Below are 72,089 nucleotides of genomic sequence, written 5' to 3' on the forward strand. Positions count from 1 at the left end.
CTTACTTCTGTCTTGACAGGTATTACCAGTCTCTCCGAGCAGTTCACTGCCATGGAGGATACTCAATGCCAAATTGTGGATTCTTTGGCGATCATCAATGCTTCTACCTCTCCAGCTCCATGATGGTCACAGTTCCTCTCCATCTACTTTTATTTGCTTTCAATAAATGTAAAAGAACACTAAATGTGTCTTTGTTTTGGTTTCGTTTCATTTTTCTGTAGCATTTTCTTATACAATGAGGGGGAGAGAGAGTACTCTATTTTTTGGTGCTTTGATTATTAACCTGCGTTTGTCATTTTTTTTGGTTATTGTTTTAATTATATGCTTTGGTTATATTTTGCAGGGGGAGTCATTTCAGGACTCTTTTCACTACTTGTGGATTTAAGCACTAACTTGTTTTCTATAGGAGCTTTTAAAAATTAGAAATGCCAATTCTATAAAATTGCAAAAGGGGGAAATTGTAAATCCTAAAATCGACAAATTTTATAGAGATATCTTTTTATTTAAAATATGATTTTAAATTCCTTTTTATTGTGATTTTCATAATTAATATCTTGGATTAATTTGTAAGGTTTTCAAATAATTACTTATTTAGTTTGATATTCTCACAATATTTTTATGAAAGGAATTTGTATCTTGGTGTTATAAAGAAAAAAAATAGTATGTGCTTATTCGAATTCATTTTTGGAATATTTCTCCGTTGATTTTTGTGTTGCTCAAGATAATTAACTTTAGGAAATACAATATTTGAAGGAATTAAATGTTATTTCTATCTTGAAAATTTTGATCTGATGCAGGTATTAGCTGTCCTCGAAAAATCTGTGTCTGTTAGATCAGAATCAACTAAAAATGGCAAATCTTCATTAGTCAAGAATATCTTTGTTTCCCTAAAATATTTGCATGATGACGTGGCATGGTTAAGAGGCACATGGGAAGCACGTGACAGGTTATTGATGAAGACCTGGTCGACCAATGACCAGGATATCGAGAGGAAATTGAGTTGCTCAATAGGCGCAAGGAATATGCTAAGCAGCAGGAAAAGAAGATGTGCTGACATATGCGACTAGATCTGCTCGTAGGACAGAGGAAAGCACTCAAGGATGGTTATGAGTTAGATATTTGATTACTTTTATATATAAATATCATTATTTCTGTTACTATTTTTTTATGCTTGTAACAAAAGTTAAGGACGACCCATAGGCCCATATGTACATCCTTGAGCCTGTAAATAGGACTCGTGGGATTCATTTATTTTATACGCAATATTTTGTATTCAGAGAGAACAAGTGCTTTTATACACAATTCTTTGTATTCAACTTCAGAGCTTGTGAAACTTAGTGAACCCTAGTTCGCTAATCGCAGGTTTTGTAGTCTACATCAATGAAAACACAAAGTGGACATAGGTTATTACCAGTCTCTGGGGAGGAACCACTATAAAATCATTGTGTCGTTTTAGTTCTTGCATTCAGTTTGATAATTCTTATCGTTTTTCATGACTCTGCGTCGTTGACTAAATTGAGGGCCAATATTTTGGTGCTTTCATTGAGAGCTGAACTCAAGAACTTCAAAATAACAATGGCGAAGAACTCCAGGAGAGCGGGTCAAGCTGGATAGACATTTGGAAATGTGCCAAATCCACCACCTCCACCAAGTGTAGCGTAGGACGAGCCACAGGTGGAATTGGAAAAGGAGGAGATGGACACTGAAACCTTGTGAACATATTTGGGAATGTTGCAAGAAGAGTTAGCCACTCTAAAAGCTAATCAAGAGAATGTGGCTGAAACTTGGTGATGTAGCAGATGGAGATCTACCGACAACACTGATAGTTTAACGAAAGACAGGCGGACATGGATCGTCGGCACAGAGATGCTATAACGGCTTTAGAGTCAGCCATTTAGTTGGATCGAGGACAACCACCTGCTCCACCTTCACCAACCTCTCAGCCAGATCTGCCACCAAATCCTCACCCTCCGCAAAATCCACAGTTGGATCATCCCAAGTGTCCTAAAAAATCCACAATACCCAAGGAGTCCATGACGACCGGAATAACACCCAGCTGCTCAACAGGAAAGGTAGACTGAGAATCCTAACAAAAATAACGAGCAGCAACCACCCTCTCGTGCTGGTCAAGATAATACGCAGCATCACAGATAGAATAGGGATGAGCAACTCCCAGAAGCCCTAGACGTCAAACAACTGGCAAACAGAACCTTGTTGGCAGGGGACAACATCCTTCAGGAAGCAGCAGATGTAACGCCCTACTACCCATGTAACGACCCAAATTTGCTAATAAGGCGTAGGGCCTTGATTAGTGTGCCTAGAGGGCAATAAGTGAATTATTGTTATAATATGTGAATTTATGTGAATATGTGATAAATATGATATGTTTGTGATATATCTGTGTAGCACGATCCGAGACAGTTCTAGGGAGCCGTTAGTCCAAAAGTCACAACGGGGTTGAGAATTCGACTCGGGGCGAGTCGAGGGGTATACTGGGTCTAAGATATATTTTGGGGTTATCGGGTTATGAAAATAAATATTTGGAGATATATTCAAGGATAGAATGTCTAGGAGAGAATATTGGGAAAATTTAATATTTTGGCCTCGAGGACCTAGCGGGACTTAATAGATGACTAAATTGCCCTTGGGTCAATTGAGGATAGAGGCTAAGCTTAAGGGGGTCGCTTGGTCATTTTGTAAGGATAATATTAGACTTAGATAACTCAAGAAACTGCTGGAACTAAGTAAAAAGAAACAACTCTCAGCTTTTCCTCTCTAGGTCGGTTCAGCATTTCTCCCTTTGGTGTATGAGTTTGGGAGACTCTAATCAGAAATCCAAGGTTTGGAGCTTGAAGTGGGTGAGCTTTGAAGGTTGAGGAGCAAGAGAAAGCTAGGAATCACCAGCTGAGGTTAGGAGTTTAACTTTAAAATCCCTTGAGTTTTAGTAGAATTATAGCTGGAACTATAAGATGCATGTGAACTAGAATTTTGAGTTAAGTTTGGTTGAGGGCTGAGTTTTATGGTTGTAGCTTGTGTTGCAGGGCTCGGCCCAATATGATTGTGTTGCTGGGCTCGGCCCCTATAAGGTTGTTTTGCGGGGCATGGCCCTTTGATTGAATTTATGTATGTTATGATACTTGTTTAGTATATTATGTGTATGTATTAATGATGGAACGGCGATGGCCGGGAACGGCAAAGGCCAGGAACGGCGAAGGCCGAGAACGGCAAGGGGCCGGGAGCAGCATTTAGCATGCAGAGTGCGAGTTGCCAGGGTAAGACCCTGAGGGATACCTGGGATATCCTTACGGTTTAGACCGCGAACCCAGGGCCTGGTAAAGCGCCTGGGATGGCATGGCCGTACATGTATGACCTGGTGTTGGCTTGATTTTTTATGAAGTGTTTGATATATGTTTATTATTTGCTTGTGAGGGTTTTCTTGCTGGGCTTCGGCTCACGGGTGCTCTATGGTGCAGGTAAAGGGAAAGGGAGAGTCGATCAGCCTTGAGTATGGCGAGCTGGACGGGCGGCGCGTACATGTCCGGTCTGTCTGGCTGCCACGACCAGGGGTGTTTTGGGAGATGTTTGTACAAAACTTGAATTTGGTCGTTTAGTCGACTCTAACTTAGTTTTGAGTTGTAAATATTTCTAAACAATGTTTTTGGGATCCCAAATGTTACATGTCTTATAATTTTCAATGAACGGTTTATTCTCAAGTTTATGATTCTGATTATGGTTTAATTACACGTTGATCTTAAAACCTCGATTAGTGAGTTAATTGAACATTTAAACTCACTTAGTAACGGCTCTAAGGTAGTAGGGCGTTACAACCCAGGGACCATTATGTTGTGCATTTTAAACAGTGCTAAACTCGCCAACCGAGTCATTTGGTTATAATCGTGTAAGTAAGTGTGATTAACAGTTTAGGGTTAAAATTTTTGGTCAAAGATACAACGTTTCACTAAAATGTTTACTGTATGCATTGGAATCCCAAATATATTTTAAAGGTTAATTACAATAAATATTTTCAACCAGCCGATCTAAGTGGAAAAATAGGGTTTAACCCTAGTTCCTCTTTAAGCCCGCTCCCTGAATAGATAGCTAATGAGTCCATCTCTGGGGATCCGCTCCCTGAATAGATGGCTAATAAGTCCATCTCTGGGGATCCGCTCCCTGAGCCATGAGACGTTTCAGTCACCTGAGCCTTTTGGTTCTGGCTCTAAGTAACTAGCCTTTAAACCAGACAAGCGCTTTTAGTTTTCTTCGACCTTAAGGTCGGTCAAGCTTTTAATGCTCATGTTGATTAGATCTAATCATTTTGGCTCTGCGTTCAATATGATGATGCCGCTCTTGACTCATAGGTCAATTCCATACGACTAGTGTTGTTTCTGACTAATGAGTTAGTACCACTCACAAGTAAACAATGCACCTAGACATATATCATATGTCAAATATCCAAATATAAGGCATTCAACATGCTTACTCAACATTCACTAGCATAATTATGATCATGCACATTTACAGAGACTCAAGCTCTGATCAATTCCATATTCAATATTCATGCCATGCCCTAATCACATGTATCATATACATCACATGCATCACATACTGGGTGCAGTTTTCTTACCTTTGGTCCAAGCACAGGTTACCAATAAACGAGCCACAAGCACGATCTTGTTTACAAGCCCCTAGCGATAACAGAGTCAGAACCATGATATAAAACCTCATCAAAATGAGTAAATAAATACTTCCAGACCCAAACCTAGCCTCCTGGACATCGAATCCTACTCAACTGGGTAGTAGGATCGATCCCAGGCAATTAGAACTAAGTTCCCACGGCTAAAAGCCAAATCAGGAAAAAATGCACAACTGGTCGCGTCTTGCCCTTGAGGGTCACGACTTGCCCCCAAGTTAGAGAGCACTTTCTTGGGCTTCAGAGTGCGGGTCGTGACTTGGCCCATCTTGAGTCATGGCGCACCCCCCAGGCAGAGCCTCCTTGGCTCTTGGTTCATCCCGGTCGTGACTTGCTGGAACAAGGTCACAACTTGACCACGAAACCTGCCATTTCCTACATTTTTTCCAACTTCAAATCCTCCAAAAACCTATCCAAACATATCAAAATCCAAAAATCAAAGTTCCCAAACATCCCAATTATCGAACAACAACAAAACCCAAGTCTCAATCCATCCAAAAACTTATCAAAACATAAAATCCTATCAAAGCTTAAAAACTTTAAAAAATTATAACTTAAAACTTGGATTACCTCCGATTAAGTCATTTCCCAACTAAATCCTCTGGCTAATAAGCTTCTAATCTTCCCTAGAATCGCTATGCCTCGATCCTTGCTTGAATCTGAGTCCTAAAACTCGAGCTTCCTTCAAAAATGTGATCGGATGTCGAAAAAGGAACGAGAGGAAGTGAGAGCGTTCTAAACGTTCTTTTATTATTCTAACAAGTTACTTCAAGCTTAAGTAATCTCATGCAAATCCTAATTCTCGGGGTCCCAAAAACACCCACCGGGGTAAAATAGTCAAAATTCCGAGAATTTCCCCCTGCTCACTAACTCCCAATTTATCATCAAATATTTATTCCCATTACTCAATATCCCGGTAATGTGCTAAATATCCCTTGACTCACTCCAAGTCAAGTATGGATCCCGTTGTGACTTTCCCACTGACTTGCCTCCTAGGATTGTCTCGTGCTAAGTAACCCACACTACACCAAATACCCATTTCCATAACACATGAATATAATACTAATAAAAAAGTATTATGAAAAAGTATTATATTGGGAACTTAATGAAAAAAGGGCGGTAATTTATTTAGCCATCCCGCCACTTAGCTTTTTTTCATTTCCTTCAACATTTCTTCAACAAAGAACAGAGACCCATTTCCTTCAACATTTCGACACAAAGAAGAGACCCATTTCTTCGGCTTGGTACGGTCTCCGAACTCCTCACTCTCTCAAATCTCCTCAAATCTCCTCCTTCGCTCAAATCTCCTCTCTCTCTCTCGTCTTTCTCTTTCTCTCTGTCAACCCGTTTCCAGTCGTTGGGCTTCTTGGATTCGTTCTTCTCTTTGATCTTGGCAAGCCAGGTAAGTATTTAGTTGTAGATGTTAGATTTATCAGCTTGAATCTCATAGAATCTATAAAATCTGTGGTTTTCAAAATTAATTTTTGATTTTGCATATTGCTGGGGGTTTTTTGCATGAAGCATCTACAAGAACAAAGGTAATAGCATTTGGTGTGGTCGACGATGCGAGGCTGGAAACGGGGCTGGGTTTGAAGCTTAGAGCTATGTTGAAGTTTGAGGGTTGGTTAATTTGCAGAGAAAGGGTTGAGAAGAAAGGGAGAGAGGTAGTTTGATATATGTATATATTAATTAGATTTCTCTTTATTAAAAAAAATGTTTAAATATGATTTTCTTCTTCTTTGAATCATATTATTGTGTTGGGATTCTCTAGAATGTTATTTGCCGAAAAAGTTTGAATTTGAATTTGAGATTTGTTCCTTGAATTACTTTCAATAAGTAATGCCCATAAACTGTTCGGCGAAATGTGTGTTAGAGGGACATTGTTATTTCAATACTGCTCAATAAACATAGGTCTGTGTGGATGTGTTTTGTGTAGATAGAAGAATTGAGAAGCAAAGGGCTGGAACCGTATGCATATAAGTGGGACAGGACTCACTCTGCTAATCAGCTGCAAGAGACTTATAAAAATTTAGAAAATGGCGAAGAAATGAATGGTGAGCAAGACAATGTATCAATAGCCGGAAGACTTGTGGCTCGTCGAGCATTTGGAAAGCTTGCATTTCTCACTCTAAGAGACGAGTCTGGGACAATTCAGGTATCCCCACCTCAGCTTTCTGTCCTTACAATGATCTTGCCATCACTTTGTTAGATGGATACTTATAATAAAGAAAAAATATAATAATAAGATATGATTAGGTGGTTTAGTTCTTAAAAGCATGTCTATTTTATGGGATGCTTGATCTAAAATATATAAGTTAGTTACCTTTTTTTTTAAAAAAATGGGGTCTTTTCCAAAGTTTGTAAATTTTGGCGGGTAGGGATGGTTTCTTCAGAAACTTTCTATAAATCTTTGCTCACATTTAGTATGGAAGAATCCTCACTCAAGTTGTTCAATGTTTGAAACAACTTTATTGTGAAAAGGCGAGATTTTTAAGTGATCAGTTTGACGAGCTTAAGAATCTTGTTGATATTGGTGACATACTTGGTGCAAGTGGCTCAATTAAGCGAACTGAGAAAGGCAAGTACTAAAAAATTTATCTTTTGCACCTATTTGCGATTAGGTGCTGATTGTTGAATTTATAGGTACTTCTGGGTGAAGCTATCTTACAGAAATAGTATTTTTATTAACTTGAGGACCTTAGAACTATCTTACATGATTTCTTCAAGTGTACTTCACTTCTGATGAAGTATTTGAATAGAAAAAAATAGCATTAAATGACCTTTCCTGAGTTGAAGCACGGTTCATTGGATTTTATTTTTTTTCTAAAAAAAGGTTACAGGGTTATAATTTCTATATTAAGTTCCTTAACAGCATTAACACTTAAGGAGATAATTTATTTATGCAAGTTATGGATATTTTATCTTTCTTTTGAACAAATTTGCTCTAAATATTAGAGTGCTTACGGTGGTTGAATGTATTTAGCAATTATGGAGTTGTTGAAAACTTGAGCAAAAGAAGGATGGTATACCAAGTTGTTTCTAGTTTGGGCATTTTGAAGTATACATATATAAATTCAATATTATTCCCTAGATAGAGTGGTTGAGGCATCTTGCTGTTTATACATTAAAGATGTTTTGCTATTTTTTCTTTTTGGTGGATTAGATTGTATCAGAGTTACACAAGATAGTGGAATCTTTTGGATTTCTCGAAGTTGAAACTCCAGTTCTACAGGTTTGTGGATTTTCTAACCGTTTTATGGTCATATGGTTCATATTAAGATTTAGCATTTCTATAATGGAATTTGACTTTATAGTTTGGCTGAGTTCTTATGTAAGATTACTGTTACTTCTGGTGATGCTTGTTCAATTGCTTAGCTTTTGTTCTTGGCCAAGATACAACTTATAGAATACCCTATTCTAGAATTTTAAAAAAAGATAATGTCTAGTTTATTGTAAAGATGACTGGAGGTTGAACTGTTGAAATACTTAGCTGGGAATTCTTTTGGTTCATATTTTATAAATTTTGATTAACTGTATTCATTTCCAGGAATAGTTTTTACTTTTTCTGTATATGACAATTTTTTGGTGCCTTAATTTACATACATTAGTATTGTTTCTATTTGAAGGTTGGTTTTTAATTGACTTAATCAACTAGGGAGTAGCTGGTGGAGCAGAAGCAAGACCATTTGTTACCTACCATAATTCGCTAGGAAGGGATCTTTATTTGAGGATAGCAACAGAGCTCCACTTGAAGAGGATGCTGGTGAGGATTTAAAGTATATTCATTTTCTTTCGAGTGCTATACTAACATGCATAATCTCTTCAACCGCCCTCTGGTATTTCCAAGGTGTAATTTCTCCAGTTTAACTTGGTCATTTTCCCGAAGCTGCTTTCTAATTTTTATTCATTAGTTTGTGTGTATATGTCAGATTTTATCACTTCCATGGCAGTATTGTTTTGCTAAGCAAGTTTTTTCTGTGTAAAGATTTTACAAAACATTCGCTGTTTCCAATGTAGATTTCTCAAGGCTGACAGTCTTTATAAGAAATTCATTTGTCTTTTAATGATAATTCTTGAGCTCTCCTTTATATCTGTACAAGAGAACACATACAGACAAATTCTTATCCGTCTCTATGCCTACACCAAATTTCTCCTCTTTATAGATTTTACTTTTTTTTTATTGGTTTATATAACTATTCCCATTCATTAGTTTATTAAAGTTCTCATTTCTTACAATATATATATATGTATAAATGTATATATTTATCGAGAGAGAGAGATGTGCACAGTGCGTATTTTTCTACTTAGTACTCTCAGTGTCGACATTTATAATCTTGTCCTTGAAGATCAATGCATATTTGCATATCCATCTAATTTATTTTTGTTTTTTTCTTTTTGGTTTGTCCTACCAAACTTTTCCACTTGCATGCACGTTTTTGGTTCCCATTATAAAAAAAAAATCGACTATCGTCATTTACTTTTCTCTCCATATTATTTTTAATCTTTTGCACTAAAATTAAATCTCTATGGATGACAGGTTGGAGGGTTTGAAAAAGTTTAGGAGATTGGTCGAATATTCAGAAATGAAGGGATTTCAAATCGTCACAATCCAGAATTTAAAGCAATGAAATGGAGCATAAGGTTAAGGCCTGGAAGATTTTTCACAGTTCCTGTAAGATTGGAGGCTTTTTTATTTCCTTCCTTCTTGGACTAGGAAACTTGAGACTTACAAGAGGTATATATACACATAAAGAGGCTGATAAAGAGGCTTATTTTTATTACTACTTTGTAGGTTTTTTCTATTTAGTTCTGTTGATGTTTAACTCTCTATTCGAGCTATGGCTTTCATAAATCTTGTTCTCCTGTTGAGTTTTGCAGTACGTACTGAATTAGAAGAAGGGAAGGAATGCATAGTTGTTGGAACCTTGTAGAAGCACATGAAACTCAAATTATATCTTGTTATTAGCTTGTTGTTTAGATTATATTTTGAAATAATTTTGATTGTCAAATTATATACATTTATGGTTTTTATTTCGTAAAGAATCTGTATTATATCTTGTTATTAGCTTGTTGTTATCTCATCTCTTTAGGAGTATTTCAACCATTGTTTTCTTCTTCTTTGTGTTTGCTTTTAGTTTGGCTGGTAATTATTCCAAGTCAACTAATACTCATTTTTGGTGTATACTCGTTAGGCTTAGGAACTTTAGCACATGGTTTTGTGTATAATGCAAGATACATTTATATATAATTAGTCAAAATAGTGTTAGTGCTCTCTGTGTATATATGTTATCTCGTTTGCTTGGTGCCATTTACACTCTGTTTTGGTCTTTGATTATAAAAAAAATCTGCACATTCTTGTTGATTAAGATTCTAGGTCCTATATATGGATGCTTTGCTCAGCTCTCTTTCCTAAATAAAAGAGTTAAGTTGGAGGTATTATTAACAAATTTAATTTATTTCATTGCAATTTAATCAAATACTTTTCTGATCTTGAATTTTTGTAGCTTTTGTGCTGTAAAGACTGTTCTTTCTCTGGTCTTCATCAAATAAATTGAATCCTTTAGTGCAGAAATTACCTCTAAATGAGGAAGAATCACTACAATGCATGTAGTTCTCTTATCTTGTTGTATTTGAATCATTTAATTGTGTTTTTGTTATATTTATTGTCATTTGGCAATATAGTATACATATGGATATTATGTATATATATTTAATGTTGTCATTATCTTATAAGTTGATTGACATTGCTTTTCTTTTTCTTTTCGGCTTTAAGAACATCTTATCAAAGTCAAAATTTGTGTAGCTGCTACAAACGCTAAGTTTGGTGAGCATGTTTCTAACACTACTTCAGAACTTGGATTGATGGTATGTGAGACTAATAGCAACAATGTTGAATGGCTGATACATTTTATTGAATTTTTTTATGTGAAATTTGATATTGATGATATTGATTGGGTGGGGATGTTTGCGTTATTATTACTTAGTATGTAATGGATTATATTGCAGGAAAGTATATAATATATCTAATACAGATTGTGCCTCATAAGATATAATAGCTAATTATGTATTAAATGCCAAGTAAGATCAAAGGTATTTAAGATAACCTCTTACCCCATTTCACGTTTCCTTGTCTAGTGCCTAATAATTGTCATATATATAGTGTCTTCAATTCTATTCCTTGAAAATTAGATTAGCTAAATTTTATACAATTTTGGTTGTATTACTAAAAGGGGATCTATTGAGAAAACAATATTCCCATGTCAGAGAGTTGAGGGCAAAGGTGGGGCAAGTAGAACAAGTCAATATTTACAGTAAGTTAAAGTCACTAATTCTTATTGCAGAGCTAAAACAATGACATTATTTTTGACCTTTATAGTCTGTTTAATAAAGTATGTAATTGTCTGTTCAGTGATCCTCCCCCCTCCAAAAAAAATAGAACTCTGAATGAATAAAGTCTGTCTAGTCAACTTATTTGGTTTAAGTGTGAAAGTGTATCTGTTAGTATTTTTATTTTTTTATTTTTATCAATGCTTTATTTGTGCTATTTATTTTCTCTTACAGCTTGGTGGAGGTTATCTATTTAGGTTTCCTTTGGGGTTCGTTGCTCATTCTATTGGTGCAACAATTGGTGCTACAGCTGCATTTATTCTTGGTAGAATAGTGAGTATTGTAGACCATAGTTTTCTTTAAGGACAATTAATTTTTTACTTTTCTTTAACTAATAAAGTCGGTGGCCAATTGGAACTCTTGTTCCTTTTATATTAAGCCATATAATATTGTTTTTGTATTGACTTCTGTAATTTATATTTGCTTTCTCACTTCACCATTCTATATCTTTTGCTGATTTACTTCAATTATTTATCTTTTCTTGTTTTTTCTACTCCACATTTGGCCTAATGTTTCTATTATATTTTTATTCTTATATATTGCCAAGGGAGCCTAGATTTAAGATGCGTGCAAGTTGAAAGTGCTTGTCATATATTAGATCATATTTTCCCTCATTTATTGTGTTTAGTTTTAATATTTGATTATAGATGCTTGCCTTATATTGAGTACTAATTTCAGAAAATAAGAGAACTTCACTGGTTCTATAGCAGGATTTTACATGACCTTTCTGCATCTTCTTTGCCATGCCACTTAGTCTCAAATTTGGGTTTGTTGAATTGATTGTAGTGTCTTTTATAGGGTTATATATATTCTTCCCCATGCCATATATGATATCATGGTTTGTTTGGATTGAGTCATGTTTCTTTCTTGATCATTTTATTTGGTTGTTAGTTGTATTATTGTTTTGCATTAGTGACCCAGATTCACATTTCTTTCAAAAATAGCTTTGAAAATATATGTTATATCAACTCCAAAAATTAATGGGTTATATTTATATATATTTTCTTGTTTATCTATTTATCTTTGACGTCTATTAAATAACATATAACAATTGCTCATGGTTGCCACAACTACTATATTGCATTGTACTTTAACTTTCTGTTATGTAGCTAACCCTTGATTTCTCCTTTTATGTTCTGCATAATTTTCTATTTTTTTTACTAATGTAATTTGTACAATTGTTATGTGTGGAATTGTGGTAGCTGAACCACAATATTGGATCCAAGGGTTCTTTTTTGGGGTTTGGTTTCTTGGTTATTTATCTGATTGTCTTTGTTTTATGGTTATTGTTTTTGTTCTATTATATGTTTTGCTCTTCTTTTTTTTAGTTTGAGTTTCTATCAGCATTTTATATAGCATCATAAAAAAACCATTACATTAGTATTACTGTTATTTACACAAAATAGCAAACCATGTTCTAGGGTCCTCTTTTTTCTCAATGACGTGTCAGTAGCACATATTGAGGTATCATACATTGTCAATGAAATTTTAGGATATTTATCATATCATGACTGGCATTTTTGCTAAACTTTACAAGCTCTATGCTGTTCAAGGTCAGTATCCATTTGCATTGTTTATGAGTTGCACTATATTTTATTTGAGTTCCGTATCAATTTGCTTTTTTTATTGGTTGCAGGTTCGACCCAAGGAATTCTGTGTTGGAGTGGTCCATTCTACTTATTGACAACTCGAACCGAAGGTCTGAAATTCTTACTGTTGTTTTCCTTTTGAAACTTAATAATTTATTTGATTTCAATTTAAGTGATAGTTATCTTGTATGATGAATTGTTTGCAGTGGATCAATGGAGTTTGTTGTTCCCCCAACAGACTCATCTGTATTTTTCCCGATTTCTGTGAACTTCTCTGCTACTAATACATTTAGTGACTTGAAGGTCTGTCCTTATTTGACTTCAGTTGATTAGTGAATAATATTGTAAAGTTTGGCAAAAATGCAGATTGATACCACTAGTAATTTTGCTAACTTTGAACTTCTCTTTTGCAGGTTGTGAATGTCTTGCCCCAGAAAGGTGGAGCTCCACCGAAGTTCGGTCAAAGAATGCAGTGATGTAGGCTAAACTCGTATGTATATAGTGTATTTGTGTTAATTGATGTTTGAGTCAATTTATCTATAAGTTTTGTTTTGTTTGACTGCTTACACTGGTTTTATTATATAAAACTAAGCTTTGCTTAACCTATGCATAATAACTGTTTGATGGAATGCTTAAGTGAGATATATGAGTAAATTGAGTTATTATTATAGCTTTTTTTTAATCAGCTTTTTTTATGGGCTGTGTATAGATGATCAAGATGATGTATGATCCCTTCTGCCCACTCTAATCATGTACCTCTGCCTCTATGCATTACCATTAGTAGCCATTTATGTAGCAATAGAGGTGTAAGATATATAAATTATATACGTGTATGCCCTGTCCTGCCCTACCTGTATAATACATAATCAAGATGAAGAATATGCATTCTTGTTATTTCTTTCATCTTCACAAGTTAGTTTTAATCTGTGTTTAGGGACTATAAACTTTCATTAAGGGGTTGTGAATGGTTTAATATGACAAGGCTTGAATTTTGGGCTTGAATCTGTCTTTTGCTTTCATTAGCCTTTTTATCTCCACTTTCTTATTGTATCTTTTGTCCTCTGTTCTCTGTGTAGCTAGTTGCATATATAACTTTCTTATTGCTGCCTTTGGTTTAGTTTAGTTTGCTGTTCACTTTACTTGGTTGTCCATGTGATACTCATGGTATTTGACAGCAAAAGCAAAAGTAATATTATCACCCCAAGATAAGAAAATACCAGCAAAAGCAAAACTCAGTAGTGTTACATAGAGAGTTTAGAAATATTATCACCCCAAGGTAAGAAAATACCAGGGAAAGAGATTTTAAAAAGAGAAAAGCCCCTCCATTAAACTTCCCATAACCTAACTCTAAACACATTTCCTACTTCCAACTTAGAAAGAAAGAGAAACTTTGGGAGAATAAGAGGAATAGCATGGGCTTCATAAAGGACCTCTAACAACCATATTCACATTCTACTTGTTAATTTGGATGCCATACTTGATGCCCTGTTGGTTACCTGTCACAAAGAGAATTTTGACAAAGCTATTTACACATCAATGCAATGTTTGTATTGAACTTTACAGAAAGGAATTAACCTTGCTAGGTCGTTAGAGAAGAAATAAATGGGGATAGAAGGTAGTACAAACTGTATGAATTGTTTCTTCATATTGGTTCTTCTTATGGAATATAGGGTGATAAATTAGTTAGTATGAATTGTCCTTTCCCTTTCTTTTTCTTCTGAGTTGCATAGGTCTGGTATCTTGGTTTCCTTTACTCTCAAATGTGATAAGTTTCAATTCTTGTATTTAATGACCTTATTTGTTTTATTTTTCCTCTGAAATTAGTTTCTCTCTATGTTCTTTGTTCTTTTTGTTTTTCTTGATTTATATTATTTCTTTATGGGAGTGATTTTAGTAACAATAAGAAACTATAGTGGGTCCATTCAGGTGGAAATTATATTAAATGGTTAATTGGCCCTGTTAAAGCTCTGTTACATTATTGTGATGAAGCTGTTGATGAATTATATTATTTTTATGTTTGGCCACCTGACTTCAGAAAGTTTCACTCACATTTTACTGAATTTTACTTCTACAAGAGCTGTTGTTGTTCTTTTACTTTTAGCTGTTGCTCTTCTTTGTGTGTACGAACTTTGTGCTGTGTATGTTACAGCTGGTTCAGCAACTGCGTATTAGCAATTGCCTTAGCAATTAACCTGCTCTTTATATGTAGAATGGTGTTTAATGGTACATGTAGTTCTCTTGTCTGGAGTTTTGGTCATTTGTTTCTATGTTTTCTGCTTTTGTAGTAGCAATTGAATCTTGCTGTTCTATGCTTTTTATGTGTTGATAATTGAGTAACACTTTTATTTTTTGAACAGGTCAGTACGTCAGAGCTGTCTTTCTACATTTATGCTTCGTACTTCCTAGAAATTTCATGATCTTCCTATGCATGCAGGTTCTGAGTTTTTCTCTGTTTGTGGCTTCCTAGGGTTGGATCTTTAAATTAATGCTCTTTAAATTAATGCATGCATGTTCTGAGTGTTTCTCTGTATTTCTTGTTTAATTTTAGAGGGAAGAAGTAGTATGAACCACCTAGGTACATGACAATAAAGACTACCATTGAGCAGCTCCTGGAAGTTGTGCAAGCAAAAGTAGAATATGGTAATGATAACTACTATTACTCTATAACTCACTCATGCCTTAACTTTGAATTTCAAAGAACTAAATCAGACTTAGTTTATCAATTTAACATTGAATGTTGTTGTATTATGTTGCGTTGCAGTCTGCAATGAAGACACAGAGTGTGTTGGTTTTGCTAGAATTGGAAGTGAAGATCAAATCATTGTGGCTGGTACAATGAAGCAACTTCAATTGCATGTTTTTTTCCTATCAAATAGTACTGTAGGAGTGTGCTACTACTCAAATTTTGACATGTTATTATGTAAAAAATTAAACTCTTCAATATTTTGTGCTGAAAGTAGTAACTTTTCAATATGTTGAATATTTAAGACTACTTGAATACTTAAAGAACATTTTGTTGTTGATGATAGTGTTGAATGTTTTAAACTAATTTGTGGATTGTTAATACACTGTTGAATGCTTTTGACTTTTTGTTATTTGAAAATCAAGTTCATTTGATGATGCTAGTATATATTAGAAAGCTAATTTTAATTATATAAATAAAAAATAAAAATATAATAGAATAAATTAGTGTTATATAAATGAATATATAATGAGAATTTAAACTTATCTAAATATTAAAATAATACGAAAAATGTGTTATAGTATCTATTACAATAACACTTTTTATAAGTAAATAATTAGGTTATGCAAACTTCATTATATAACACAAAAAATGTGTTATACTAAAGTGTAGTATAACACAAATTTATAAGTGTTGAAATGTGTTATATAATTGACTATAAATAATATAATTAAACACTTATCTATTTATTAAAATAACAAAGAAAGTGTGTTATCGTTGACAGTATAATAACACATTTGTATAACAATGATAAAGTGTTATGTAAAGTACCCTGACCTACGATAACATAGTCGGTCTTAACACATCAAAAAGTGTTATGGTATGTTTTGATAACACATTTATGGTGTTATTAAAAGCCTTTTTTCTTGTAGTGCCAAGCATAACCAAATAATAATGAAGTACCAAACACATACCACAAATATGCCAAATATACCCATAACAGGCCAAATTATGAAAATTACCCAATTAAACAAAATTGTGTCAACTTGCATATTTAATACACCTAAACATGCATATCAAGTCATATTATAATATAACTCACATAATCACATGATGATACACATAAATATCATATAATCACATAATTCCAAAAATTTCCATCCTGGCCCCCTAATCAAGGCCCTAAGCCTTATTAGGAAATTTGGGTCCTTAAAGGAGACAAATGGACTCAGGCTCTGTGGTCCGGGACACCCCACAATAGAGCAATGTCTAGGGACCCAACGACTAACGTAGGCCTCCACTTGTTTACTGGGACAGACCAGGGAGAAGAGAAGGGAACAATGTGTATAGCAGGTCGCACACTCACAAGTCGCAATTGAGAGACAACCATGATTACAATGAAGCAGGCTCTAGTTATGATAGGAGAAACAATGGTCGACAACAGGAGGAAAGGAACAGGCAGCAAAATCCTCCTCTGATGGACAACCGACCAACAAGCTAGAATGCTGGGGGTAGCCCAAACAACCCAGTATCTTTGACCAACTAGGTGCCATCGAGCAGAGACGTAGGGATGATGATCTAAGGTACATACTTAATGATAAAAGGGAAAGACATGATGAGTACTTCCCCCCAGCTTCAACAGCTCCTGCCATACCCGACGCTATTCAAGCTCAAATAGATGCCTTGAATCAAGATGTGCTATAGTTGCTCAGGAATAAGATGTCCCATATAGTATATGAACGTAAAAAGGGCACCCCATTCGTCAACATAATAGCTGTGGCAGAAATCCCAAGAAAATTCAAAATGCCAGTGCTGCCCAATTTTACTAGAAGAGAAGACTCGATATCTTATGTGAATAAATTTGAGATACAAATGGATATCCACAAGGTATCCGAAGATGCTCGATGTAGAATCTTTCCTACTACTTTATTTGATTCTGCCCAGGAATGGTACTTCAAGTTTCCACCGGCTAGTATAAGGTCATGGGAAATGTTCGTAAAAGAATTTTGTGGAAAATTTTTTGCTGGTCGGATACATCCGACAGAGGCCAATCAGCTGGTCGATTTCCGGTAGAAGGAAGGAGAGTCTCTCAAAGAGTATATATAGAGGTTTATGCCAGCAGTTGCTCGGGCCAAGACTGTTGGAGGTGAGGGAAAGATGATGGCCATCACAACTAGAATGCAACACCAATCTCCCCTCTGGAGCAGCCTATGAAAAAATGGAGTGAAGAGAACTCAAGAATTTATGGATCGAGCAAACAATTACATCAAGCTGGTGGAGGCTATCGCTAATGAAGGAAAGCCCCCAAAGGCTAACTAGGGCAAGAAGGAAGAGTCAACCAAAGCCGACAGTGGGTCTGGAAAATCCAACTGCAACAACGACAAAGGTAATAATAAGAATGGTGGAAAAAGGGCAAACACTGAGTAGGCGACATCTGATAACAAGCGCCCTAAGAAGAATAGATACGAGTCGTGGTTCACTAACTAAACGATCGTGGTCGATAGCTGAGTTGAAGTATATTAGGCCAGCCATACCACAGTCCCCTTTAGGCGACCAGCCCCGATCATTAAAGACATATCCAATAGGGACACAACCATGTTTTGTCATTTCCACAATGATTATGGCTATGATACCAACGAGTGCAACCAGCTGAAGGACAAGATCGAGTTCCTTATTGACAGGGACATCTGAGAAGATATGTACGAGTAGGTAGAAATTCCCAACAAAGAGCTAACGGAGGCAACGAGTAGGTACATGTACACCAACGCTCACCTCCTCTGCAGCCAGCTCCGGTCGCTAGTACTTTGCTAACCATCTATGGGGGACTGCATATATTTGGTGATAGTCGTAAAGCAAGAGAGAGATATGCAAGAACCCTACGTCATGATCAGGACATAGAGATGCTAAACGTCGAGGAGCGAACTCCCAAAAATGCTTGAGCAGAGGAATAGTTGATAACTTTCTCTGAGTTGCAAGCACAACATGTTCGATTCCCCCACTCAGATCCTTTGGTCGTGGATGTACAAATTTCCAACATGATGAGGAAATGAGTATTGGTTGATACTGAAAGCTCGATAAACATTCTATACATGTCTTCACTGGAAGAATGAAACTATCATTGCAAGATTTAGAACAATGCAACCAGGCCATCTACAGTTTCCTTGGCGAAGAACTAGCACCAACAAGGTCAATCAGACTTTCGATCATGGTAGGAATGGCACCCATGAACAGGACATTACTCACTACTTTTATAGTAGTTGATTGTCCGTCCGCATATAACGCTGTGATTGGAAGACTCATCCTGGTAAATCTGCAAGCAGTAACTTCGGTCTGGCATTTGGCCTGGAAGTTTCCAACTGATGCAGGAGTTAGGTGCGTGTTTGGAAATCAGCTAGGTGCCAGAGAATGTTACAACTCCTCAATCACAAAGGCAAGAAGGGGAAAATCGAGGAGCACAGCAGAAAAAAGGTTGCTGGTGGTAAACGAGTCACAAGCCCAATCAGGTGAACAAGTCAACAAATAGAGTGTTGCCCAAAGTGAGGATAGAGAATTAGATCCTCGCTTTAGGGATTTTGAAGAAAGAATTGGACCCATGGAAGATCTCGAGGAGGTCAAACTAGAAGAAAAAGATCTTACCAAGGTTGTGAAAGTCGGTAAAAACTTAGAGACAACGATCAAAATAAAGTTGGTGGATTTTTTGAGGAGGAACTAGGAGTTCTTTGCCTGGTCGCATAAAGACATGGTTGTTATAGACCCAACAGTTATTAGCCATGTCCTGAACATAGACAAAAACCACCCACCAGTGCAACAAAAAAGAAGGCTGCTCAACAAAGAAAGGTCTAAAGCCTTAAAGGAAGAAGTCGAGAAGCTGAAGAAAAATAGATTCATCAGGGTAGCGTTTTATCCATCTTGGGTCTCTAATCCCATACTAGTTCCTAAACCAAATGATAAAAGGAGGACGTGTGTGGATTTTTCAGACCTTAATAAAGCCTGCCCGAAAGATCGTTTCCCACTTCCAAGAATCGACCAGCTGGTTGATGTTACATCAGGACATGAAATTTTATCATTCACGGATGCATACTCCGGTTATAATAAAATTAGTATGCATCCACGTGATGAAGAACACAATATCTTTCAAATAGATACGGGGCTTTACTATTACAAAGTAATGCCCATCGGTTTGAAAAACGCTGGTGCAACTTACCAATGACTAGTAAACCACATGTTCAAAGATCAGATCGGCAATAACATGGAGGTTTACGTCGATGATATGTTGGTTAAGTCGAGAAAAGTTGGTGAACACATCAAGGACCTACAGAAATGCTTCAACATCTTGAACAAATATCAGATGAAGCTTAATCCACTCAAGTGTTCTTTTGGAGTTGGATCAGGAATTTTTTTTGGATTCATAGTAAACTCGTGAGGAATTGATGCCAATCCTACAAAAATTCGAGCATTGATCGAGATACAGTCACCAGCCAAAGTTAAAGATGCACAAAGCCTGACAGGGAGAATCACGAATCTGACTATATTCATATCTAAGCGTATGAACAAGTGCGTTCCATTTTTTAATCTACTCAGAGGAAACAAAAAGATTGAGTGGACAGAAGAATGCGAACAGACTTTTCAGGAACTTAAGGCCCATATGTCGCGACCACCCATTCTGTCCAAGTCGGTTGAAGGATAAACTTTGTACGTCTACTTAGCCATAATAGAGTATGCTGTCAGTGCTGTTTTAATTAGGGAGGAAGACAACATTCAAAAGGCAGCATAGTACAAAAGTAAAAGGCTAGTGGGAGCAGAATTACGATATCCAGCTATAGAGAAATTGGCTTACTGCTTAATACTAGCATCAAGAAAACTACGACCCTACTTTTAGGCTCTTCCCATAGTTGTTTTTACCTACCAGCCACTATGGAAAGTCTTGCAAAAACTAGAAGTCACTGGTCGACTACTAAAATGGGCAGTTGAGCTAGGCAGTTCGAAATTTCCTATGCACCTCAAATAGCCATAAATGGTCAAGCCTTAGCGGATTTTGTAGCTGAATTCACTGGACTCCCAGCCATCAAGCTGATTATATAACTTGAAGATCAAGACCAAACTCCCGCCTTGAGACTATTCGTAGACGAGTCATCTAATGAGCACAACTCAGGGGCAGGGTTGATTTTAATTACCCCCGAAGGGCATCAATTTCATTGTGCAATAAGATTCAACTTTACTGCCTCAAATAATGAGGCCGAGTACAAAGCACTGCTTGCAAGATTAAGACAAGCCAAGGATATGAATATAAAGTCATTAGAGATATACAGCGATTCGCTGCTAGTTGTTAATCAAATCATTAGGGAATATCAGGCTAGGGGTCTTAAGATGGTCGCGTATCTAAACAAGGCAAAAGACTTGCTAGCATAATATGAGAAGTATACTCTCCAGCAAGTACCTCATGACCAGAACTCGAACGTCGATGCCTTGGCCAAATTAGCAAGTGCCAATGATGCCGACATTTTGAGCATAGTACCGATCGAACGTTTGACAGCTCCGAGCATTCAAGTAGAAGAATCTACCCTAGAAATAAAATTGTTCGACAAGTGCATGACTCCCATTATTCACTATCTTGAATAGGGATGGCTACCTGTGTTAGGAACAATTCCTAGTGCGCAACGAAAATTGCGGTAATGGTAGTATTGTATACAACAAAAAAATTTCATATAAAAAACTTTATATGAGGATCCCTTAATATGCAATATGTTAATCAATATAATATATATATATGTAAAAAATAATACAAAATGATTTACCTCTTGTAGCCTATCAAGAATCATTGAATCTTTTCGTATATATTTCGATCTTCCTATCCTCGCTAGAGTACTCACACCTAGATCTTCCTAGACGTCCTCTACACCTCAAGATGTAGGTGGGCACATAGAGAACAAGAATCAATTTTGTGAATCAAAAGTATTCTCAACACATGAGACTCTTGATTATATACTAGACAGAAAGAGATTTTCTCTTGTGAAAAATATGATAGTTTTTCTTCTCTGTAAAAACTTGTTGTTTCTATTTTCCATCATGTAGAATATATAGACATTATTATCATAATAAAAATAATAAATCAAAAAATAATGATCTTTAATAATAATAATAATAAAAGAAAAAGTCTTACATTCCATTTTAAAATCCCTTTGAAAATGTTTTATTAATTAATTAAAAATAAAATAAAAAACCAATAACTGACCACATCAGTAGTGATACACGCATAGAGCAGTCCAAGCCCTATGCGTGTGGCAGTATCTCCTGAAAATGGGATTTGATTTTTCATGTGTTTTTATTTTCATTAATTAATAATTAGAAATTTAAATAAGGTACCATCTTTTTAAGGAAAAGATAACAAGTTAAATTTCAAAATTCAAAATTCAAAATTTGAATTTCCATTATCATCTTATTATTAATTAAATAAATGTAATACTCAAAACCAATTTTAACTATCCATATTTTTCCATTCACACTTAAATAAAATAATTGATTATAATCAATTTCTTCTATTTCTACACAATTTTTAAAATTACAAAAATGCAATAATAAATTATGCAACTTCAATTATCACATAAGAATAAATATTCTCTCAAATAGCTCATTCACAGTTTGAACCTTGTATCAACTCTTACCTTGATTAGTGTTGATAGAGCCACCCTAGGGAACTATGGACCAATAATTCCAAGCTCCAATAAATAAAAGATTATTAACCAAATCTCTTCGATTAAATAATCATATTTATTAATCTCATGACTATTCCACTATAAATATGATATTGAACTCTTGAGAATTATAGACATATATTTACTGAGTACTTTATTGTAACCATAAAGTGCCCATTGATATAATAATTACATACAAATTAATCCTCTATTGATGATTCATAATTTAGTGGGAATAAAATTACTGTTTTACCCTTTTAATTATATCTAGATTCCTAGTGTACCGTCGACTTTACTAGTGAAGGTTAATTCATAATCTAATTATGAATTTGACGTCAATAACATTTTCAGTTCGAAAAGCCAACCCAATAGGGAATCATCATTCAATCTATTAGAAGATATAGATTCCATATCTGTTAAGCTATGTCCCCCGCCATATACATCATTGAGTCCCAAAAACAATACTTCTTAGCCTGATCATTCTGACAAATCGTAACGCATGAATCAAATGATAAAATGACATATATAAGAGTTCATAGTAACTTTAGGATTAAGATCAGTTTGTGTATGATCATCAGTTGATGTGTTTTATAATACTAAGAAATGGTATTTAAACAAGTACTATTAATCACGTTTGGTCCAGTTCTACATACTCTCAGCATGCAAAGTACCTCCACTAAAGTGTCCTACTACACTAGTAACCTGGATCTAGGTCACATATATTCATAATAGTTGTGGATCGTACTAGTAGTAATTAATCTAAAGATTCCATGACTTTATTTTACTACGAACTATTTAAGTTCATTATCTCAATCTCGATCCTCTCATATTAACTGTGAACTATTTAAGTTCATTATCTCAATCTTGATCCTCTCATACCAATATGAGATTGAGACCACATAGATTAATTTGGGGATTTTCTGATATTTACTCAATATTATTTACAATAATATAGTATATAAGCTACATATATACAATAATTTAATTCATTCATTTATTTCATTAAAACTATTGTCAACTACAATTGTTTTAAGGGTACAATTCCCAACAACCTACAGATAAAAATAAGGCAAGGACACTACAAAGGAAATCAGCTTGTTTTATCCTACTCGATGGATTTATATATCGACGAGGATATTGAATGCCTTTATTGAGATGTATTTCCAGGGAAAAAGCTAAGGAATTGATGCAAGAAGTACATGAAGGATTTTTTGGAGATCATACTGGGGGGCAAAGGTTGTCAAAAAAGATTCTTCGACAAGGATATTTCTAGCCCACAATCATCGAGGATTCTATGGAATTTGTTAATAAATGTGATAAATGCCAAAGATTGTCCAAGATAAACATATGTAAATACACGAGCAAAATAAGAGAAAGCATACTACGACACTTTTCAAAATGTTTAGCTAATTTTATGAAATAATAATAAAGTGTTATGCTAGGTTCGGCCATATGAGCAAATGTTATAATAGCAATGGTAATATCAAAACGAAATATCTTTACACTGCTAGAAATTTCTGCTTGGATGTAATTAAAAATATTAAAAGTAAATAAAATTTCCTTAGGCAACAAATTGTCTTAACACCGTGAACAGTTTGTTCGGGTGTTCTAATTACATAAAATTTTTATAATTACTGTGCAGCTGTAGGGGGTCCTGTTGATGTTGATGATCGACAGAGGTCCCGACTTCCTCTTCGAATCCATTGACGCTCGTTGCTAAGGAAATTTCAGGAGACTCTGGGAGATTTTTCTCCTCTTCCAGGCAAGCAGCGCACTTGGCAAGTTCAGCCTATTTTACGTGCTCAGGAAGGTAATCAAAGTCCACATCTTGATTATTCTTCCATAACACGTAAAAGCAGTTGAAGGTGGCTCCTCGAAACCTCTCCATGTTTCAGGCATTCTACTCTTCGAGCAGCTTAACTCGATCCTCCAGACTGTTGGCCTCCTTCATGCTTGCCTCCATATCTTCTTGCAGCTTGGCTGCCTTCTTGTAGTTGGTTTCGAAGGCTTCCTTGAACTTATCCTTAGCAGCAACAACCCTAGCCAGATATTTTTGGCTCTTCTTCAACTCCTCGGACAAAGAAGAATCTTTGTCTTCAACTGTCTTAACCTTGGCCTCCAACGCTCTCAGATTGGCCTCCCATGCTTTGATCTCCTCAGCATGCTTTGAGTCGATCTCCCAAGTGCCACGCTAACCATTGTTCACGGTCAGAATACCTTGTGAACAATGGAAAGATAAAGCTTTTAGAACTAATAAAATATTGTTCGACTAAATTAAAATACAAAAGAAACTCATGCTGAGGACTTCGTTGAGCCCACGAGCAAGGAACTGACTGAGTTTCAGTGAAGGGAGAGAAGCAAAGGCTTATTGGATACAACAATGCTTGACTATCTTCTGAAGTTTATTAATTGTTGAGCAAGAGGCATTTCTCAATAATTCCATCACTAAAGAAGTCCCCGCCTGGTCGATGGAGGACGTAGTGCGAGGAGGAGGAGGAGGGTAGTTTTTATAGAAGGAATGGAAGCTAGAGGGTCTTCTGGTCAAGCCTTTTTTCTTGTAGGTTCCCCACTGGCTTCTCCAAAAAAATTTATCCTTGATTTCTTCGAGCTCGTTGGTTTTCCTTTAGAGGCATAGATGTCAAATGCATCGTCGGTTTGCATGAGTACGAGAAAAACAAACATGAGTAGTTATGTCAAGAAATATTTTTATATGATAAGGAAACAAATTAAAAGAAATTCTAAGTGGTATATCCAAACTACAATTATTGGTGTCTACGTTATCTAAGGAACTACTGCTACACTCACTATCTGCCTAGAAGAAGTCCAAGCTAAAACTACTGGTCGGAAAAATTAAAATTGTCATCCCTATCAAATAGATGATAAGGGATGGGCAATGTATCTAAAAGTGAAAAATCTATACCATTATTGTCAGAGGATTTGAGTATAGGTCTAGCATATTTAGGTAATTTTTGTTTTCCCCTCCCATGTTGGGGAGGGATATTGGCTGGTCGAGTGTTGGAGTTGGGCTCTCGAATGGTCACTCCCATTGGTCGGCGCTTTTAGGGTTATGACACATCCTGTTGCTGTTCGGGGTTTTCTTGTTCTTTAGTGCCATCTCAAGTGGCAATCCCCGCAGTTGATTCCCTCACCTATTGGTGAGACTCTAAAAGGCCAACCAGCCTCAAATTGCTTTCCATAACCAACTCCTTGATGTTGGTACCATCTCTGGAGTGGGTTCTAGTTGGTACCATGGACCTAGGCACTATGAAAACCAACAAAGAACGAGGAAAAGATACAAAGCGACTAGAAGAATTTTGAACAAAGATTAAAGAGTTTACCTCCTCGCGTGAAGGCCATTTTGCCTGCGACCAGGTCAGTCGTGAGGAAGTACTCTTGGAAGTAATTTCCCACGTCAGATTTATAAGTTATGTCACTCAGAAATGTGCGACCGGATTCCTGGTGATAAAAGTGGAAGAACCTCGTGTTGCTTTGGTTGGGGTTGGATTTGAGATCGAACAGGTAATTGATCTCGTGAGGGGTAGGCACATGCCACTTTTTATGATTATATAGGATATAGAGTGATGAAAGTACTCTATATCCATTGGGAGTTATTTGGAATGGGGTGACTTCGAAATAATTGGCTACCCCTCGAAAAAAGTCGTGCAAGGGAAAAATTTCCCCTTCTTCTATGTGGTACCTCGACCAGATGCTATAGGCACCTCAAGGCATCTTTGCCCTCTGGTCAGGTGTACTCTTATATAAAGTAATCCCATAAAGCCTATACTTCTTGGTATACTTTGCCACCATCTTGGTCGATATGACGCTTGGAGGGGTGATGTACCAGGGTACCTCTACTCGTGGGCCTTCTTGTGGACGAGTCATAGGTTGAATCTCTAGTTGTGGAACATTCAATGGTTGAGGGTCGTTCGAAGGACCCTTAGTGTTAACAGATGGTTGGGTTGTAGGTGAGTTTATGGTTTTTCTTTTCCTATGAGCAATGTGTTTGACACGACCCATGTTTGGTTGACTCTTTGGAGGATTTTGAGGAAGGCTGGTCATGGGAATTAGAGGTGGTGTTGAAGGCTCTGGAAAAGGAAGAGAAGGTTGTTCCTGATCCTCGAACAGCAGAGCAAGAAGGTCAATGTTTATTGGTCTCTCACCTCCCCAGGGATCACGCATGAATATCTGAGAAGAGGAAAGGGGAAGTGAGAATCTACAACCAATAGAGAAAGAAGACAAAGGAAAGTAAGGATAGAGCTGCTTATGTATAAAAGTTAAACTTTTATATGACCAGCAGCATCCTGATAAAAACACAATAAACATGCAAGCACGTTGGTAAAACGATTAAAAGAGTGGATATGAAAAGTTTTTCACTTTTCAACTCCGAAAATAGGCAGGAAATGCCCAGTTTGCCCGAAATCCCAAAATTGACTTTTCACTTTGATTTTGGAGCTAAAATCAGTGTAAATAAACCCCATATTCCTTCTAAACATTGTTTCGTGCATTATATAGCCTACAATACCTATTTTATTATAGTATTTGTCTGTGTTTTTTTTTACCTAAACCTGATTTACCCAAAACCTCATTAAGAACATTCAAAATCTAGTTACGAACACAGAAAAATCATGACCAAAATTCATGAAAATTGCTACGAAGAAAAGATGATGAGTTTGAAAACTTACTTGAAGTACAGATTGTAGAAGAAATCATGAAGGTTTTTCTTGAAGTTGCTCGAAGATGCCTCGGATCGCACTGGAGTGTCTGGGATTCTTGGAGGTTTTTCTGAGTGTTCTTGAAGAGAGAGAAAGTTTGGGTAAAAATAAAAAGTAGTGAAGGGGCTTACATTTATAGTGCTCGGGGCATTCATGGTGAGTAATGATGAGAATAGGATTTTGATGCATGGGGAATTGCCAAAACCGTCAAATCGTGTCTGGGGAACTTAAAGGGTAATGATTACTTACCTTTTCGAGAAAGTAAGTACGGACAGATGTGACAGGTCAGCATTATAGCTAGTTGAATAAGTTTATTAAATATTGATCGCATTAAAATAAACTTAGGGGCATATGTTTCCCTAAAATATTTGCATGATGACGTGGCATGGTTAAGAGGCACATGGGAAGCACGTGATTGGTTATTGACGAAGACTTGGTCGACCAACGACCAGGATATCGATAGGAAATTGAGCTGCTCGATAGGCATAGGGAATATACTGAATAGCGGGAAAAGAAGATGTGTTGACATATGCAACTAGATCTTCTCGTAGGACCGAGGCAAGCACTCAGGGATGGTTATGAGTTAGATATTCCCAAGATATTTGATTACTTTTATATGTAAATATCATTATTTCTATTACTATTTTGTTATGCTTGTAAAAAAAGCTAAGGACGGCCTATAGATCGATATGTACATCCTTGATCCTATAAATAGGACTTGTGGGATTCATTTATTTCATACACAATATTTTGTATTTAGAGAGAACAAGAGCTTTTAAACATGACTCTTTGTATTCAACTTCAGTGCTTGTGAAACTTAGTGAACCCTAGTTCGTTGATCGTAGGTTTTGTAGTCTACATCAATAAAAATACTAAGTGGACGTAGGTTATTACCGATCTCTAGGGCCGAACCACTATAAAATCATTGTGTCGTTTTATTTGCTTGCATTCATTTTGATATTTCTTATCGTTTTTCGTGACTCCATGTCATTGACTAAATCAAGGGTCAACAATCTTCAAATATTCTTGCTTTTATTGGAGATTCTTTCTCAATCTTTCTAAGCACCAACTGGTCTCTATAAATAGGTTTCTAAGGCCTTGAGAAAAAGTGAACTCTTTGGTGCATAGTTTGTGAGTGAATTGTAATATTTGTGACAGTTCATAGTTTGTATTCAAGATCATTGTATTCGTGTGATCTTGTAGTAAAATGAGTGTTTAGTTTTGTGGTGAGTCTATACAACATTCATGAGTGAATAGAAGTTGTAATTTGAACACAATTCTTATAGTCTTCAGGAGAAGATTTTTACAAGCCTTGCATTGGGAGGATGCAAGCACTCGCTGGCCAATGAAGGGAGTTCAAGTGGTTAGGCATTTCAATCAAAATAAGATTAGTGAAGAGAAGTACAACAAAGTTGTGGCAAATCTCAAGAGGGAGTCTTGTTTTATTTAAGTCAATATTTTGTACTTGTGGTTCTTTATTAATTGGTTTTATTCTCTGGGTGTGGCCCCAAGGAGTAGGGTATACGAAATGGTTTCTAAACCTTGTAAAAATTCGTTGTGTTCTTTATTATTTTTGCATCGTCTTTTTATTGTGTTCAGTTTTAGTCGTGACAAGTTCTTATTCTATCTGGACAGATTTGAAATCTGTTTCAACATTTAATTACCATTCCGCACCTTAATTAATTCACCTAGTTTAATTAGTTTTGTAATTACTAAAAATGGAATTTCAATAATTAAATACAAATACCAGTGTAAAATATTAACTTTATTTTATTAACAATAATCGTTCATGAAGAAATATATTTTAAGGGTACAAATCTAAAAAACTGTGGTCAATTTTCCTACTGCATCTTTGATGAGGACCACTTTCTTTCTTGGTGTTATGAACATCTTCTCATGAGATGATTTATTTATCTTCTCGCGGGGTCCCTTGACGAAAACTTGGGAACGAGGTTGTTTAGAAGTGTAGGGGTAGTTTGTTGTCTTGGTTTCTCCCTACTCACAAGCTAAGTTTAAAGTCTAGTCGTGTTGAGATCTCACACGATGTTTGTTCCTGTAAATGTCTCTAGCATTCTAACACGTAATCTTTATAATTTTGGGCCTAACATTTTCACCCTAGTCTTCAAGGAAATTCCATCTTCTCAAGGATTACAACCTTTTTCAATGCGTCCATACTTCACTGATTCATGCTCACTCAATCTCTTGAGTGATTTCTTTGGCACATATGACTAATCATTATTCATTACACTATTTTTGACACATGTCATCCTAGCAGGATTTCGTTAGGATGATGAGTGGGCATCCTTTGATGTGATTGAGGAGTCTTTAAGGAGGGACATGCAGCTGTCATTCAGAATTTAAGTCTCTATCTTCTCGAGACAAACTGGATCATTCTCTTACTTTCCATCCAAGGGATTTGATTATTTGAAGTTGGCTATATAATCTTATGTTTGTTTTTTATCATGTGATTGACAGTATAGCAGAAGCATGAGATAACATTTATGTGCGATAATAACAATTATTAAAGCATAAAAATGAAACATTGTGCTAACCATAACTAGAATTGAATCTTACTTATGTGACATGAATCTTAATAAAATAGAAATTTACAAATACTTTTTCTAGATGTAGAACACTTGTAGATCAAATAGTATCTTAACTTCCTAACCAGTCATCTTCTATACTATGGCTAGCACAAAGAGAAGGTGATAGACGGATGTCTATGCTATTTGGTAGGATACACAAGAACATACTTTTGAATCTCAACACATGAAAGAGTGCTCTTCTCATAAAATAGAGAGAACCAAAGCTCACTATTTTTCTCTCTTGGAAAAATAGCATATAGCATCTTCTCCATCGTTGGTGTTAAGTTCTATTTACAGAAAAACCAAAGAGAATACCTAGCCCTAATTTCATTGGGCTTATGCATGGACCATAGTCTATTTGGACAGTGGTTGGCGCCAATTGCAGGGCTTTCGGTCCTGTAGTATTTTATCTTTATAAAATACTATTTGTTGGACCATTATCATATTATTTTATGTTGTATACAATCATACTATAAAATTAAATACGATCAAATTAATTCTTAATAAAAATTAATTTCACTAAATTATCAATATTATTTTATTTTCCATTAAATATTAATTCATAAATAATATTATTTTGTGACATTAAAAATAAAACTTTATTATTTTCAATTATTTCCTTTTAATACCAGAATCATACCTCTGTATTATATATCTAGTATGGGGACGATATGGACCCATAGTTCTAAGCTCCAATTATTTAATTAATTTCACTAACTATTAGTTCCATTAATTAATTTATTAACTATGAATTATTCCACTAGAAATTCATAGTTGAACTCTCAAAACTACAGTCTTATATTATTAGAAGCTATAATTATAAAAGACGTCCATTGATTTAGTCAATGTAAGAGTTATGACCCTCTGCTAGTTGTTCATAATTAGTTATAGGTCTTAATGTCTGTTAACCTCTATAATTATGTCTTTATCAATTAGTTTCATTAATCTTCTAATGAACATTATTCTATAAATCTAATTATATACAACACATCTATCTCTTTTGTGTCGCTACACGTAACAACCCATATAAACTAATCTATCTTAAATAAAAGATAGACTATACTCATAATCTTTGTTAAATAAAGCTCTCACTTTATTTACCAATTACGAAAATTTTTATATTATTATCTTGAATTAAATCCTCTTGTACATATACCAATATACATATACATATACTTAATTTAATTCCACATCAATAATATTGGATTTTCATGATAAATGACATGTATAATTAAATAAAAATATGAATGAAAAATTTATTGACTTTATTTAATTAACAGTAATCATTCATACAAAAATACGATTTGATGGCACAAATCCCAATAGCTTATCTAACCCTTTCTTTCTTACATTTCTTCCTTTCTAAGAGAATCTCAGTTGTTGGGCATCCATTTTTTTCGGTGATCATTTCCATTTTTTGCAGGCTTTCCCATGTTTCTCTCATGTCTTCTTCCTCATTTCCAACATGTCTTTTGTCTATTCCAGGTATCTCACTTCATTCCTTTCTATTTCCTTTTTGACATTTTTTCTTCACCACTGTAATAACCAATGTTATTATTTTCTCTTTAATTATGACTATATGTTAGTTTTTATTATAGTTTATAGTTTAGTTTTATTGGCGGAAATTAAAAAGATTTCTTTAACTCTAAATTATTTATTTTAAGGATATGATTTTATGATTTAGAAAGTAATTATAATTTGGACGGTTATAATTATTTTAGTTAGTACTTATAAGATTTTAACATATGATTTAAATTAGTGGATAGTTTTAAGTTTCTAATTAAATTAGAATATAGTTTAAATGTACATATTATTTCGTGGTCTAAGGAATATACATGAGGAATTAAATTGCATGCCAATTATTTAAATATAAGGGTATGGCCGAAATTCTCTATAGTTTTATTACTCGAATTTTTGTGAATTTATTTATTAAATAATATAGTTATTTTGAAGAACCAAATAGAAGACTAAACTAATCATAGCGTGTGAAATAATATTATGCTAGGTTTTGACTCTTTTTTGAACTTAAAAGATAGGCGTCACACTAAGTAACTAAGTTGGTGATAGTTGAAGCTTTTTGAAAACATTTGAATTTAAAATAATACATGTGTAGGCGTGGGAGAGTTTTTAGAAGAACAAAAGAAATTTTTTGACTACTTATGGTTCTAGATGAGTGTGTGTGGCAACAAGTGAGTTTGTAGCACTTGGAATAGGTAAGCACTAGTGCTGGCCGAAACTATGGAGTGGGAGGGAGATTAGAATTTTGAAAACTAGTTGAATGAAGGTGGAAAAATTTAAGGAAGTAAGTTGAGTTGTGAGCCTATAAATAGAGCGATTGCGATTTCACTTTTTCACACAATCAAAGCCTTCAAGTGCTCTCCATTTTTTAAGTCTACATCTCCCAAAAGCGCTCGTATTTTTTCCCCATTAACACATCATATCCAAAATCACTATAGTCTTTATAATGCGCGGGATTTATTTCTTCTATTTTCGTAAATAGCCTCAAACACTCTAGCCATTATAGACCCTATATAGCCAAAATACCAAGATTCTCAAAAACAATTTATTCTTGAAATTACCCTATGACCCACTCCATACATTGTTGCTGATGATAGACATTTCGTGGAGGCTCGAGATTTTGGAGGATTTGAGATTTTAAGGTGAATGTATGATCTTATAAGGTTTAGAAATTTTGGAATTATAATTATTATTATAAGTCTCTCATCTTACATATTTTATGGCATATATAAGGTTTTGGGCAATTCTCCATAGCAAAAGCAATCTTTCTTTTTCTTCTTATTTCCACACTCAAGGTAAGGAAAATTAGGTAGTTTAGTTTATGACCTAGTTTGTGATATGTATGACCCTAACATTTCAGGTACAATAAGAAGATAAGTGTGGTAGGACATAATGTGTTCAGAATTGTGTGACAGGCCTAAGTTGATGTCCAGTAGGATCGGTTGCCTAAAATTGAATGACGGACTTATGTTCGGGGCTTAATTGCCACCCTAGTATAAGCACTTATCTTTTTATTATACCTGTCTTGTTATTATGATTATTATGACCTATGATTATGACCTATGTTATGACCTAGAATATATTACAATCTTATATGATTAGTATAGGTTAGCATTGTTATGATCTTTTGTATGATTTATGACATGTCTATTATGATTACTTGTTATATGACTCTGGTTTGTATTTTCCTTACTAGGCTTAGAAGCTCACTCCTTAATATATTGGTATGCAGACAATAAAGGATAGAAAGGTCGGTGGCGAGTGGGACCTAAGAGCTTGATGATGTATTCCTAGGGACCATATAGTTGAGAAATTATCAACGGACCTATGACTTTGCATACAAAGCATTTCCTTTTAAGTTTTTCTTTTATTTATAATATTGCTCATTTTATTTTGTTAAAGACTATTATTTTATTTTTGTAAAGACATGGGATCCCTTTGCTTATTATGATTTTCTTAAATAAAAGAGCAATATTTATGTTTATGATTCAACACTGTGTTCTCAATAATACTATGAGAAATTAGGGCATTACATGTGGTACTAGAGCAACGACTATATTGGTCTTGAACGTTATCACTAAATACACACGATAGCTACAAAGGACCAACTTGCTACCAAGTAAGCATACTCATTTTTTAATTATGTTTGTAATGTTTCTCTTGTGTTATTTTAGAATTTAGCTCATTGGACTTGAGTGTTGTTAGAAAATTTAAGGCGATAAGAAGAATACATGACCTTCATTGTGAGAATGAGTTCGAAAATGTGTTTCTTAGAATTAACCGAATTCACAAGGAGATGGAAAAGATTATCGATAGTCATACAACCCTTTTAAAATCACATGAGAAGTTCATAGTTCTCATGCACTCAGTCAAACTACCGCTAGCAGAACAAAGTTTAAAGATAGCATGGAACAAAGTTTTATTTTATCATGATGTACCAAATGAAGATAAATACGACATATTTATTGATAGGTTTGCATGAAATTTTAGAATATTCGAAGATGTCATATTACCAAATGGAGAAATAGGAGAAAAGATTCATCACCTACCAGATAGCCTTAGGGAAGGATTTCTTAGTCAAGTTCCTTTCACTTGAGGACTTCACTTAGGACATGCTAGAAGAAGGATCCAATGTGGAAGATTAGATGAATATAAGAACACATCGTTAAGTTTTATTTGATGTTATGTTTTTGGAAATTTTTTGCTAGTTTGTAAATAATTTCTTATTTTAATAAAACATGTTATTTTTTGTTATTTTTCATTGTTTAGTAAATGTTATGAAATTTGGATTCAATTGAAAGTGTAAAGTTTAAATTCCTCTCTTATGGGTTAGCCTATTTCTGAAGGCTCATTTGCTTTGCATTATTAGATTGGATCTAATTAAAATTAACAACAATTAATAAGGCAAGGATTCAAATTCCTGTATTTTGGGTTCAAGTGGAAGTTAGGGGGCCTTAGTAGTGGCTACGACATACTGAACCCAACCTTCATCCATGAATGATTCAATTGTTAAGGCCCATTTACTCGAGTTGGACTTAATTGTAATAGGGTAATTTTTAGTAGATAGATTGACCTAATACACAGTAGTACAATAGGCTAAGTTATAGCCTCTACTTGTTTGTTTGTCTTAGCTTTTACAATTTTCTCTTTTGGGGAAACAAAAAAGAAATATGGAGCAGGAACCAAGAAGACCTGAAAGAATAAATGGCCAAGAAAGAGGACAGGGAAGAGGGAAAGGAAGAGGAGTAGCCGCCGCCCCCATATATGAAGAATTTCCAAACATGTCGGAAAACCCGAGATGTGAACGTCATGACGTGGGATGAGTTTGTCCAAGTGTTCAAAAAGAAGTACGCCAAAAAATTTGACCTACTGGCCAAGTTCGCAGCCGACATGGTACCCACTGAGACGCTAAGAATTCAAAGATTCATAAAAGGATTGAATCCAATGATAGCCCGAGACGTGAAGCTAGTTCGTGGAGTAACCACGTACGCAGAAACATTGGAAATAACATTGGAAGACGAACAGTCAGAGGATAGAATCTTGAAAGAAGGTGCGGCCATGAGGGACGCTAAAAAGAAAAAGTACGAAAAAAATAACCACAAGAGGAAACATGATGGTGGTCAAAACCAAAAGGCTGACAAGAAAGGAAAGACTACGTCGGAAGGAAATGGAAACAAAAAGCCTTACGTAGAATATCCCCAATGCCAAAACTGCATGAGAAAGCATTCAGAAAAATGTCGATATAAGATAAAAGGTTGCCTCAATTGTGGAGAAGAGGGTCATCTCAAGAAGAACTGACCAAAATTGAGAAACCAAAAGAAGTTTGAGAAACTAGTACTAGCCAGAGTTTTCACTCTTACAAGAGGTGAGGCAGAAACTAGCAATACAGTAGTATGAGGTCAGATCACTATCTCTGGTAAACCATGTAATGTTTTATTTGATTAAGGAGATAAGCATTGTTTTTTCTCTCTGAATATGATTGATAGCTTAGATAAACCATACAAACTACTTAGAGATAAGTTTTTCATAGAATTACTCTCGGGGGAAAGAATACTATATAGTAGAGGGTGCGTAGTGTTGTAATTAGAATCGAAGGAAGAGAGTTAGCAGTAGATTTGATCGAGTTAGACCTTAAGGATTATGATGTAATATTAGACATGGACTGGTTAGCAAAACATGAGGCAACAATAGACTGTAAGGGTAAGACACTCAACTTTCAAACAGAAGGCAGAGAACAACTCACCTACAAAGGAGAAGTTTCTCAAACTCCAATACCGATAGTCTCAGCTCTCAAAGCTTAACGGTTAATTAGTAGCTATTGCTAGAAATTTCTACCTAACGTGGTGGACAAGTCATGAGAGATGTAGCTAGAACCGAAAGACGTACATATTGTATGCAAATTTCCTGAGATGTTTCCAGAGGATCTACCAGGGTTATCTCCAAGTAGGGAAATCAAGTTCGAAATAGAGTTGGCACTAGAGACGACACCAATCTTGAAATCTATTTATAGAAGGGTGCCTACCGAGTTAAAGATACAATTGCAGGAGCTATTAGACAAGGGTTTCATCTGACCGAGCTATTCGCCTTGGGGTGCACCAATGTTTTTTGTCAAGAAGAAGGACGGGAGCATGAGGATGTGCATCGACTATTGAGAACTAAATAAAGTGACGATTAAGAAAAAATATCCTTTGCCCCAAATAGACGATCTTTTTGATCAACTACAAGGATCTCTGGTGTTCTCAAAGATAGATTTGTGGTTAGGGTATCACCAGCTAAGAGTATGAGAAGAAGATATCCCAAAAATGGTTTTTCGGACCAGATATGGACACTACAAATTTCTGGAAATGTCTTTTGGATTAACGAATGCACTATCCGCATTCATGGATCTTATGAATCAAGTATTTAAGGACTACTTGGATAAATTCATTGTGGTTTTTATAGGCAATATATTGATCTACTCAAAGACAAAATCCGAGCATGAAAAGCACCTGCGAATGATGTTGGAACGACTAAAAAATCATCAACTATACGCTAAGTTTAAGAAATGTGAATTCTCGCTAGAGAAGGAGGCATTTCTAGGACACATTGTGTCTAAAAATGGCGTAGAAGTAGATCCAGCCAAGATAGAAGCAGTGAAGGACTGGCCTAAACCCAAGAGTGCAACCGAGGTGAGAAGTTTTCTGGACTTGGTGAGATATTATAGATGATTTGTTGAAGGGTTCTCCAAAATAGCTACACCTATAAAAAATTTAACATAGAAGCAACAAAAGTTCACATGGATAGAGAAGTGTGGAGAAAGCTTTAAAACATCAAAGGACAAGCTCATATCAGCCCCAGTTCTATGCGTCCCAAATGATAAGGGCATGTTTGTAGTATATTGTGACTCGTTGAAGCAAGGACTTGGATGCATTTTGATGCAAGACGTAAAAGTCATCCCATATGCCTCAAGACAGCTAATGGAGTATGAACAGCAGTATCCAACCCATGACTTGGAATTAGTAGAGGTTGTATTCACTCTAAAGATTTGGAGGCATTATCTGTATAGAGAAAAATGCGAAATCTATATGGACCACAAGAGTTTAAAGTACTTCTTTTTGCAAAAGGAACTCAATATGAGGCAACGAAGGTGGCTGGAGCTAGTAAAGGACTGTGATTTTGAGATCTTGTATCATCCGAGAAAGGCTAATGTCGTGGCAGATGCACTTTGTAGACAGAGTTACAAAAAAATATCAACATTTAAGGGGATAGTGCAACACTTACAAGCTGATATTAAGAAGTCCGGAATTGAGTTAAGAACTGGACAACTAGCTGACCTCACGATCAAGTCAACACTTATGGAGGAAATTAAGGAGAAACAACATGAGGATGAGTTTCTTCTTAAGAAGAGAGTAGCACTACTAAGCTTGGGAAATGTTGAATTTTCATTGAAAAAGGAAGGCATGCTACGATATAGGAACTAACTGTGTGTAGCAGAAAAAGGTAAATTAATAGATAGTATTATGAAAGAAGTGCACACCACTCCATATTCACTTCACCCAGGATCGACCAAGATGTACAACAATGTCAAGACAATGTACTGGTGACTGGGGATGAAGAAGGACATAGCGGAATTTGTAGCAAAATACCATAAATGTCAACAAGTTAAGGCCAAACATCAGAGACCTGCTGGAACATTGCAACCGTTAGAGATTCTCGAATGGAAATGGGAAGATATAGCAATGGACTTCGTGACGAGGTTACCAAGAACAACCAAGCACCATGACTCTGTGTGCTGATTATAGACATACTCATAAAATATGCTCACTTCTTACCAGTAAGAACGATTTACAACGAGAAGCCATGCGTGGCAGAGATAGTAAGACTACATGGAGTTCCAAAGACAATAATCTCTCATAGAGGATTGATTTTTACCTCAAAGTTCTGGGAAAGTATACAATGTGAAATGGGCACTAATTTAAAGTTAAGTATTAATTTTCACCCTCAAAATGATGGTCAGTCAGAACACACCATACAAATATTAGAAGATGTGTATCCTAATTTCAGCACGGGTCTTTTCCTCAGATCGTATGCAGCTGGCAAATAAATGCATGGAAGAAATAGTCAAGGAGTCCATGTATGTTCCATATAGACAGCACGATTTTCATGATGGTTGTACGAGCTTGGGATTCACAAATTGATAAGCGCGAGCTTATAGTATTTATAAGGCATGGCCTCCATGATACGAGTTCGGCGGTGTGTTCAGCTCAGGTGAATTGAACATATGGCATGTCCGCGGATCCCCGAAGACTCGGATACTTTATACGATCGTTTATGGCCAGTCTGTGATAGTTAATGCCCCATATATTAGGAGTCTATTGATTTCATGATCAGATCATATCCTATTATAAATGGGAATATTCCATAATAAATGTAATAAATACGAAAATCCGTGATTGACTCACGGGGTTGCCCAAACCTATCCAAGAAATTTCTCTATAAATACTGAGAATATTGGACAGGAAAGGGGATGACTATTCTGTAATACCAAAACTCTATCAAAATAGAGAGAGAAAATCAGAAATAATATAGACTCGTGGACTAGGTGGATTTTAGCCACTGAACCACGTAAAAAGACCAGTGTTCTTGAGAGTTATTTTCTTACTTTGGTTTCAACCTTGTCATTTTCTTAATTCACTGTTCGCGACACTACAAGAAAAAAATGATTTTAATAACACCAAAAATGTGTTATCAAATCATATCATAACACTTTTTGATGTGTTAAGACCGACTATGTTATCGTAGGTCAGGGTACTTTACATAACACTTTATCATTGTTACACAGATGTGTTATTATACTGTCAACGATAACACACTTTCTGTGTTATTTTAATAAATAGATAAGTGTTTAATTATATTATTTATAGTCAATTATATAACACATTTGAATACTTATAAATTTGTGTTATACTACACTTTAGTATAACACATTTTTTGTGTTATATAATGAAGTTTGCATAACAAAATTCTTTACTTATAAAAAGTGTTATTGTAATAGATATTATAACACATTTTTCGTATTATTTTAATATTTAGATAAGTTTAAATTCTCATTATATATTCATTTATATAACACTAATTTATTCTATTATATTTTTATTTTTTATTTATATAATGAAAATTAACTTTCTAATATATACTAGCATCATCAAATGAACTTGATTTTTAAATAACAAAAAGTAAAAACATTCAACATTGTATTAACAATCCACAAATTAGTTTAAAACATTCAACACTGTCATCAACAACAAAATGTTCTTTAAGTATTCAAGTAGTCTTAAATATTCAACATATTGAAAAGTTACTACTTTCAGCACAAAATATTCTACAGCTGCCAACACAAAGCCTTCAAAATTAAGTATCATTTTCTATTTCGCTTGTCACATTTGCAAAATAAACAAAGAAATATTTTATTGTTATTATCTAGCATCACATATTACTTCAAGAAAAATGCTATGGAAATTATTTCCAAGAGAGGACACCACATACAAAATAATAAATCCACAACTACACCAAAGCAAACAAAGAAACCAAACACTATACTTTTTTTGACAAAGGTCACAAGGCCTTTTATTATACTATAAGTATGACAAAAATATGAATTGTCACTACCCCATACCTAATTTTTTTTGTCAACAATAACATAAGGGGCCAAAACATGATTAGAATGGTAAAATGAGACACTTGAAAGTTAAAAGGGCCAAAGTTAGAATGGTAGTGCATAAAAAAACAGGGGTAATGGAGACCCAAGTATATCCACAACAGCAAAAAAGCCACAGCCAACAGCAGATCATAAAAAATTCTGTAATGCTCTTTTTTAATGCAAAACAAATGTCTATAGTATACACTTTTAAAGTCTAGGTATGCAGTATGCGCCTTACAAATGAATTATTTGCTAATCCATGAACAATTTTAAAAAGCTTAATGGAGGTTTGCCTGAGAACTAATGAGACAAGATAAGGGGAAAAAACTAAATAAATAAATTCAATACCTTCCAAAAGCCTCCCCACCAAAACCTATATAAAAAGTTACAAGAGACAGAAAAAGTAAAAGGGAATTAGACGCATGTACAAAAAGTATCATAAGAAACTCAAGTTAACATAGCAACTGATGCAATTCCATTCCAGCCATGTACTTAATAATATTGTCTGTTCCTTATAAAGTCTATAATACAAATACATATTTATATGTATGCTTACCTTCCTCCAAGGCTACTGTTTAATGCTTTTAACAGCCATGGCTTTGGCTTCTGAGATTCTTTAACCCAACATTCTTGGAACCTGCAAAAGGTATAAAAATAATGATGTAACCTTTATCAGTTAAATTCTATTGACAAGAAACTATAAGGTACGAATGACTGCATACTTAGCATTCAGTGTTTCTGTTCTATCCCAACTATCTAACTTCCACACTTCCTTCTCTGTTATTGGTCTTTGATATGCATGCTGCATAAGGGGATTCATCCAACCAAAGAATGTTCCTGGTAAAAGAAAACACAGTCGAGATATTAATTAATAGATACAACATGAAAGAGGAATGATCAGTAGATGCAAACAACTGTAGGCAGATGAAGATAGAATAAGCTCTGCCTCACTGTATATTTTACTCCATAGAGAAGCAGAGATTAGTTCAAAATATGTCATAGGTAAATCATATCAACTTGTAATTCACTTGTTGCAGAGATAAATTTATTGGGTTATGTTTTCTTTTGTGTGGTATAATCTAACTAATACCTAGTATTTAAGGTTATTTTTTAGCTTATAACTTCAATCCATAAAATTTGATAAAGCAACTAAATTTTTTGCTTTTAATGATTACAAAAATGAACAAACCAAAATCTCTCAAGGGATATTATTTAAAGGTATGCTTGACTTTGAAGGGTGCAATAAGTGATGATGAACTCTATTTAATATTATCAAGAACAACATGTTATAAAGTGTTATTCCTAATAATAATAAATGTATAAAATCATTATTGCTATTCATAAATTTTAAGGACATGTTACTTGATGGATCTTGAACTCTGTAGAAGTTTGTAGTGGTGGTCTGGAATGGTTGGCTTTGCACTAGAACACATTTGCACATGCAATGTCTATAAAAGAGCAACATAACTTAAAATATATGAGAATTTTAATAGAATTATATTTATATATATATACATATACACGTATAAGTGGAGTTCCATTTTGTCTTGTTCTGGAATGATCCACACTAGTTCAATATATAAATCTTGAATATGTAGTAGAGTACGTCATGAGTAGAAGAATAGACTTAGTCAGAGAGCATGAGGGAGATGGTAAAAAAAGAGAATCAGAATTTTCTGGAATTAAAGGGGAAAGAACAATCAGAGAGTAAGAGAAACAATGAAAACACATAATTGTAAATAGTGAAAACACAGAATTATATTAATTTGGTTAGTTTTTCATTCTTTTCTAGCAACTAATACACAAACACTTGGCAAACATACCAGCGAGCAACAGATGAATAAGCTAGAAAACACCAGGTAAAAACCAGCAGAAAAATAAGAAAGTCACACTTGAAAAATAAGATAATATCTAAACAAAAACTAGAAGGTTCTTCAAATCAGCAACATATAGTTTTTCTTCAATATTCTTCAATTAACATATTCAAGTTTGAATGCCGATTGTTTGTAATGAGCAGACAACATAAAAATCCATAACTAAACGAGTTTAAGAAAAGAACAATGCAAAGTGAAAACTATGCTCCACACAACAGCTAAGATGAGCAGCAGTTACAAAGCATTCTTCTTATCCTTGAAAAATACATTAGCAAGGGCATTGAAATAATAGCTTAACCCAATCATTGCTTACAAAGGCAAGTAAATATTTTGGGCTGAACTTAGTGCCTCAATTTGTAAATCTCTTCAGTTTAAGCAGCAATTAAAATAACTAAGACATAGAGAGATGACCTTGTATGTGTTAAATATAATCTCCCTGAACTTTACCTTATCTTTCTGAATTTTCTTCTTCTTGTAACCCCATTTCTTGGCCAACTTCAGAGCTGTTTCTACACCTTCAACACCAGTGTTCATAGGCAGCACCATGTCATATCCGAACATTTCTGTTATACGCTCAGCAAATATTGGAAATTTATCATTATGGAATGCTCGAGAGAAAAGGGTGAGCCTTTCTACCTGTTCTTGTAATGCTTTCATGATTTTTGGATGACAATGTCCCTACAGTAAGAAGTTATGAAATCAAAACCCATAAAAGCTCATATGAAAAACACAAACGGGCACTGGTCATTCATATAAATTCGATTGAATTGAATATCAATAAATTTCCTGCCTTACATCTTCTATGAATTTGCATTTCCTTGAGATAGAGAATAAAGAGCAATCATCACAGTAATAAGCAAGTTGGCAAATGGAAAATCATTGAAAAGAAAAAAAGAAAGAACATTGAAATATGAATAGATAAAAAGCTGCAGTAGTGGCTCAGATAGAAACAAATTCAGTCATCAAGTAACAAATATATACATGACAACACAATTTCCCAACATTTTATACCTGATTAACTGCAGAATAAGCAGGGAGAAAGTCTAGATACCGTTTGCCTTCAGGATCCCATATACATGATCCCTTTGCCTGAGAGAACACAACTGGTATTGGGTGATAGCTGCATTTCAACAGCTAAAAACTCTTAGACAAGTATTGTATTAGCATTTAGAAACAGCTGCTCATTAGGTTGCTCTAGCAGAAGAAATTCAATACAAGGAAAACTATACACAAGATAATGTAAGTGCAAACTTCAGAACATCAAAATGACACAAGTTGAAGAACATCAAAAGTAAAGTTTCTCTCTCTCTCTCAAACAAAGATTTGGCACTCGTACAAATAAAACCCAAGACCATTGTCTTTTACTGAATAGCTTTTATATATTATAGATTTTTAGATTGACAAACATTAGGATCATTTTTGGACCCCCGCACCAATACAGAGACCCACCACATTCAGAAAAATAGAACATCCCACCACACATTCAGAAAAACAGAATATAGACCCAATGAACAACCAAAAGAGAAAAAAGGTCTTCTCAGTTCATATTTTTTGTTACAAATGATAAAAAACTAGGTGAAAAACAGAGATAACAATTTAAGAGTGGAAAAATGTCTGAACAAGATAATATAGCCAAATATTAGTACAAAACTTGCAAATAAATACCAAATGAAAATGAAATTGCATCGAATTAGGGGAACAAAAGCAGTAATAGACAACTCAGTTACATTACAGTATCTAGAAAATGAAATTATATGTATTGCATGTACAGAATACAGTACATAGTATAGCAACACTTGAAGTCAAGGATACGATTCTACAGGAAATTTTGTAAAATATATTCAAGAACTACTTTAAACAAATACATCTTGGGAGAAGAAAATCAAGAAAATGAAATGAACAACCTCTGCAGTATCAAGGCATTGTATGAAGCCTATGAAATAACTTATGCTTAGGAGGTAGTGGTACAACCATAGATTATTTATATTAAATGGAACATATTCGTATGTGCATCAAGAGCATGGTGCTCCCATACAAAATGTTAACTTCTATATTAAAAACACTTACAAGAATTAAACAATTTTTATGGTAGACGTTGAAGCCATGGATATTGACATTTGGAGACTCTTTAAGAAACCCAATAGTTGTTATAATTTGACCCTGAATAATGAGAGAAAGAAGTTCAAGTTAAACCAAAGAGCTGCAAGTACCAACAGAAATTATGAACTAATAGCATCCTGGAAATCATTGAAACATGATGTAGACAACTGAAACAGCACAATATAACAAACCTCAATAGCTCCTGCATTCTGAGGTTTATACACAATAAATTGTGGAAATTTGAGATCATTAGCGATATTTTGATGTTCCACAACTTCCCTCCTAAGTATTATTCTGAAACTTGCTGGTATTCGCAAATACAAGATGGATAAGTAAACCTGAAGGAACAAGAATACTGTAGTAAAATTTTTGATTTCTGATAACTTATTCACTCAAAAGTTTTTCAACCACAGGCCTTTGTTGACGAAATTCAAATTTAATTTGATAGGATTTTTTTTATTTGTATTTATCTGTTTGTTGCATTTGATATTTTAATCCTGTTTCTCCCAAGGGAGAATCAACACCACCACCTATGCTTGTGCCTAGACAACAAGAGTACCCAGTCTACTTTAAAAGATAAAGTTCTCAAGCAAACAAGTACCAATGTTTAAAAATGCAGTTTTGAGGCACACCTCAGTTTGAGGCAGAAAAAAAAACGCACCAAGGCATGCACCTTGCTTAGCAAAGGTGAGGTGTACACCTCACTATAGTGAGGCGCTGAGTTGGGGCTGCTGAGGTAGAAATTGAGAGAGGTGTAAGCCTCAGAGGTGTATTTTCGTAATGGGTTTTTTTATGCCCAAAATCAAATTTAAACACAGCTGATCTAAATAGGCCCAAAAAACTGATAAGAAGTTTGTTCTAGGATAGTAGAATCTAGGATTCTAGTATTAGAAACAAAAGTTAACTATTTTACAAATTTAGATAATTTATGAGATATTTATGTTTGAATTTTACTAATTTAGATAATTTATGATATATTTATGTTTGAGTTTAATGATACACTTTGTGGTATGTTTGAGTTTAATGACATTTCTTATTATATGTTTGAGTTTTATAAGACACATTCATCTTACTTAATATCTTTAGGTGTTCTAAACATATTTTTTTTAATTAAATATTTGAGGCTTATGCCTCAATGCACCTTGAGGCGTAAAAGCGGTATTTTAAACATTGATAAGTACATTATGAATCTTATTCAAAGTCAAGAAGATGAACCAATGGTAAAATCTCATTCACCAATCTAATCCTATCCATTATTTAGATAAGCCAATAGCAATTAGAAAGGGAATTAAATCTTGTATCCAATATTCTATTTCAAAAATTTCTCTTGGAGCACTAAGATACCTTTTGAGAACGTAATCTCCGAGTAAAAAGGGTATTTTTAATTAATCTACTCCCAAAGATCTATCTGTACAAACCTTCCAATTTCTTGTAGGCAAGCTTGTCTTATCAGCATCTATAGCCAAGCCTGAGGGTGAGTGTTGACAAAATTCAAATTCAAAGTTAATTAGATAGGTGTTTTATTTGTATTGATCTGTTTGTTATTCTAATCCTATTTTTTTATGAAATTTGTTAATAACATTGTAAAGTTATTTAAAAAATCCCGTCGTCGTTAGCCCATAAGTTGTAGACAATAACTTTTGTGCCTTGAGACCCAATGTCACCAAACTATCATAAGATCAAAGCTAATATAAGCAAGCTAGAAAATAGAATGATAAAAACATCACTTTGCACAGCAAACATTTTCAGTATAATTGTATTTGTATGGCAATATGTCCTTTTATTATTCACACTAACACATGAGTAATTCATTTAGATGCTAAAGGCTACTGTATGTAGCTTACTGGCCAGGTCAGTCAACTAAAGGCTGCTGTATTAACATGAGGCACAATATATGTAGTCTAAGCTAAACCCATGATATTCCTCCACGAGAAAATAGTTTATTGACAAAGTTATACATATTCTTATTCATTTCCATTTATAAAAATAATATGACCATATTAATAAGGAAAGCATCTCAGAAGATTAGAACCAAAGTTATATATATATAATATAATATCATTTCCTCTCAACAATGGCCTAGATAGATACCATGCAAGAATAAGCAACAAGTTTTGCTATTCTATTGATATGAATCATGAACTTTTAAATACCATTTAGCAGAGGTTTATTATAGTATTAGTATAATATATATACATACATATAGATATATGGTATGTCATTAAAAGAGTTTTTTTAATACCTTGGTGATGGTAGGCAGCCATTTTGCGAGTGACCTTATGCAAAGTGATGCAGCAAAAGCAAGTCTTTTCAGCTGAGTAACATCATAGGCCCCTCCCAGCTTTGGATCAATCGGTTTTTCAATTTCTCCTTGTTTCAATGTTGGTTTTGCCTGTTCAATTCACAATTAACAATTATTAAATTCAGTTCAATTACATGTGCTAAAATATTTTGTTGCCAAGACTAAGCAAAGTCTAACACCAAGAGAAAACTCCAATATTAGACATTTACCAAAACAATATGGCAAACTAGTAATATAATAAATCAAGTGGCAACTTTTTTATTGTATAATCATATGGAAAAAATGGGACTTTCTTTCATTACCCAAGTGTGTAAGCTCTGGTGAGAACCATCTACTCGCTTCCTGCCTGAAATGATTTCTAATAGAAAAACTCCAAAGGCAAACACATATGTTTTCTCAAGGCAATTTTAATGTAGCTAGTTTAATCTAATCTCAAGATGCAACTTCTTAAATTTGAAGTTTCCTTCTCAATTATGTGTTATGTTTCTCCAAGGATGCGTACATGAACACAAAAGGTTTACAGGAGTAACACAACATGTATTCAAAGGACTTTTACTATGGAGAAATCCTTCAAAATGAGCCAAATGGGTTTTTTTTTCATGTCTCAACATGTCATCATGTAATTTCAATTATGCCAATGTAAACATGCTCATATTTCTTATTTTAAAATCATAAATTCTGGTATCTTATGGGCTATCTCCTCAAAGTTTAAACTAACAATTGGAGATTTCCTAGTTCATCAATTATGGTTTGTACATCTCCCAACTAGAGTAGGCTATCCACAAACCCAGATTAGCTGTTTGCCTAATGCACCAATGATTTTCAAAAAAACAAACACTTATCACCTATATGATATCCAAAACAACCCAATTCAACAACATATTAATAATGAATAAGAAAGAAAAAAAGAAGGGAGATCCCTAAAATCGTATTAGCTATTTTGCCCAATGAAGCAAAACAGCCATAACATAAATCATTCAATTTTCAACCATGCAAACATTTTTCACAAATTCAATCATAGAAGGGACAAAAATGAATGAAAATCCAAGACAACCCAATTCAGTAAATCACTCAATCATCACAAAACACCAAAATACTAATGAGAGATAACAAAATTTTACAACCAGTTGTGTTCCTCTTTTAATTGTAATTGAAAATAATAAGACCCTAGCAATCTTCGTATCTCAGATCATGAACAAGAATAATGTATTCGGGTCCATAAATCTCAAATAGTACCTAGGAATGAATATAAAAGAACAATTTTTCACATCTTAATTGGTTCCAAGTATTTCAAGCCACAACCAATCCATGAGTAAGTGAAAAGGATTAACTCTTTGAAGAAACATACTATAGTGATTGCAGTTTAAAAGCTTAGAGCCATCCCTTCAATTCTAGTGGTCTCTCAAGCACAAAAAGGAGTGAAATTCAACAAAAAGACAAATGCAAGTAATAGATTCTTGAAATGGTCATCTAGAAAGATAAATTTTATTTTGACAATTTAATTGTTGCGTGAGATGGATTATGAACTTACAGAAGCAATTAGAAGAAATAAACACTACCTGAACTCTTCTTAGAAACGCATAAGATTTGAATTCAACAAAGAAAAATATGGAAGGTAAATATGATTGGGGTAAAACCAATTTCACTTAGGCTATGAGCAAGGAAACATAAAATGTAGGGAAAGTTCTTCATAGTTAAGGTGTAATACAACAAACTATTTACATCTTGTATTGTTCAGATTTCTGAAAGTTTAGGCAGATCCAGGCAATAATTTCTGGTAAAGTCAGGATAACTTTTATAGATAGAAACAAAGCAGCATTAATTTTTTCAAGCAACTAAATTGTGATTGAGGCTAAATGTGTTACAGTTGAGAACAACAACAAAAGGCTAGCTACTCTAGATTGGAAAAGAAAACGCTACCAACAAGAACCAGCCCACTGTGGCATTGTGCTTGTTTCAGGTTGAGCAGGTTTCCAGATAAAGGATTTGTGGTTTTAACCTAAAAATAAGTAATAATCACATGTAATAAGCCCTCCAAATGTTCAAAATTTAAGAACTGTTTTTTACTAACAAAGATGTTGCACATAAAATTGTTAGCCTAAACATAGAGAGATAATCGAAAGCTCCATCTAGTTAAATTCTGATTCCAGACTTCTAACCCCAAAACTAATAGCCTAAACATAGAAATACAATCGGTCTACTCAAATTCACAATGCACAAATCTAAGCCTAAAGAAAACCAGTCCTCATTCTTTTAATTTAAGTTAATTTTGGTTAGAACTTAGATGACAAAGGATCAAATCTATTTGAGCAAAAAGAGAGCAATATTTAAAAAAATAAAAATAAATTGCTATGTCAAAAGCCATTGTCTCTACCATTAAACAAAGCACTTTGAAAGACTATCGTTGATATCCTAAAAGATTTACATAATCAAGGTGGCAGCTTCACACTAACACATATATGAAAAAAATATATAATATATTTGTTTGGTCTCTAAGTAGCGTCCACTTCTATGACAAAGACAAGGACAAATCACAAGATAATATATAGACACAAATGAGAATCAGTTTCTAAGATATTTGATTATTGATCCATATAGATAATTAATACCAATTAGTTTTATGTGGATAAGAAAGTAAATTGAAATTGAAAGAGGACATTTATCAAATACTTTGCAAGCAATTAAATAGAGAAGAGAGACGAGAGACTAGTTGTAATTGATCAAAAAAATATTGAACCAGTCAATCTCATTTCACAAAAATGAGAAACAGAGCAATGCATTACCCAAACTGCAAAGAGAAATCTAAAAAATAAAATGCAAGAGATTTTTAATATCTAGGGGAAACACAAACCAATTCGAGAGTCAATTTTGGGGCTTTCGGAGATCAAAAAAGAAAACAAAACTATATACCAATAATGGTAGCTCAATCATGAAAGAGAAAAACCCTCTCAAAATTGATTACTCTTTGGGTTCTTTCAAGCCTCTGAATAAATGGAGAAACGAGAAAGAAGAAGAGAGAGAAGAAAGGGAGCTAGAGAGAGAGCAAGGGAAAGCATTTAGTGATGGTGACGAGAACATTACTTGATTTCAAACCAAAGCCTCCAGGGAAGATCGTGCCTCCTAGCCTCAGAAGGGACTGGTCGATTCTAATGGTGGGTATTGCGTAAATGGAAGATTCAATGCAGGGAGAGGCGCATATGGGTGCGAAGAAGAAAACGAGGGAGTTATAGGCGGGCTAGGAAAAAAGGATTTAGGTTGGGAAAAAATATAACTTTTACAATATTACTGCCAATTTTATTTTCTTTTACCACATATATGTATATCATAATACTTTTTCAATAGTATTATATTCTTGTGTTATGATAAGGGGTATTTGGTGTAGTGCGAAAAACCGCGTCAACAGTTTGGTGCTTTCATTGAGAGGAAAATTAGTGCTTTCATCGAAATCCCAATCAAATCTCATCATGGTGGTCACTCGCTCAATGCATGACAATGAGATGGAACAGACTGGTGGGCAGGGGGCCCACCATACCGCTGTTTCAAATGAGCATACCCCTGAAGTTCAACAACGATCAGGAAAGCAGCTGGTGGGCCACATCGATACTAGGAGTTCGACGTCATTGCTGCCGAATCAAAACCCAAACTACTTAACTGCAATAGAACTGGAAAACATGCAGTTAAGGAGCCATCTTACTAAGGCAAACAAGGAAATCGAGGAGGTTTTGGCCTGGTTACCCCCTATTGCAACCGATGTTAATGTCGGAAAGAGGCAAAGTGGGTCTCATAAGTCCCATAGAAATAACCGATCCAAACCAAGTCGATCAGTCAGAACTGCCACCCCAAGTTTTGTGCCCACAGCGCGAGATCACCAAAATGTTCAGCCTGGTGGCCCTCCCAGGGTTCATCAGTAGGTCAGTCGATCGGTTAGAACCGAGACCCCAAGTTCGGTACCACCATCGCATGTGCATGGGAATACCCATGGCAACCCACGAGGGGGAGTCGGGGCGGGCTCACAGAGACAAAATGTTTCGACCAATCTTCCTACATCACGATCGGATCGCCAGGTGCAAAGAGCTAGAAATGGTGGGGAAGAGCGATCGTGTGTTTATTTAGTTCACCCTGATGGGACAAAAATTTCCTCACCGGTCAGGCATCCCCCATCACCTATAAGACATCCGACACTGCCTCGTTCTGCACGGGATATTCTTGTTCATGGAAACAGTAGGAGAAATCCTCCTCATCTGTGCGAGACATTCTTGCTTATGGGGACAGCAGAAGAAATCCTCCTCCATCTGCCCCTACTTATGTCTTGCGAACCCGATTGAATAGTCCAAATCCTCAGCCTCAACCACGAGCAGTGAGCTTCTCTAATGGAAGTTATTGGACTGAGAGCCACCGAAGTGGCAGGTCCGAAGGCGATATGAAAAATCACCTGAGTTCGGCTAGGATTAAGCTGACTCTCTAGCAAACGTAAAGCAAGAGCCTAGTGAACCATTAAAAGCATACCTAAGTATGTTTTCCAATGTTGCTGCACGAGCTAGAGACGCTGACGAGAGTTCTAAGCTCATGGCAATGAGAACGGGAATCCCTGTTGGAGGCGACCTGTGGCAAGAGCTACAGAGGAAAGGAGTTAGTACTATTGATGAGTTCTTGAACTGAGCTCAAAGGTGGGTTAACCTAGAAGAGGCGCGAGCTTCCATCACAGGAACCAACCAAGTCCCTATCCAGCTTGTTGGAGTGGTAACGGATGTAGCGGCTATGACTCCAACCGTTACCCAGAATAACCACGGGGGGAATAACAAGAGAAAGGGAAATGGTGAGGTTGACCAGAACGAAACAAAGAAAAACAAGTTTGTGGAGAAATTTAAACCGGTCTACACAACATATACTGATCTCATAGATACTAGAGAACGCATATTCTTGGAAAATTCTGCTCGCCTTCCGTGGAAGGAACCAGAACTGTTAAAGAATCAAAGGGCGAAGAGAGATCCTTCGAAATTCTGTCGATTCCACAATGATATTGGTCATAATACTGATGACTGCAGACACCTGAAGGATCAAATCGAGACTCTCTTCAGGGTAGGACCTTTGGCTCAGTATGCCTGGAATCAAACAACTCCCAGTCAGCCCGTTGGACAAAACGCTTCGTCAGCTCCAAAAGCTCCAATGAATTAAACCGGAGCTCAGGTGAATCAGGAAATTCCTCCTCCGATAATAGGAGGAGATATAGTCATCATTTCAGGAGCACCTCATTTGGTAGGAACGAGCAGAGGTGCCCAAAAGAGGTATATCAACGAGCTAAAATCCCATAATGGAGTCGAGTTTGTCCCGGAGCAACAGTTGTCAAAGCAACAACGATTGGAAAAAAAACCAATCAGTTTTATAGAGGAAGATGCCTACCATGTTCAATTCCCACATAACGATCCTCTGGTGATAATAGTTCAGCTTGCCAATCGGAGAGTTGGGAGGATGCTAGTAGATAATGGAAGTTCCGTGAATCTACTCTTTAGGTCCACCTTAGAAAAAATGGGATTGTCTGTAATCGAGATGAAGGCTACCTCCGTGATTCTATATGGGTTTTCTGGTGATGGGTCGGCAGCTGTAGGAACAATTGAGTTAGTGGTAACATTGAGTGAAGGTCCACGAACTATCTTCATGCTTCTCGAGTTCGTGGTCATCGATTGTCCAGCCGCATACAATGCAATTTTGGGCCAACCTGCGTTGATGGAGTTCAAATCCATAACCTTTATCCGCCACCTGGCAATCAAATTCCCCTCATCCGCGGGAATATGCACTGTTAGAGGCGATCAAATCGTTGCCAGGGAATGCTATAGCATTTCCATGAAGGAAAAATCACAACCCGGGCAGCAAGCAATGGCCATAAGTGACGGAGTTGAGGAGTCCCCGGAAGTGGAAGTTACCTCTGGGATGGAATAATCTCAAGGAATAAAGGTCAAAGCTCCAAGCTATTGAGGAGCTCGAGGAGGTAAAAATAGATCCCACAGATGCTTTAAGAGTCGTTAAGATTGGAAAATACCTTGGCGATGATAGGAAAAAGGAGATGGTTAAATTTCTGCAAGGGAATCTAGATGTTTTCGCCTGGTCTCATGAAGACATGGTGGGAATAAGCCCGAGTGTGATCATGCACACCCTAAACTTGGATAAAAGCGTGCCTGCAAAATCCTAAAAACAGATACGTTTGGGAACAGTTCGAGCGGAGGCATTGGAAAAAGAAGTAGCTTGGTTATTAAAGTTCGGGTTCATTCGTGAAGCAAAATACCCGATCTAGGTCGCGAATCCTATCTTGGTACCAAAGCTGAATAGAGACTTGCATTGATTTCTCCAACCTAAACAAAGCTTGTCCTAAGGATTGCTTCCCATTGCTGAGAATTGATCAGTTGGTAGATGCCACCGCGCGACACGAACTCATGTCTTTTATGGATGCGTACTCTGGATATAACCAGATCGCGATGAATCCTGCAGACCAGGAGCATACTAGTTTTATGACTCCAACAAATGTATATTGTTATAAAGTTATGCCCTTTGGGCAAAAGAATGCCGGGGCTACCTACCAACGGTTAGTTAACAAAATGTTCGTTGATCAGATCAGGAAAAATATGGAAGTGTATGTCGACGATATGCTATTCAAATCCAAGACTACTGATAACCATGTTTCCGATCTAAAAGAATGTTTTGAAATCTTGAGGAAATACAATATAAGGCTAAGTCCCCATAAATGTACTTTTAGAGTAGCGTTGGGAAAGTTTCTGGGATTCATAGTCAATACAAGGGGGATAGAGGCGAACCCAAAAAAAATGAGGTCATTATTGGAGATACCTTCGCCCAGCTCGCATAAAGAAGTTCAGAGCTTGACTGGAAAAGTGGCGGTGTTAAACCGATTTATTTCAAAGTCCACTAACAAGTGTTTTCCCTTTTACAACTTGCTGAGAGGAAATAAGAAATTTGAATGGACTGAGGAGTGCGAGTTGGCATTCCTCGCCCTAAAGACACATTTGACTGAACCCCTAGTATTGTCTAAGCCTATATCTAGAGAGCCCCTGTTCCTATATTTGGTCGTGACAGGATATGCAACCAGCGCCGTGTTAGTTCGGGAAGAAGACCGTGCTAAAAAATCAGTGTACTATATAAGAAAAAGACTTCTTGGGGCAGAATCACAGTATCCACTGATAGAAAAGATAGCATTCTGCTTGATATTAGCTTCCAAGAAGTTTAGACCATAGTTCCATTCCCATTCAATCCACGTCATGACCGACCAACCTCTAAGGCAGGTTTTGCAAAAACCTGAATTGTCGGGACGTCTCTTAAAATGGACAGTAGAACTTAGCCAGTTCGAGATACGGTACACACCAAAGACCTCGATCAAAAGCCAGGCCCTTGCTTATTTTGTGGCTGAATGCACCGAATTTCAAGAGGAGCTTTTGAAGGAGCCGGTGAAGGAGTAATGGAGAATATTCGTGGACGGCTCATCTATGAGAACGGATCCAAAGCTGGGATCATATTGATCTCTCTAGAGGGGCATCGATTCCATACAGTGCTGAGATTCAGATTCAAAGCATCAAACAACGAAGCCGAGTATGAGGCTTTGTTAGCCGGGCTTAGAGTGGCAAAGGAATTGAAAGAAAGGGTCGTCCAGTGTTATAGCAATTCCCAGCTCGTGGTCAATCAAGTGTTGGGGGAATATCAATCACATGGTTCCAAGATGGCAGCTTACCTTGCTAAGGTGAAGAGAGAGCTATCAGAATTTGAGTACGGTATCGTTGAACAGATCCCTCGCAAGCAGAACACCAATGCTGACGCTTTGGCAAGGCTTGCCACCACCAAGGAAGCTGAGACTTTGAATGTAGTACCGATGTAATTTTTGGAGAGTCCAAGCGTGGCAGAAAAAATCATAGAGGTCGAGATGATTGACACAAGGCCGACCTTGATGACCCATATAGTGGAATACCTTACAACAGGAAGGCTATCTGAAGAAAGAAAGGACGCGAGAAAGATACTCTATGAAGCTCCGAGATATGTGATAATAGATGGAACGTTATATCGACGTGGTCATTCACTTCCTCTTCTACGGTGTGTTCTGCGTGAGGAGGCTAAAAGCATTCTGCAAGAGGTGCATGAAGGCTTTTGTGGAGATCATGCTGGGGGGCAAAACCTAGCCTTGAAAATATTAAGGCAGGGTTATTTTTGGCCCACTTTAACAAAAGATTCCATCTCCCATGTTCAGAAATGGGACAAATGCCAACGCTTCGCCATAGTCGCCCGAGCTGCTCCAGTCAAGCTGGCGATGACTCATCCTCGTGGCCATTTGCAGTATGGGGCATTGACTTAATAGGATCCTTGCCAATGGGAAAGGGAGGAGTTCGCTATGCGGTGGTGGCAATTGATTATTTTACGAAGTGGGTAGAAGCTGAGCCTTTGGCAACCATCACTTCAAAGAGAGTCCTGGACTTTGTGGTGAAAAACATTGTATTCCGATTTGGGCTCCCTAAAAAGATCGTGTCAGATAATGGAACCCAGTTTAACAGGGATCTCTTCACCGATTTCTGTGAAAAGCACGAAGTTATTAAAAGTTTTTCTTCTATTGCATATCCACAAGCCAATGGACAGGTCGAGGCTGTGCATAAGGCTCTAAAGGAGAGCCTTAGGAAAATGTTAGATGAGGCCAAAGGCATATGACCCGAGCAGCTCCCGCAAGTACCATAGGACTTCCAAAAGACACAATCCTTTCTCCTTGACTTTCGGAAGTGAGGTCGTCCTTCCCGTCGAAGCAAAGGTAGCCACACACATGTTAAGGACATTCATCCAGGAGTAGAATGATGAGTTGCTTAATGCGTCTCTTGACCTGATTGATGATAAATGAGAGGATTCACAACTATAGCTCGCACATTACCAATAGAAAATCACTTGTTATTTTAATTCCAAGGTCAAACGACGTAGTTTTGGTTTGGGCGATCTAGTTCTCTGAAGGGTCTTTTTGGCGAACAAGGACCCTAAAGATGGCGCTTTAGGTCCGAACTAGGAAGGACCCTATCAGTTCGTGGAAATTTTTCATGAGGGAACTTTCAAGTTAGCCCGGCTTAGTGGAGAAACAGTCCCACGGACCTGGAACACAATGCACTTAAAGAAGTATTATCAATAATATTACCAATCATCTACGTAAGGCTTAGTTATAAAAGCCATTTAATTAAATAATGAGGAATTGTTATATAGTTTTTCCTGTTCGTATGGTTTTAAATAATGGGCGATCTAGTTCTCTGAAGGGTCCTTTTGGCGAACAAGGACCCTAAAGACGACGCTTTAGGTCTGAACTGGGAAGGACCCTATCAGTTCGTGGAAATTTTGCGTGAGGAAACTTTCAAGTTAGCCCGGCTTAGTGGAGAAACAGTCCCACGGACCTGGAACGCAATGCACTTAAAGAAGTATTATTAATAATATTATCAATCATCTACATAAGGCTTAGTTATAAAAGCCATTTAATTAAATAATGAGGGATTGTTATATAGTTTTTCCTGCTCGTATGGTTTTAAATATTTTTCCTTTATAAGGTTATTTATAAGTTTGTTCGTGTATTAATATTTGTGAAAGCAACCAAGAAAGTCTTTACATTCTAGTTACTTGGGGGGCATATAACCCAAGGTGAATCAGAACAAGGTTGCAAATTACTTAAAATCCTGGATACAACTAGGTACAAAAATATCCTAGATATAATCAGGTGGGAAACCTAGAAGCTTGGAAAATTGATTATCTGAAGGCTTTTTAAGAGCATGAGGTGTCAATAAACCTAGGACGAACTAAGCTCAAATTACTTAAAACCCTGGATACAACCAGGCCCAAAACATAGAAGTTAACAAAAATTGAATATTCGATGACTTTCCTAAAAGCTCGAGATGTCAATAAACCTAACAGGAACTAAGTTTGAAATATTTAAAATCCCGGATTTAACCGGGTCCAAGGCCTGACACATAACAGGTGCGATATAAATCAACACATTAAATTTGGAAATAACCGAACTCGAAATATCTATCCCGATCTAATGATCGATTCCAAAAATCTCGAATGTGCAAGTATAAGAAAGCATAAACAGGAGGGATAATCAAGGAAAATAAAAATAGATTAAAAGTTAGATATATGAATTAAAATTCAAGTTGTCCCTAGGAGAAAAACCTCAATCTAAGCCCAGGGGAAAATTGTTTATAAACACATACAGAAAAAAAAAGAGAAATAAAGAAGGATTCATCAAGCCCCTCGAGGGCGTTCTGAGAACGTGACCTCCTCAATCTCCTGCTCGCCTGCAGTGGAAGCATCCCTTGTCTTCGATGGTTCTTGCAAGATCCAAGCTTTGAATTTCTCGAGGTATGGATCCCATAGCTCGGGAGCCATGAAAAAGAAGTTGCCATCCGAGTTAAATGCCCAATAATGATATAACATGTCTTCCATGGCAGACAGTGAGGCCACTTTCTCTTCTTTAACTACAGCCTCAGCCTCTAGCTGCTTTGCTTTGGCCTCAACAATCTCTACCTGAAGAGCAGCCAAGTCTTTCTTTGCAGCCTGCTCGCTTTCTTGAGATGATGCAAGGGTGAACTTGGCATCATACTCGCCCTTTTGAACAGCTGCATAGGCAGCTTGGCGGCCTGCTCTCCTTCTTGAGCAGCACCTAGGGCGGTCTTGGCGGCTTGGAGCTCAGCCTGGAGTTCATCATTCCTAGCCCTAGCTCGGGCTATACTGCGGTGCTGAGCCAGAGCCGACTGCAAAATAAAGAGACAAGTTAGATGCATACTTAGGCAAAATGGAAAGAAGAAATTCACTAAGGAACGATATCTTTCTGTGAGGGTCATCCCCAAGGCTGACTCTAAGACGTTCTCTGGGCTCCGCTCTTCTATCGTCCTCAGATCCCTCAGGTTGGCTTTGTAAACATGCTCCACCATGTGGTTCACCGTCTCATAGAGGGTCCCCCAAAAGGTATCGAGGATCTTCTCCAGATCCTAAGGATTGACTGGAATGTGCACAGTAGCAGTAGGGACAAGAGGAGCTGGGGGATCAGCTTGTATTACCTGATCCCGAGCAGGCGCGAATAGAGGAGGAGGAGGTGGAGGAAGAATCCTTTTCTCCGACACGGTGGAAGCTGAAGCTGCTAAGCTCGTACCTTTCCCCTTAGCAGGGGATTTGGAGGCGTTTTCTTCATAAATCGGGGCTTCTTTATGATAGGACCCGAGTTGGACTTTCCGCCCTGTAAAGCGGTACGGAGGTTAGGAGCTCCGGATCGATCCATTTCTTCTTCTGAAAAAAAAGAAGGGAATTAATACACAAGTAAAGTCAGAAATTTACATAAAAGAAATAAATAAAAGTCCTACCCTCCGGGCTGAGGGAGGAGTCTATTACCATAACCTCCGGTCTGGGGATTACTTGAGGAGAAGGGGAATCTAAGTCTAGAATTTCGTAGATTATGGGAGGTTCAAGCTCAGGTTCTAGCTCAAGGCTAGACACGTCTACATATTAGATAAAGCCAGGGGCAAAGGCGCCCTGGAGCAAAGAGGGCCACGACCTACGATTGGTCCCATACTCCTCAAAAATGGCTGACCTTAAAGTCGAGGTGTTATCTACAACAATAGTACCTCTAGGGTAACTCATATCATGGTGCAACACTAAGTGGTCCATCCATTGGAGTAGGGTAATGTTACGATCTGGATTGGTAGGGTGGCGGTGGATGAGCCGTTTGGGTTAAATCTCACTAGCCTAAATTTAGCAACAACCCTATCTAATTCCCTATAGGGGTATGGGTTACCTTGGCCCGAGGGGCCGGCTACTGCCCCCGATGCAACTTGTTCTAGGTCAGGACCCCGAGTAGCCTCAGCAGCCCGCCTCTTTCGCACAAGAGGCACTTCATCTTCTTCTTGTTCCTTGCCTTCAGTGCCCTCAGTGTCTCCTTCTGGGGGAGGCGGGAGCTCTTGGACTACCAGAAGGATATCCTGTGTCCTTCTTAAGGCCAAAGTCTGGCCTTCACCGATCAATTGGCACACCAGCATCGTGACGTCATTCATGAGCTGGCGATAATACTTCTCGCGGGCTGGAACCTGGACAAGGTGTCATACTGACCCCCGAGGGTCGCAGACTTCTCCGTCCTCGCGAATATGGCTGCACAAAAAATGGTAAACTCAATTAGTATAAACAAAAGTATGTCTATTGAAAAGAGAGAATGACCTCGCGAGCTAAGAAAAGAAAGAAGACTTATGATGACAGTTGAAATATCGATGCCCACAGTTGTGGAACCCGTTCGGTATAAAGAATTGATCCTTGTAGTCGTTGGGGTGGCTGGGGAGCTTGATAGCCCAAGCTGAGTTCGGGAATCTGGTGAGGTAGTAGAATCTGTCACCTCGCCCTCTTTGCTACAGGTTGGCCTTAAGGCAGAAGAAGTAGAGGATATCTGCCGGTGTGGGGACCACCCACTAATGCTTTAAAAAGGGGTATTTCAGCCCCGCTAGAAGTCGGCATGAATTTGGGGGGAAGCGGAAACGGTACCAATTTCACGTAGTTGAGGAAATCAACAAAATATTGGTCTAGGGGAAGGAAGGACCCTGCCTTTAAGTGCTCGTCACTACAGGCTGCGAAGTCATCCTGGAGGGGTGCACAGCTCCGTTCCCCTTCGAACGGAGGTCGGACAATGAGGACCCCAGACCTGACCTCTACGTGTGGCTTAACATTATTTTATTGACCCTTCCTTGGGTCGTGATCTTGGAGACGATCGTCTCTGCCTCGAAGAACGCATTGGGGTCAATCACGATCTCCCTGTCTACCATAGGGCAGAAATGAGGAAGAGGAAATTTGTAATGCCCTACTTTCTTAGAGCTGCTACTAAGTGAGTTTAAAACGTGCAATTAACTTGCTATTCGAGGTTTTAGGTCAAAAGTCTAGCTCAATTGTAATAAAAGTCACATAATTTGAAAATATAATCATTCATTGAAAATTATAAAGCATTAAACATTCAGGATCCAAAAATATTGTTTAGAAATATGTACAACTCAAAAATATGATTAAAGTATACTAAACGACAAAATTAGGTTTAATACAAACATCTCCTAAAAATAACCCTGGCCGTGGCAGCCAGGCAGGCCAAACATGTACACATCGCTTCACACTCTCCTTACTCATGGTTGGTCGACCTTCCCCTTGCCTTTACCTACACCATAGAGCAGCTGTGAGCTGAAGCCCAGCAAAAAAACTCCACACAAGCAGTCAACATATGCATAACTAACAATCAGCATATAATAAAACCGCCAACAGGCTAAACACATAACAACCATGTCGTCCCATGCGCTTTACCGTGCCTTGGGTTCGCGGTCTGCACCATGATGATATCCCAGGTATCCAATAGGGGTCTCACCTTGGCAACTCGCACTCTGTATGCTTAACGCTGCTCCCAGCCCCTTGTCGTACTTGGCCTTGCCGTTCTTGGCCTTTGTCGTTCCTGGCCCTCGCCGTTCTCGGCCTTCACCATTCCCGACTCTTGCCGTTCATTCACAAAAATGCACACATAGCATAATTTAACAAATACTTAAACATACATAAACATAATAAATGGGGCTACGCCCTACATTACTATCACATAGGGTTGTGCCCTACAATATTAACTATAGGGCCACGCCCTACTCTACGGGTACAATAGTTTTCTTACCTGTGTCCCGAGCTTCTTGAGCACCGAAATCTCGAGCACAATCCTCTAACCCGAGCCTTGCTGAAAACCTATTCACAACACATACATAACACTCTCGTTATGAACCAATTTATAATTGTACCCCGGAACTAATCCCATGCTCTCGGGACCATTCGTTCCCCCACATAAGGTAATGAAAGCGTCCCCCGTGCCCCCTGAGCCAAAACCGAAAAAACACAAAATCCCATATCCTGAAAATGGCCTAGCCTCACGGAAGAGCCCTATAGGGGCAGCGTCGCCCAGCAGGGCTCCCCTGTCCTGACTCAACCCAGTGCCGCGGCACAGAAGAACAGGGCCGCGACTCTCATATGTGAACCCAGAAAACTGGGGTTTTCCCAACATTTTTCCCAAGCCAAAACTCATCCAAATCATTACCATAGTATACCCAAGTCCCAATTCGGCCTAAAACTCCAAATAAACAGTATAGCAACTCAAAAACAACAGCCACAAACTAAAATACTCAATCAAACCCAAAAATCACCTAGTGGTTTAAAACTTTATAAAACTTAAACCACACTTCACAAGGTTTAAACCACCCTCCAGAAAACTTAAACTACACCAGCAAATAAACTTCAGAAATGCATGGAACTCTTACCTCAAGTATAAATTCGACCCTGAGCTGCTTTCAAATCCAATTCCAAGCTCAAATCCACAAATCCCCAAGCTTAACCTTGCCAACTTCATTCCAACAATTCACAAGATAAAACACAGTTTAGCTTACTAATCTAACATTTCCAGTAGAAATTCAACAGAGAACTGACTAGAAAACTTACCCTTGATCTTAACTAAGCTTTTGAATACTTGAATCTCTGGCCTATCATCCTTCACAATCTAGCTCTATGGTGAGAGAGAGAGAGAGAACCGAGTGGGAGAAAGCTGAGAGAGATTTCTGTTCTTTTCTTTCCTCTGCTTTTAGTCTAAGTCCCTTCTAGAGTCCTAGCTCCCAAATTGAGTATATCCTCTTGCCAAAATGACCAAATTGCCCCATTAAGTTAACCTAAGTCCTCAAATAACACCAAGGGTAGTTAGTCATTTGACATATCCCGCTAAATCCTCGAGCACACCTAAAAAACCCCGTTAATCCCGATATACTCAAATCATTACTAAATTACTACCCGATACTTAATAAATCCCAAGCTCATATTATATTCCCAAAATACCCCTAAGCTCCTCCCAAGCCGGGTATTTGCTCCCGTTGTGACTTTCCAGCTAAACTGCTGCCTATGACCATCTCAGATCGTGCATCACAATGATATGACCACTCACACGTGGTGTCAATCACACTATACACAAATATTACATTTATGACCTCAGCGGGCTAACATTACAAACATGCCCCTAGCAACCAAATGGGGCCCACGTGCATATTTTATTCACCTAAACATGCATTTCTAATCACATACTTATCAAATTCACATATTAATACAATATATCAATTATTGCCCTCCAAGCATGCTAATCATGGCCCTAAGCCTTATTAGCAATTTTGGGACGCTACAACTATCCTCTTCTTACAGAAATTTCATCCTTGAAATTACTTGAATAACTCGGGATACCGCTTCCACATATCTGATTCAAGTTCCCACGTCGCCTCCTCAACCTTGTTGTTCTGCCACAACACTTTCACCAAGGCGATGGTCTTATTTCGCAAAACATTATCCTTTCGGTCGAGAATCTGAACCGGCTTCTCCTCATATGACAAATCCTAGTCTAACTCCAAGTTCTCATAAGTCAATATATGTGCAGAATCTAATACATACTTCTGGAGCATGGACACAGGAAAAACATCATGAACCCCTGATAAAGCTGGAGGCATCGCCAATTTGTAAGCTACCTCTCCAACCCGTTCTAGAATCTCAAAGGGGCCGACAAACCTAGGGCTCAGCTTTCCCTGAACACCAAACCATTTCACTCCTCTCAAAGGTGAAACCCTAAGGAACACATGGTCACCAACTTGAAATTCTATGCTCCTGCGTTTCAAGTCCAGGTCACTCTTCTAGCGACTCTGGGAGGCGAGCATTCGAGCTCTAATCTTTTCAATCGCCTCATTGGCCCTCTGAACCATCTTAGGACCTAAGTACCTTCTTTCACCCGTCTCATCCCAATGGATAGGTGATCTACACTTCCACTCATATAACATTTCATACACAGCCACTCCGATAGTCAACTGATAACTGTTATTGTATGAAAACTCAATCAAAGGGAGATACCTACTCCAGTGTCTCCCAAAATCCAGCACACAGGCTCGTAGCATATCTTCTAGTATCTGAATTGTCCTCTCACGCTGTCTATCCATCTGAGGATCATAAGCAGTACTAAACTACAACTGCGTGCCCATAGCCTTCTGCAGACTCTCCCAAAACTTGGAGGTGAAGGTGGGGTCTCTGTCGGATACTATCGACATCGGAGCCCCATGAAATCGAACAATTTCCTTCACATACAATTCAGCATACTGCTCCACAGTATAAGTCATCCTAACAGGTAAGAAGTGGGCAGACTTGGTATACCTATCCACGATCACCCAGACTGAATCGTGTTGACCCACAGTTTTCGGCAAACCAACCACGAAGTCCATAGTAATATCCTCCCACTTCCATTCTGGATTCCCTAGAGGCTATAACAACCCTTCTGGCCTCTAATGTTTAGCCTTTACATGCTGACAAGTTAAGCATTTGGCCACATAACCCACCATGTCCCTCTTCATTCCTGACCACCAATACAAGGCTCTCAAGTCTTGGTACATCTTCGTCGTACCTGGATGTAAAGAATAGGGAGTGGTATGAGATTCAACCAAGATCTCTCGCCAGATATCAGAATCCATCGAAACATAGATTCGACCCTTGTACTTCAGTATTTCCATCTCCGAGATAGAAAAGTCCTTAGCCGCTCCAACTAAGACATTCTCTCTGTGCCCTCTCAACTGGGAATCCTTCCCCTGTGCCTCCTTGATCCTCTCAAGGAGTGTAGATTGAAGAGTGATGTTGGTTAACCGACCAACCACCAGCTCTATACCCGCTCTAGTCATTTCCTCAGCTAAGTTATTAGATGTCTGCCTCGAACTGAACAATTGTCCTGGGCCCTTCCGACTCAATGTATCAGTCACTACATTAGCCTTCCCATGATGGTATAGGATATCACAATCATAATTCTTTACCAATTCCACCCACCGTCTCTGGCGTATATTCAGATCCTTCTGAGTAAAGAAGTACTTCAAACTCTTATGGTCGATGTATATCTCACACTTCTCACCATATAGATAATGTCTCTAAACCTTAAGTGAAAATACCACCGCTGCCAACTCCAGATCATGCGTGGGATATCTCTGCTCATACTCCTTTAACTGTCTTGATGCATAGGCAATCACTTTTCTGGCTTGCATCAGCACACACCCTAAACCCTCTCTAGAAGCATCTCAATAAACCACAAACTTCTCATTGTCTGTCGGAAGACTCAACACTGGAGCAATAATCCGTCGCCACTTCAATTCCTTAAAACTGTTCTTACACCTGTCTGTCCACACATACTTAGTCTTCTTTCTTGTCAATTTAGTCAACGGTGTGGCTATCCTAGAGAATCCCTCAACGAACCGTCGATAATACCCTGCCAATCCCAGAAAACTCCTAACTTCAGGAACACTGCTCAGTCTAGGTCAATCTCTCACTGCCTCAATTTTACTTGGGTCAACCAGTATCCCCTCCTTATTGACAATATGGCCCAGAAACCTGACTTGCGGTAGCCAAAACTCGCACTTGCTGAACTTAGCATATAACCTATGCTCTCTCAACCACTGCAACACCAAGCGTAAATGCTACTCATACTCTATCTCTGACTGTGAGTACACCAATATGTCATCAATGAACACAATTATGAACTTGTCCAAGTAGTCCTTGAAAACCCTATTCATCATGTCCATAAAAGTTGCTGGAGCGTTGGTCAATCAAAAGGACATAACCAGGAATTCATAGTGTCCATACCTCATGCGGAAAGCGGTCTTTGGTATGTCCTCCTCTTTAATCCTTAGCTGATGGTAACCTGACCGGAGGTCAATCTTAGAGAACACTGTCTTCCCTTGTAACTGGTCAAATAAATCGTCGATCCTAGGTAGTGGGTACTTGTTCTTAATGGTCAACTTGTTCAGCTTCTTGTAGTCAATACACATCCTAAGAGATCAGTCCTTCTTCTTGAAAAACAACACTAGAGCACCCCATGGTGAGAAACTCGGTCTGATGAACCCCAAATCCAGTAATTCCTGCAACTGAATCTTCAATTCCTTTAATTCTATCAGAATAATTCTGTAAGGTGTCCAAGATATTGGCTCCGCCCCTGGCGCCAACTCTATAACAAACTTGATCTCCCGTTGTGGCGGTAACCCTAGGAAATCTTCTGGAAATAAATCTGAAAACTCACATACCAATCTGGTCTCACTCGGTCCAACCGAGACAACCCTAGAGGTATCCACAATATTCGCTAGGAATCCTATGCAACCTTCCTGCATTAGGTCTCTAGCCTTCAGTGCTAAAATCATAGGTACTCGCGGTCCACTAACTGTCCTCACAAATACAAAGGGTACCTCCCCTTCTAGTTCAAAAGTCACCATCCTGCGCTTGTAGTCAATCGTTGCCCCATACTTCGATAACCAATCCTTCCCTAGAATCATATCGAAGTCATCCATCACTAGCTCAATTAGATCCACAGACAATTCCATACCGTCTATCTCTACTGGCAATGCTCTAATCCATCTTCTAGGGACTACCAGTTCCCCAGTTGGTAACAAAGTTTGAAAACCCCTAGCATACAAATCACTAGGACTACACAGCTGATCTATCACCCTAGCAGACACAAATAAATGGGTAGCCCCCGAATCAATCAATGCAGTATAAGAAGAACCAGCACTAGAAATCTGACTTGACACATCCAAGGGGCTAGCCTCAGCCTCAGTCTGAGTCAAGGTGAATACTCTGGCAGGACTGAGACTGTCACCCTGCTTCGGCTCCTCTTTCCTGGCTTGCGAGCAGTCCTTCTTCAGATGATTGATACTCCCACAGATAAAACAGGCCCTGATCCTGCACTCTCCGTGATGTCGTCGTCTGAACCGAGGACATACCGAGAAACTCCTCCAGTTATCACCCCTGCCCTGACAGAAACCAAAAGCACCCTGTGCCCTCCAATCCGAGCTCGAAGGAACAAAAGAATCTGGGGCCTTTCTCTTCTACTCAACAATATGCCTGCAACCAACGGTGCCGCTCATCAGGCATGATACCAACATCCAAAACCACCTCCCAATTCACAACAACCCAACCAAAATAGAAATCCACAATGCACAAATAACATACAACACTCAACGGGCCATGCCTAGCATCATGCATATGTTAACTCATTCATCATGCTCTATATCAAATAATCAAGTTTACAAGGCATTTAAACTCATAATCAAGCATATAATTCAATTTTTACCAACCAACCCTGAGTCGAGCTTATCACTGACAGCGAGCGTAAATGTTCAGTCAATCTCTAGGAACCATAAAACTTGGCTCGCTCTGATACCAAGTTGTAGTAACCTACTTCATTAGAGCCATAACTAAGTGAGTTTAAAACATGCAATTAACTCGCTAATCGAGGTTTTAGGTCAAAAGTCTAGCTAAACTGTAATAAAAGTCACATAATTTGAAAATGTAATCATTCATTGAAAATTGTAAAGCGTTAAACAATCGGGATCCCAAATACTTTTTAGAAATATTTACAACTCAAAAATATGATTAAAGTCGACTAAACGACAAAATTAGGTTTAATACAAACATCTCCCAAAAATACCCCTGGCCGTGGCAGCCAGGCAGGCCAAACATGTACACATCGCTTCACGCTCTCCGTACTCATAGTTGGTCGACCTTCCCCTTGCCCTTACCTGCACCATAGAGCACTCGTGAGCTGAAGCCTAGCAAGAAAACTCCACACAAGCAGTCAACATATGCATAACTAACAATCAACATAAAATAAAACCGCCAACAGGCTAAACACATAACTGCCATGCCGTCCCAGGCGCTTTACCAGGCTCTGGGTTCACAATCTGCACCATGAGGATATCCCAGGTATCCAATAGGGGTCTCACCTTGGCAACTCATACTCCACGTGCTTAACACTGCTCCTAGCCCCTTGCCGTACTCAGCCTTTGTAGTTCCCGGCCCTTGCTGTTCTCGGCCTTCACTGTTCATTCACAAATATGCACACATAGCATAATTTAACAAATACTTAAATATACATAAACATAATCAATGGGGCTACGCCCTGCATCACAATCACATAGGGTCATGCCCTGCAATACAAACTATAGGGCCACACCCTACACTACGGGTACAACAGTTTTCTTACTTGTGTACCGAGCTTCTTGAGAACCGAAATCCCGAGCACAATCCTCTAACCCGAGCCTTGCTAAAAACCTAGTCACAACACATACATAACACTCTCGTTACCAACCAATTTATAATTTTACCCCGGAACTAATCTCGTGCTCTCGAGACCATTCATTCCCCCACATAAGGTAGCAAAAGCGTCCCCCAAACCCCCTGAGCCAAAACCCTAAAAACACAAAATCCCATATCATGAAAATGGCCTAGCACCGCGGCACAGCCCTATAGGGGCCGCGGCACGGAAGAACAGGGCCGCGACACTCATACACGAACCTAGAAAATTGGGATTTTCCCAACATTTTTCCCGAGCCAAAGCTCATCCAAATCACTACTAGAGTATACCCAAGTCCCAATTCGGCCTAAAACTCCAAATAAACAGTATAGCAACTCAGAAACAACAATGACAAACTCAAACACTCAATCAAACCCAAAAATCACCTAGTGGTTTAAAACTTTATACAACTTAAACCACATTTCACAAGGTCTAAACCACCCTTCAGAAAACTTAAACCCCACAAGCAAATAAACTTAAAAAATGCATGGAACTCTTACCTCAAGTATAAATTCGACCCTGAGCTGCTTTCAAATCAAATTCTAAGCTCAAATCCACAAATCCCCAAGCTTAACCTTGCCAAACTTCATTCCAACAATTCACAAGATAAAACATAGTTCAACTTACTAATCTAACATTTCAAGCAGAAATTCAACAGAGAACTGACTAGGAAACATACCCTTGATCTTAACTAAGCTTCTGAATACTTGAATCTCTGGCCTAAGATCCTTCACAATCAAGCTTTATGGTGACAGAGAGAGAACCGAGTGGGGGAAAGCTGAGAGAGATTTCTGTTCTTTTCTTTCCTCTGCTTTTTGTTTAAGTCCCTTCTAGAGTCCCAACTCCCAAATTGAGTATATCCTCTTGCCAAAATGACCAAATTGCCCCCTTAAGTTAACCTAAGTCCTCAAGTAACACCAAGGGTAGTTTAGTCATTTGACATATCCCGCTAAATCCTCGAGTACACCTAAAAACCCCCGTTAATCCCGGCATACTCAAATCATTACTAAATTACTACTCGATACTTAATAAATCCCAAGCTCATATTATATTCCCAAAATACCCCTAAGCTCCTCCCGAGCTGTGTATTTGACCCCGTTGTGACTTTCCAGCCAAATTGTTCCCTAGGACCATCTCGGGTTGTGCATCACAATTATATTACCACTCACACGTGGTGTCAATCACAATATACACAAATATTACATTTATGCCCTCAGCGGGCTAAAATTACAAACATGCCCCCTAGCAACCAAATGGGGCCCACATGCATATTTTATTCACCTGAACATGCATTTCTAATCACATACTTATCAAATTCACATATTATACAATATATCCACTATTGCCCTCCAGGCATGCTAATCAAGGCCCTAAGCCTTATTAGCAAATTTGGGACGCTACAAGATTCGGAGGCGATCTCTTTTCCCTTGTTGGTTTGTTGAGCCGACGAGCCAGGTGCATTTTTCTTGGGGTACACTCTTCTTGTGTACGCTTTTCTTGGGTTCTAGTAAATTGCCCAACGAACAAGAATGACGAGTCACTTAGTAGGCGACCTAAGATTTGTAAAGTTTATTACATGGATGTACGGGGGAGAATGATATCTATGATATACGAGCTGAGTTAGTCTCAGCCCATTGTGTGATCCCACCGCTACCCTACACTACACGCCTCGGTTTCCCAACAGATCCCTGACGTTTAGGGATCTGTGTGTCATAAAATCCAGCCACTACTGTCCTTGGGGGGCGGTTTAGAAAAAAAACCACCCAAGAAACGTGTTCCCTAAGCAATCTGATTTTTGAACCCTAACCTTTCATCTTCTATAACCCGAATGGGTATTCCCTAAAATTTGCCATAAATTACCCAAATCTACCCAAAAAATACCAAGTTTCGTGAATGTCATAGTTTTAGGAGATACTCTAAACCTTCCCAGTAAACCTAAAGTTGAAGCCTATGTGCCAAAAACATTGAGAAAACACCCTAATATTATCTACAGTGAAACGTGGGTGAGCATGGTAAATAAAACACAGAAATCAGTAAAGAAAAAACAAGGGGTTCTTCGAAACGATAAGACTTACAGTGTGATCGTTGGTAGAAGAAGCAGATTTTGCAAGGAAGAGTTCCTGGAAGACTCCTAAGTAATCGGGCAACTAGGTTTCGCAGAGATTTTGAAATGAAAGATTTTTGGTTTTCTTTTCTCTGAGAAAGAAAAGGGGTTTGAAAGCGCAGAAGAGAGAAGATGAAGAAAGATTTCGAATAAAACGTGATGAACTGTGGATATTGTCTACCCTATTTATACGTAAACGACATAAATCAATTTGAGCCATCTGATTATGTCAATACAAGAACCAAGGGCTATGTTTCAAAGGACAAGACGACGACAAAAAGATGACAAGACAATTATTGCAGTTATTGAAACCCGAACATACGCCAATTGTAGTGTTCCACGTGTCTAGTACTCAAGTAGTGGGCATGCATGGTTTATTCCTATAGGATTCTAAAAATCCCTACTGTGTAGGTCAAAAGATGACATCATAAACCACGAGCAGGGACTTGAAAGGCAAATTTGTATCCTAATTTCAGCACGAGTCTTTCCCTCAGATCGTATGCAGCTGGCAAATAAATGCATGGAAGAAATAGCCAAGGAGTCCATGTACGTTCCATATAGACAACACGATTTTCATGATGGTTGTACAAGCTAGGGATGCATAAATTGATAAGCGCGAGCTTATAGTATTTATAAGGCATGGCCTCCATGATACGAGCTCGGCAGTGTGTTCAGCTCGGGTGAATTGAACATATGGCATGTCCATAGATCCCTGAAGACCCGGATACTTTATACGATCATTTATGGCCAACCTATGATAGTTAATGCCCCAGATATTAGGAGTCTATTTATTTCATGATCAGATCATATCCTAGTATAAATGGGAATATTCCATAATAAATGTAATAAATACGCAAATCAGTGATTGACTCACGGGGTTACCCAAACTTATCCAAGGAATTTATCTATAAATACTGAGAATATTGGACAGGAAAGGGGAAGATTATTCTATAATACTGAAACTCTGTCAAAATAGAGAGAGAAAAGCAGTAATAATATAGACTCGTGGACTAGGTGGATTTTAACCACTGAACCACGTAAAAAGACCAGTGTTCTTGAGAGTTATTTTCTTACTTCGGTTTACCATCACGCACTAATTCAACCTTGTTATTTTCTTAATTCACTGTTGGTGAAAAATCGCGTCAACAAAAGATATGCCGAGGGCGTGTACTTTTGACTTCTCAAGATCATGGAGTAAGTATCTTCCATTAATAAAATTCTCTTACAACAATAGTTATTAGGCGACAATAGGCATGGTGCCTTATGAGATGCTATGTAGACAGAAATCTCGATCACCACTTCATTGGGACGAGGTTTGTGGAAGACAGTACTTAGGACCTGAGGCCATAAGAGAAGCAACAAAGGTGGTAGAAAATATAAGACAAAGAATGATTGTCACTCAAAGTCGCTAGAAGAGCTATGTCGACGCTAAGAGGCGAAACATTGAGTTTTCAGTAGGTGATCAAATCTTTCTCAAAGTATCTCCGATGAAGGGGATTATGAGTTTTGGAAAGAAAGGAAAGTTAAGCCCAAGGTTTATAGGTCATTTAGAGATATTTGACAAAGTAGGGCAAGTAGCATATCAGTTGGCTTTACCACCGACATTAGCTGAAATGCATAATGTTTTCCATATATCTATGTTGACAAGGTAAGTATCAGATCCATCCCATGTGCTCGATTACAAGGCTTTAGAGTTGAAATCACTATAGTCTTTATAGTGCTAGAGATTTCTTCTTCTGTTTTCTTAAATAGCCTCAAACACTCTAGCCGTTATAGACCCTATATAGTCAAAATACCATGCTTCTCAAAAACAATATATAGCCAATATTACCCTACGAACACTTTATACATTGTTGTTGAGGATAGACATTTCATGGAGGCTCAGGATTTTGGAGGATTTGAGACTTTAAGGTGAAGGTATGATCTTATAAGGTTTAGAAATTTTGGAAGTATAATTATTATTATAAGTCTCTAATCTTACATATTTTATGTCATATGTAAGGTTTTGGGCGATTCTCTATGGCAAAAGCAATCTCTCTTTTTCTTCTCATTTCCATAATCCAGGTAAGGAAAATTAGGTAGTTATTTTATGAACTAGTTTGTGATATTTATGAACCTAACATTTCAGGTACAATAAGAAGATAAGTGTGGCTGGACCTAAGGTGTTCAGAATTTTATAACGGACCTAAATTGATGTCTGGTAGTCTCAGTTGCCAAAATTGTATGACAGACTTATGTCTGAGGCTTAATTGCCACCCCTATATAAACACTTATTTTTTTCTTATACCTGTCTTGTTATTATGACCTATTATTATGACCTTTGTTATGACCTAGAATATATTATGATCTTATATGATTAGTATATGTTGGCATTGTTATGCTCTTTTGTATGACTTATGATATGTCTGTTATGATTACTTGTTATATGACCCTTGTTTGTATTTCCCTTACTGGGCTTGGAAGCTCACTCTGTATTATATTGGTGTGCAGAAAATTGAGGATAGAAAGGTCAGTGGGGAGTGAGACCTAAGATCTTAGTGATGTGTTTGTGGGGACCATATAGTCGAGGAGTGATCAACGAGCCTATGACTTTATTTACAAAGCATTTCTTTTTAAGTTTTTCTTTTATTTATAATGTTGCTCATTTTATTTTGTTTTAATACTATTATTTTATTTTTGTAAAAACATGGGATCCATTTGCTTATTATGATTTTCTTAAATAAAGGAGCAATATTTATTTTTATGATCCAACGCTATGTTCTTGATAATACTATGAGAAATTAAGGTGTTATAGTCGCAGACTCTTTTGGTTTTTGTGGCTTGTTGGGTTCACCTTTTTTGGGGTAACATTAGAATTCTAAGGGGTAAGTCTTAGGGCTTGAAACGTAATGATCACAAATGTACCACCTGATCCCCCTCCTATTGGGATATCTTCAGATTCCTCAGGTTCATTGAGTACGAATATGGAGGAATTGTTGAGGTCGACTGATGAGGAATTTAAGAAATGTGAGTAATATATTATGAGGAGATACTAGTAGTGTGTCCTCTCGGGATATGCCTATTGTGGCTGATCTAATGTGTTTGGTGAAGTGGAAGCATAAAACACAATATACCATAAAAAATAAACTATTTAATCACACTCTAGTAACCATAACTAAAATTGGATCTTGTCATACATATAGTTCTCACAAAAATCTAAAACTAGTTTGGAATGCTTATCACAATAGAGCGCGACACATAAGTCCTCCAATATGAAAATTCAGTTAGGAAGAGTGTCTCATTACAACTTGTCTTCCAAACTATAACTTGCAGAGAACAAAGATGAGTGTGGTCTTTTTTGCTGCTAGTAGGATATAATACACACTAAGGTGTCTCAATGCATGAGAGTATGTATGCTTTGTGAGAAGTGAAAAAATCAACTCACAAAGCTTAAATTTTCTTGTCTTAAACATGGGGGCCTATAGGGAGAGAGCAAGAGAGTAAAAATTCAAAACACATTTCTCTTAATTCATAAAGTTTTATTTATAGAACCTCATCTCCATAGGCTTGATTGCCATCCCGGTGACATAGGCACATAACACAAGGTTTCATATCTTATGGTATTTTAAATAATTAAAATAAACCTCTAATTTTACCATTTATTTATACATAATAAATAATCTGTATAATTAGATAATTTTCAACAAAATTAATCCTTTTAAAATATCAAACATATTTTGTTTTCTATTAGTATTATTTCATACATTGTAATGTAAAAGCAAAAATACTATTTCTCAAATAATAACTTGAAGTAATACTTTATAATTTCTTTTAAAAAATTTCAATTACCAAACACTTTATCAATGTTATCAGGCTAGTTTTGGGACAAATGGAGTCGTAGCTCTAAGCACCAATAAATTACTTATTTCACTAATTCTTAACTCCATAAATTAATTTATTAACTATGAATTATTTCACTATAAATTCTTAGTTGCACTCTCAAAACTACAATATAATAGAAGTTGTAACTCATAGAGTCATCCTTTAATTTAGTCATTGCATGAATTATGACCATCCATTAGTACTACAAAATTATACTAAGACGACACACATGAGACGACAATTTTAGTATAATTGTGGTCTCGTGTTAAAAATTATGCAAGACACAATAGATGCTCTCGAACTTTTGTGCCATGCAAATTAAAACTTACATGAGATGACAATTCTAGTGTCACTTTCGTTACATGTCTACTTTTAAAACGAGACAACATTTCTATTCAAACTGTTGTCTAATTCAATATAATTTTTTTTATCAAGTACTAAATAAATATGTATTTATTTTAATATATTCATAAAAAATAGTAATAATTTACAAAACTAAATAGTTATTAGTTAAAAATGAGATTTTTTTTGGTAAAAATGAGTTATTAAAATAATTGTCAAACATTTTAATAATATTTTTTTGTTAGAACTTTTTAATAATATATAATGTTAGATACTAACAAATTATTTA

General features: G+C 37.0%; 1 protein-coding gene and 3 long non-coding RNA genes across 4 annotated transcripts; 3 read left to right on the forward strand and 1 right to left on the reverse strand.

Moving 5' to 3' along the window:
- The first annotated feature begins 7,535 nt into the window (after nt 1–7,535).
- Nucleotides 7,536–9,419, forward strand: LOC133804897 (uncharacterized). Its single transcript, XR_009878693.1, has 3 exons — nt 7,536–7,922; nt 8,346–8,453; nt 9,228–9,419. It is a non-coding gene; the product is annotated as an uncharacterized LOC133804897 (long non-coding RNA).
- A 3,194-nt stretch (nt 9,420–12,613) lies between these two features.
- On the forward strand, nt 12,614–15,129 carry LOC133804303 (uncharacterized). The gene is made up of 4 exons (XR_009878415.1): nt 12,614–12,776; nt 12,873–12,969; nt 13,080–13,156; nt 15,024–15,129. It is a non-coding gene; the product is annotated as an uncharacterized LOC133804303 (long non-coding RNA).
- Nucleotides 15,130–34,165: 19,036 nt separating this feature from the next.
- Nucleotides 34,166–34,654, forward strand: LOC133806855 (uncharacterized). The gene has a single exon (XM_062244941.1). The coding sequence runs from the start codon at nt 34,166–34,168 to the stop codon at nt 34,652–34,654; it is 489 nt and encodes a 162-aa protein (XP_062100925.1).
- A 4,727-nt stretch (nt 34,655–39,381) lies between these two features.
- Nucleotides 39,382–39,887, reverse strand: LOC133805097 (uncharacterized). Its single transcript, XR_009878832.1, has 3 exons — nt 39,758–39,887; nt 39,592–39,672; nt 39,382–39,408 (listed from the first exon to the last, which is right to left on the reverse strand). It is a non-coding gene; the product is annotated as an uncharacterized LOC133805097 (long non-coding RNA).
- Nucleotides 39,888–72,089: the final 32,202 nt, after the last annotated feature.

Source organism: Humulus lupulus, chromosome X, assembly GCF_963169125.1.
Source record: "Humulus lupulus chromosome X, drHumLupu1.1, whole genome shotgun sequence".
In the NCBI taxonomy this organism is placed as follows: domain Eukaryota; kingdom Viridiplantae; phylum Streptophyta; class Magnoliopsida; order Rosales; family Cannabaceae; genus Humulus; species Humulus lupulus.

Excerpts from the sequence above, each read along its gene's own strand:
- LOC133806855 (XM_062244941.1), top strand. The coding sequence starts at position 34,166 with ATGACGTGGGATGAGTTTGTCCAAGTGTTCAAAAAGAAGTACGCCAAA.